Source organism: Prionailurus bengalensis, chromosome D4 (assembly GCF_016509475.1).
Source record: "Prionailurus bengalensis isolate Pbe53 chromosome D4, Fcat_Pben_1.1_paternal_pri, whole genome shotgun sequence".
NCBI classification, from domain to species: Eukaryota; Metazoa; Chordata; class Mammalia; order Carnivora; family Felidae; genus Prionailurus; species Prionailurus bengalensis.
Window position 1 is genome coordinate 28,348,811 of NC_057359.1, and position 72,089 is coordinate 28,420,899.

At 43.4% G+C, this 72,089-nt stretch overlaps 1 protein-coding gene and 2 pseudogenes across 1 annotated transcript; 2 read left to right on the top strand and 1 right to left on the bottom strand.

The window, feature by feature from the left end:
• Positions 1 to 25,496: 25,496 nt before the first annotated feature.
• LOC122474352 lies at positions 25,497 to 28,925 on the top strand (annotated as a pseudogene).
• A 16,559-nt stretch (positions 28,926 to 45,484) lies between these two features.
• LOC122474505 lies at positions 45,485 to 46,441 on the top strand (annotated as a pseudogene).
• A 6,748-nt stretch (positions 46,442 to 53,189) lies between these two features.
• LOC122474300 (procathepsin L-like) lies at positions 53,190 to 57,112 on the bottom strand. Its single transcript, XM_043565171.1, has 7 exons — positions 56,987 to 57,112; positions 56,568 to 56,687; positions 56,333 to 56,467; positions 55,684 to 55,908; positions 54,819 to 54,981; positions 54,049 to 54,166; positions 53,190 to 53,580 (listed from the first exon to the last, which is right to left on the bottom strand). Exons 1-7 carry the CDS (start codon positions 57,110 to 57,112, stop codon positions 53,481 to 53,483), a joined length of 987 nt encoding a protein of 328 aa, XP_043421106.1. The 3' UTR covers positions 53,190 to 53,480.
• Between the last annotated feature and the right edge of the window lie 14,977 nt (positions 57,113 to 72,089).

Here is a 72,089-nt window from a genome sequence, read left to right on the forward strand (position 1 = left end):
CTGGAAGACCTCTATCAAGTTAGATATTTTTTATTGAAACGTAAACTTTAGAATCTTCAGACACGTGGAGTTTTCTCACTTGCTGACTCATTTGAATGTTCGTTGAATTGCAACAATATTAGCCAGTCTGTGGGGGTCTGTCTCTTTAATCAGGTTTGAGGGGCTGAGATCATCTGCAGGCTCTGCTTGCTGGGGACACAACTTCACTAGTGCTCTGGGCTCTTCTCCCTGTGAGGCTCCCCTGCCACCCAGACCAGGTCCCCACTTCTCCAGCTTCCTTATGTCTCTGCTCCTGGGAGCCGGCTGTCCACTGGGGCCCTGCCTGGCCTCCCATTGGGAAAGGACTTATCAGTCAACAAGGGCTGTACATAGCAAGGAAGCCACGAAAGACCCTTCTGTGTAGAGAATACCTAGCCCCAGGGCCAACATGCAAAACTGGTTATCTTGTAGAATGTTCTGATTTGCGGCCATATCTGATTGTTCCTCCTGGTGACATCTAACTTATGCCCCATAAACTGGACAAACGTGGACTTCCAGCTGGATTAGCTTCCATTCATCGTTTTGACAAGATACTGTCCTTAAAATAAATAAAAATAAACTTTACTACCTCTGTTCCCAAAGTGTGTAGTTTGAGACTGTTTTCAACATAGATGAGCTTCTCATTTGCTGACTCCAGAACCTGAGCAGCCCTACTGTGTGCCCGAGGTTCCCACACTGTGTGAATTTCACAAAGAACATGGAGACTGACACTCTGTTACACAGAGTAAGACCACTTAGAAACAGCAACAGCTTCCCAGCACAGTCGCTTGTCATGGTAAAATAGTTTTAAACATTGTATTGGCTACCAAGAGAAAAAGAAAGAAAACAAGCGTTTAAAAGAAAGAAATCTGAAATCTGGGGAAGTCAGAGTCTCAAAATTATGGACATTTTTTCAATTGAATAACTTAATCTTAGAAAAAAATCATGGGTCACAAAACAGCCCTTCATAAGTATACAAGAATTGAAATCATACCATGCATACTTTCAGACCACAATGCTATGAAGCTTGAAATCAACCACAGGAAAAAGTCTGGAAAGCCTCCAAAAGCATGGAGGTTAAAGAACACCCTACTAAAGAATGAATGGGTCAACCAGGCAATTAGAGAAGAAATTAAAAATATATGGAAACAAATGAAAATGAAAATACAACAATCCAAACGCTTTGGGATGCAGCGAAGGCAGTCCTGAGAGGAAAATACATTGCAATCCAGGCCTATCTCAAGAAACAAGAAAAATCCCAAATACAAAATCTAACAGGACACCTAAAGGAAATAGAAGCAGAACAGCAAAGACAGCCTAAGTCCAGCAGAAGAAGAGAAATAATAAAGATCAGAGCAGAAATAAACAATATAGAATCTAAAAAAACTGTAGAGCAATGAATAGACACTTCTCTAAAGAAGACATCCGGATGGCCAACAGGCACATGAAAAGATGCTGAACGTCGCTCCTCATCAGGGAAATACAAATCAAAACCACACTCAGATATCACTTCATGCCAGTCAGAGTAGCCAAAATGAACAAATCAGGAGACTATAGATGCTGGAGAGGACGTGGAGAAACGGGAACCCTCTTGCACTGTTGGTGGGAATGCAAATTGGTGCAGCCACTCTGGAAAACAGTGTGGAGGTTCCTCAGAAAATTAAAAATAGACCTACCCTATGACCCAGCAATAGCACTGCTAGGAATTGACCCAAGGGATACAGGAGTACTGATGCATAGGGCCACTTGTACCCCAACGTTTATAGCAGCATTCTCAACAATAGCCAAATTATGGAAAGAGCCTAAATGTCCATCAACTGATGAATGGATAAAGCAATTGTGGTTTATATACACAATGGAGTACTACGTGGCAATGAGAAAGAATGAAATATGGCCCTTTGTAGCAACGTGGATGGAACTGGAGAGTGTGATGCTAAGTGAAATAAGCCGTACAGAGAAAGACAGATACCATATGTTTTCACTCTTATGTGGATCCTGAGAAATTTAGCAGAAACCCATGGGGGAGGGGAAGGAAAAAAAAAAAGAGGTTAGAGTGGGAGAGAGCCAAAGCATAAGAGACTCTTAAAAACTGAGAACAAACTGAGGGTTGATGGGGGGTGGGAGGGAGGGGAGGGTGGGTGGTGGGTACTGAGGAGGGCACCGTTTGGGATGAGCATTGGGTGTTGTATGGAAACCAATTTGACAATAAACTCCATATATTGAAAAAAAAAAAAAAGAAAAAATCGTCCCATGGTCCTATTTCTTCTCCATTTCACAAGACTAGTGACCACGTTTATTTTTGAGGTTTATTGCTGTTTGGCTTGTCTAGAAGCATTTGTTCTGTGCTGTGCATAGAAATGCAGGGAAAGCCCCACAGGCCTTGCCCATGAAATATTTTGTGGCCACGTGGATCCTGTCCCCTGACACTATAAAACTCATCCCGTTTTCCGCAGGCAGGGCCTCACTTTGGGAAGACCAGTGATTCTGGCTGCTCTTGAAATGCGCTCACAGATTCCAGCGTTAGTAGGAAACCTGGAGTCATGTACATGTCAGACCATGGCCCTGTCATGAAACACAAGGGTCAGTGCATCTCTATTCCATAGACTCTGGGATGGAGAATGGGAAGAGCAGGTTTTACTTCATAAGAGTGTTCATGTTCCCGCCTGAACTTCCCATCCCTATCCTTCCTTCCACGTGACAGAGAAGCCTGGAATCCTCATCCACGATAGCCATGTAAACATTTCTAAGACAACTAGTTATGGTGCTGCTTGTGGATTCCTTTGTCTCTTGAAGACGTGCACAGTGGAAGACAAGGTGATTGTGAGTCGGAGGTCCTCAGTGCCACCCAGCTTCTCCTGAGCGTCTGGCATTTGGAAGGACAGTGTATCTATCTATAAAGCCTGGCTTATTATTGAAAGCCAGGAGCTCGGGACGCCTGGGTGGCGCAGTCGGTTAAGCGTCCGACTTTAGCCAGGTCACGATCTCGCGGTCCGTGAGTTCGAGCCCCGCGTTGGGCTCTGGGCTGACGGCTGGGAGCCTAGAGCCTGTTTCCGATTCTGTGTCTCCCTCTCTCCCTGCCCCTCCCCCGTTCATGCTCTGTCTCTCTCTGTCCCAAAAATAAATAAAAAACGTTGAAAAAAATTAAAAAAAAAAAAAAAAGAAAGAAAGCCAGGAGCTCAAAACTCTGGTTTTTCAAGTTAAATCCTGAACATTTGACTTTTATTTTCATGTCTCCTTTACTACACTTCCCAAGGCAATGGATGCTTCTGGTGAATCAAGGGTGTGTTGCATATACAAATGTGAATAAAAAATGAACATAAACCTTCCAAATATATTATCCTCATCACAGTTGAAATTGAGGGGCTGGGAGGACAGGGTAGTGGGTATTAGGTTTTCATGGGGGCAGAGTTCAATGTGAGATGAGGAACATTCTGGAAGTGGGTGGTGGTGAGGTTTACAAACAGGGTGACTGCACCAAATGAAAATATTTAAAGGGATCAATTTTGTTATGTTATGCATATTTCACCACAAAAAGTAATCCAGCTTGCTTCCCAGTGAACAGGTGAGTGTGGGAAGATTTCTCACCCCTACCTGGAAAAAAAACAAGGAACAAGTTGGGCACGATTGTGGTGGGTGGGCTCAGATTGGCAGTGCTGACCCTTGGGGTCCAGCTGCCTGGTGCAGTCCTGTGAGTGTCACCAGCTTGCAGGGACCCTGTGCCTGCCCCACCTGTCTAGATCATGAGCTCTGAACAAACAGGGGTGCAGAGGGCTGGGCATCTTCCCTGCAGCAGCATATTTCCTGTCTGACCTTGCAAATGCTTGTGTGCTGTGTAGACTGCTATAAGGTGCCTGGAGGAGGGGGCCGTGGGGCCCACATTTCACCTGCATTCAACCCAAGCCCTGTGTGGCTGGGGCAGGATCTCCTCCTGTACAGGTGATTGTTGGCACCAAGCCTGACCTTTCTAGTAACATCACAGCAGAGCACCTGTTCGATTATTGCCCAGACTGCTTGGATTCCTCTGATTCAAGTGCTCACTGAGCCCCTACTGTGAAAATCATGGGGCAGCAACCTTAGAACAGTTCCCCTTTGCAACAGGAATCCACATAAGTCAGGTGGAGGAGACTGGGGCTTGGGGAACGAGTTCCCAGCCAGGACACAGAACCCACACCTGAGCACACATGGCTGAAAAATGTTTTCCTGTGCTCTTAAGATCTCTGGTCTAACGTGAGATTAAACTGACATAAGGCAAATTCATCAGAGGAAGCATCCAAGTGTATTAAATTTTTATATTGACATGGGGGCCTTCACAATCGAATTAAATACCCCAAGGAGTGACCACAGCTGGAAGCTTCTATACCTTTAGAGGAAGTCTTGATAATTTGTAAAGAAATGACAAGGCAAAGCGTAGTTAAGTTTTGGGGAAGTGACAAGGAGATACTTTGTAGGGCAGGGGACGAAACTAGTGGAAGAACAGGATTATTTAGGAATTGTGTTTGCATAGATGTGTTAGGTGTTGACTCCCAGCCTCCGTTGGTCAGGATGCTCTCTTGCTCGATCTTTTCTCATGGGAGAGCACCTTTCTCAGGGAAATTTTATGACCTGCTTCTGGAAAGGGGATGTCAGAGAGTCCTTCCTGCACCTGCTGCTTCTCAAGTGCCTGCAGGTCAAAACAACCAATATGCCACAGTCTCTTACTTTGGGGGAGCGTGTCCAGTACCCCTGCAGCCTCACCGAATAGTTGCATGTCTTAGGAGCAAAACTGAGGTTTCTGCGGAAGAAGAAATGCTGCGTCTAGACTGTGACACAGTGTGTGTGTGTGTGTGTGTGTGTGTGTGTTTACATGGATGGGGTGGAGGGCTTAAACTCTGTTCTGTTTCTCTGGGGACCTCAGACTGATACACGGACCCATCTTATAGACCCACGCACCATCTCCTACTTTCCTCCATATTTTTCTCATGTCTTTTCCCTTCTTTGCAAATAATAATAATAATGATAGAAGGTAGTTAGTTTCATTACAGGAAGTGAATAAAGAGAGTAAAGACAGTGTTAGTTGTCATCAGGTTAGGTGGAAGCAAAAGGCCTCAGCATGGAGCCAATATATTTATTTCTTCCTCAATTTCTCTATTGTGATGTGAAGAATGCCTTTGTATAAAACCAGGTAAGGGATTGATTTCCAAGCTCATAAAAGCTGAGTGGGTTTCTAAGTAATTCCCAACTTTCTCAAACCACTGAAGAGCTTCCACAGTCAACCATCTCCCTACTGCTGGACACTTCAATCCTTCCCATCTTTTTGCTCTTACAGACAATATGTAACTTTAGAAAGGCTCATCTAGGTTTCCCTGCTGACCCCGCAGGTCAGAGGGCCTGCTTATCTAAACTTCTCAATGTCCACAGAGCTGCCACATTGCTGTCCTGTGGTCGTCCTGTGATCTGTCTCTCCAGCAGGCAGAAGAGGGCCGTGTCCCAACACCTGAGGACATCTGAAAGGATCAGTCACTGCTGTTTATTGTGCATCTGCTAAGTGAGAACGGATGGGCCATGTTCTTCTCATTTCCTGATCCTCAGGGAGGCTCACCATCTCCCATGGCTTCATCTACTATTTGTATTTTCTCCCCACAAACTGTAATCTTATACCCTTAGTTTATCTCTCTGAGGTGATTTATCTTTTCCTCCTTAATAGGTATGATCCTGATGTGCCCTTTGTGTTACGTATTACAAACATTTTCTCCTGTGCTGTAGACTGTCTTTTAACTTTGTTTGTGGGGGGTAATTCCCATTTTGATACAATCACATCTATCTTTTCTTTACACCTTGTACTTCTGTGGCCTTGTGCTCTGCCCTTCTCCCTCTTGTCTCATTCAACTAAGCAATGGACACTTCATTCCTTGATGACAGCGACCTTATAGGAGGTAGTCTCTCTCCCTGCAATTAGGAAATCTTTTGGTTTTGTTTGTTTGTTTGTTTGTTTGTTGTTTTGTCTTCAAAGCTTGGCTTTCAGAGCCCTTGGACTCAGAAATTCTAAATGAGATGTCAAGTGCTGAAAAGTGACTCTTTTTCCTTTTTGCATTCCTGCTGTTGAAATCCTCATTTTGCATGAGACAAGGATGTCCCTAGCCATAGAGAGGACCAGTCCCTAAAAATGGAACGCAAATGGGAAAAGAACACTGACATTTCAGACAGTACCACTGCCCTGTGACACACATGACACAGGTCTGCAGGTGGCTACAGGGCCCCTCTCAGCATCTGATACAGTCTCCCCTCAGCCCTGACAACGGCACCCAGGACCTGCTCTAGAAGAAAGAACTCAGGAGTGGGAGGTCTTCTGCTAGGAGAAGAGAGTTGTGGTTCCTGGGGGGAGAAGGGAAGATCTCCCCATGAGGCAGTGCAAGTCACAGACATAGGAGGCACTTTCCAGAAATGTTGAATGGACACAGTGACAGAGGGTTAGGGACTGTGCCAGGGGTAATGATGTGGGGCCCCAGGGAGGACTGTGGTGCCTTGGTTGCTGTCCCCAGGACTGCAGCACAAAATACTAGCTATTGTACTATGCAATTGTCTTTAATGATCTTTACTGATGGCCAGCCTTCAATCGCGGGTCTGGTACAGCCCTGTGTGCTGCCTTGTCTGGAGTTACAGCTCCTGATATCAAACCCTGGCTCCCTGCTCACCAGTTGCCAACCTTCTCCAAGCTTCAGTTCATTCATCTCTTCAATGCAATAGGAGTTATTATGGTGAAAAGACCATCATCCAAAGGAGAGTGTTTATGACTATATTCAGTTGTCCACTGGCTTCAAGAGGCCACAGGAAAGTAGTCTGGGATTTTGGATGCATGTTTTTTCCATTTCGCTTATCTCTACTTTATAAAGTCGTCATAATGATTGCTTGTTTTATTAGTCTTCTAACTTAAAAAGAGAGAAAGAAAGAAAGAAAGAAAGAAAGAAAGAAAGAAAGAAAGAAAAACTCTGGAAGGACAAGGGCCAAGGTCCCTCTGAGAATCCTTCACAACAGCCACTGCCAGTTTGTTCATGAAGGTTGTAATGCAAGGAGACAAACCAGGGCAACCTTGCATTACTGCCCCCTCCCCCCAGGGACATGACATAAGGAATGTGTGACATTGTTGCTCATGAGCCAGGTAACAGGTTTGGTTGATTGTTCCACTTGGTAATGAAACATTCACGTACTCTTCATTTTTATAGCAAACCACTGCATTTCCATTAGATTATGGATACGTCCAGGACATAGAGACTGAAATTTTAAGGTAATCCTTCACTCATGTCTCCTAGCAAGTCCAGTTTGCCTGGACCGTTGTAGACTGACTCTACCGGAAGCCTACAAAGTCATTTTCACTTGTTTTTCATTTTTCTGACAACATGCAAGAAAAGGGGGGGAGGAACACCAGCTTCCCAGATGGATCACTGATGAGCAAAGTTCACCAAGGCAAAGGCTGGACTCAGCATTGCATTTTGCCCAAAAATCTGCCCACAGGTGACCTATTTCAGTGTGTCATGCACATTTGGGGGCTCAACAAGCAGGGAAATGCAGGGCAGAAAGCTTTGATGATGGAAGCCAGTTTGACTGAGAGACTCGAAGGGCACCTTAGTCCTTCACTCTCCATCCAACCTCAAGCACAGAGCACACCTGAGGCAGCGTGTTGGAATGGCCCCAGGTGAGTGTTTGTGGCCTTGTGTTGCTAATCCTCTGTCCATCTCTGCTGGTCCTATGACCAGGTGATCTGCCCTCCTCAAACCTCAAGGCTTTGTCACATGTTCTGTTATCTCTCTGTGTTGTCAGATAATTCTATAATCTTCAGTGATATATCTAAAACATGTCGGCAATGAAAGTGTTTTGATGGTTTAAGGGCCCTAATAAATTCCAGAACATCATTAAAAATAATAGTAGTAGGGGCGCCTGGGTGGCGCAGTCGGTTAAGCGTCCGACTTCAGCCAGGTCACTATCTCTCGGTCCGTGAGTTTGAGCCGCACATCAGGCTCTGGGCTGATGGCTCAGAGCCTGGAGCCTGTTTCCGATTCTGTGTCTCCCTCTCTCTCTGCCCCTCCCCCGTTCATGCTCTGTCTCTCTCTGTCCCAAAAATAAATAAACGTTGAAAAAAATTAAAAAAAAAAGAATAATAGTAGTAGATACATGCTAGGGATTGTATATTTACCACTATATAATGTATCCTCTATCATCCTTATGATACCAGTAGACATAGGTATTTTTAATCCCCTTTTACTGATGAAAATGGAGGCTCTTAGAGGTGAAGGGACTTGCCCAAGGTTATACATGGCTATAAGAAGTAGAATCAAGACTTGAAACTAGAAATACTCAATTTCAAAATCAGCAGCCTGAATGACTACATATTCATTTGATTATTGTCTGCCTTTTCCTGCCGATCGATCATCACGTTCATGTAGTTCCTAAATAAATACTTGTTAAATGAATGAACACTATCTCACGTCCACACCTAAGGAATGGAGGCATAATGGTGGAATGGCAGATCATTGTTTTGTTTGTAGTTTATTGAAAGATCAGAGTTGCCTGTGGCCCCAGCCAGCTCTGTGGTACCCTGGTGCACAAGTGCGAATTCCTCATTTCACTCCAGAAACACTTCCTGTTGAGACTTTTGCAGGATTCAAACATTTTTTAAAAAATATTTTAAAATTTTTACATGCTAGATATTTTGAATGCTAAACATTTTACATGCTAAATCAGACCACTTTTCTTGTTCTAAATCCAGGCATACTAAATTAACAAGAAAACATGAGCAAAACATTTTTCATCAGGAGAAAACTAATTCTCGCCTCACAGGGGAAATTTCCTGGGTAAAATATAAGTCTGAAAAACATGGTTAACACTATTTCTCCTGCAGAAAACTAATGTTAGTCCTCACTTTCAGCAGCAGTGTTTAAGGTTTAACCCTCAGTGTGACTATATTTGGATATAGAGCTTTTAAGAATTAATTAATGTTAAATGAGGTCATAAGAGTGGGGTCCTAATTTAATAAAATTGGTGGCACTATAAGAAGATATAGAGATACTGATCTCTGTCTCTTTCGGTCTTTCTCCAAACACATTACCAAGGAATGGCCATTTTAAGACAGAACAGAAAGGTGGCCATGTGCAAGACAGGAAGGGATCTCTCACCAGAAACCTAAACAACCATCAACTTGATCTTGAACTTCCAGCCACCAGAACTGGGAGAAATAAATTTCTGTCCTTTAAGCTGCCCAGTCTATGGTATTTTGTTATGGCATCTGAGCAGACAAAGAGAGGACCTATCCCTATTTCCTCTCTTTGCTTTAGCAAAGACAGTGGTCTATTGCATTGATGACATTATGCTGATTGGAAATTTTTTGTTTTAGAGGGTGAGAAATAAATCACACAAAAATTTAAGGGCCTTATATTTCTGTGAAATTTCTAGGTGTCCAATGATGTGGGCTTGGTGGAGAGATCTCTTCCAAGGAGAAGGATACCTTATTGCATCTGGCCTCCTTCCCCTGGCCAACCCCGAGAAAGAGTTACAAGGCTTCCTCTGGGTTTTGGCATCTTTGATTTTGGAAACAACCTATTCCTCCTGTGGATGTCATGTCATGTCTATTTACTGAGTAACCAAACACACTGCTGGTTTTGAGTGATGTTCAGAAACAAGAGAAAGCTCTGTAGCAGGTACAATAACTGCCACTTGGGTCACATTCAATGGTGCTTGAAGTCAGTGGCAGATAGAGGTGCTCTTTGGAATCTTAAACAGGCCCCTGCAGGTGAACCAGAGCACAGACACTGAGGATTTTGGAAGAAATCCATAGTCTCCTTTTGAGAAAGAGGTCTTAGCGGGCTGCTAAGCTTTAGTAGAGTCTGAACATTTAACCACGGGACATCAGTTTACAGTGTGACCTGGGCTGCCCAGCAAGCATGGATGTTATCTGATGAACAAAGCCATAAAGTTGGACATGCACATCAACACCCTTCATCAGATGGAAGTGCTATATGCACAGTTAGGCCCAAGTGGGCCCTGAAGACATGAGTAATTTACTTTAGAGAGCAGCCGAATGTCCATGGCCCCCACCCTTGCCTTCTTTTGCCCAGCCTGCATCTATGGCCTCACTGGGAGTTCTCTATTAACAGATAAGATTCAGGCCAGGTTTACAGGTGGTTCTGCACGATGGATAGGGTTCACTTGACAGTGTACAGCTGTGGCACTATAGTCTTATCTGAGACCTCTGTAAAAGACAGTGGGGAAGAGATAGTTTACCCAGGGGCAGAACTTCCAGTTATAGACCTGGTGGTTCACTTTGCTTGGAAAGAGATACAGCCAAACATGCAATTATATTCTGATTTATGAGCTGTGTCCCATTATTTGGCAAGATGACTAAAGACTCGGAAAGACCATGATTGGATAAGTGGTTCCAAGGAAATTTGGGAGGAAGGTGTGTGAACAAACCTTTCTTAATGGGTAGAAAGTGTGAAGATATTTGTGTCCTGTGTGAATGCTCACTAAAGGGTGAACTCAGCAGAGGAGGAATGTAATAGTCAAATGGGTAGGGTGACCCGTTCTGTGAATACTAGTCAGCCTCTTTCCACAGCCACCCCTGCCATCGTCCAATCGACTCAAGGACAAAGTGGCCATGATAGCAGGGATGGAGATTATGCATGGGCTCAGCAACACAGGCTTCTTTCACAAGAGCAAGCTGGCAGTGGCCACTGCTGAGTGCCCCATCTGCTGGCAGCAAAGACCAACACTGAGTCTCAGATATGACACCATTCTCCAGGGTGATCAGCCAGCTACCTGGTGGCAGGTTGATTACATTGGACCACTTTCATCATGGAAGAGGCAGCATTTGTTCTTCTTGCAATAGATAGTTGGATATAGATTTGTCTTCACTTTATACAATGTTTTTGCCAAAACTACCACCCATTCAATACAATTATGGTATCCCACACAGCATTACCATATTCAAGGACCTCACTTGACAGCCAGTGAACTAAAGCAATGGTCCCATGCTCATGGAATTCCCTGGTCTTCTCATGTTTCCTAACATCCAAAACAGCTGGCTTGATAGAATAGTGTGATGGCCTTTTGAAGACTCAGTTACAGCACAAGCTGCATGACAGTATCTTGCAGGACTGAGACAATGCTCTCTAGCAGGCTGCATGTGGTCTGAATCAGCATCCATATGGTGCTATTTCTCCAACAGCCAGACTTCCAAGGTCCAAGAATCAAGAGGTGGATATGGGACTGACAGCTCTCACTATTACCCCTAGTGATCCACTAGTAAAATTTATGCTACCTGTTCTTATCTCCTTATTCTCTACTGCCCTAGGTTCCTTAGTTCCAGAGGGAGAAATGCTTCTGCCTGAACATACATAATGATTCCACTGAACTGAAAGTTAAGACTGATGCCTAACCGCTTAGGTTCTTCACACCTTTGAATAAACAGGCAAAGGAGGGAACTATAGTACAACCTGAGGTGAATAATCCTCACTACCAAGGAAAAATTGTACTGCTACTCCACAATGGAGGTAGAGGAGAGTATGTCTGGAGTACAAGAGATACCTTAGGTTTCTCTGTGATTAAAGTCAAGAGAAAATTACAGCAATGCAATCTAGCAGGCTAGTTATGGCCTAAGACATTTCCAGGTTGAAGGTTGGGGTCCTGTACCAGGTAAAGAATCATGACCAGCTGAGGTGCTTGCTGAGGGTCAAGGGAATGCAGAATGGTCCATCTTCAGTATTCACAGAGCCAGTGGAAGAAGGTAGTTATAAATACTAGATATGTAGTACCATGTGGCCACTTCCAGAATGAGGGCTGTCATTACCATGAACGTTTCCTTCCTATTTTGTCATGAATACGTATGTGTATGTATGTGCATAAAATATCTTTGTCTTTTTCCCTCTCCTATTTCTTTATCATGTCACATAAGATGTGCTGACTTTGCGTCATGACATTTAGGTATTGTTTATTTTATATCACAGTATTTTAGTTTGGGGGTATCAAGGACAAGAGTAAATATGACCCAAGAACCTTATTTCCTCTGGGGCACCTGGGTAGCTCAGTCGGTTAAGTGTCCAACTTCAGCTCAGGTCATGATCTTGCAGTTTGAGCCCCACGTCAGGCTCTGGGCTGACAGCTTGGAGCCTGGAGCCTGCTTTGGATTCTCTCTCTCTCTCTCTCTCTCTCTCTCTCTGCCCATCCCCTGCTCATGCTCTGTCTCTCTCTCTCTCAGCAATGAATAAACTTAAAAAAAATTTTTAAATCTTATTTCCTCTGTGGGAAAAGGCATTAGTGCATTTTTGGTTGTGACAGCTTAGTTGGATCATTTTAGGAAGAATTATGACCTTGTCATTGTCTTTGTGTGGAGATTAAGTATGGTTTGAGAAGATGTGTGAGTATGTCAAGTGGACAAGGACTTGAATTGTGAGAGTTAAATTTATGTGTGAACTTGACTAGGTCAGAAAATATTTGAACATCTGCTCAAACATTCTCAGTGTGTTTGTGAGGGTGACTTGGAATGAGAATAACATTGGAATTGGTATACTAAGTAAGGCAGACTGTCCTCCCTAATTTAGGCAACCCTCTTCCAATCAGTTAAAGGCCTACATAGATTAAAAAAACCAACTGACCCTCTCCTGAGTAACGGGGAACTTCTCCTGCTGCCTGACTTCTAGCTGGGACGTTGTCTTTTCCTGACCTTGGACTGGAAGTGAAGCACTGGCTCATCTTGGGCCTGGAGCCTGCCAGCATTTTGAGTGGAACTTGGACCATTGCCTCTCTGGGTCTGACGCCTGATAGTCAGGTCTTCCCAGTTGGACTGAACTACACCTTGGGATCTTTTGTGTTTCCTGCTTGTTGGATGTAGATCTCGGGAATTCTCAGCCTTCCTGAGCATGTGGACAAATTCCTTGTCATAAATCTCATTCTGTATATATACATCCTGTGGTTCTGTTTCTCTGGATAACACTGATTAATAAAGGCTGCCTGAAGTCTATCCATGAACCCAAGATATCAATGCACATAATTTTAAGAAGCCCTGCCCTAGAGGATTTAGGTCTCAGGATTTGTCTACAAGGCATAGAATACACAGAACAAATCTGGTCTCAAGTCTTCAGGACCCAATGTTATTTTGCCCTGGTCTTGTTTGCGTACATAGCCTTTACCAGCTTTCCTTTTTTTACCACCTTTCCTCATAGTCCAAGCAGCACTCCTACGCGGGGCACATATTTCAGGTCAGAACTACATGACCTCAAAAATCTCATACTCCACAGGGGTAGCAGATGCTTACTTATGATGTTACAGAGCTCCAGAGAAACTGGCTCTGGGGACCATGTCATCCTGTGCTGCCACCATGCTATCCTCTGGCGACTTGATGACCCAGCTGACAGCTCCCAGTCTCCTCCTTTACTGTAGCCTCCATATCTAGCATCTGGGAAGGTTACAGAACCTGTTTGACAGGCCCATGGTGATGACAGTCTTCATGTGACTCTCATTGCTGCCTGCAGATGTGGAGTTACTGCTGACAATCTGATTTGTGGAGACATCACTGGGGGAGTAAAATAAAAAACCAATTATATCATGTGTTTGGGATATCTGGAAGAATGATCCCAGCTAATATTTTCTTGAGAGAGTTGAAGAGTTTGTCTTCATTACTTTCTTACACCATACACAAAAATAAACTCAAAATGGATGAAAGACCTAAATGCAAGACAGGAAACCATCAAAACCTTAGAAAATAGGCAACAACCTCTTGGCCTCAGCCACAGCAATTTCTTGCTCTACGTCTCCAGAGGCAAAGGAAATAAATACAAAAATGAAAATAAAAAGCTTCTGCATTGCAAAGGAAACAATCAACAACACTAAAAGGCAACTGACAGAATGGGAGAAGATATTTGCAAATGACATATCAGATAAAGGGTTACTATCCAAAATCTATAAAGAACTTACCAAACTCAACACCTGAAAAATAAATAATCCAGTGAAGAAATGGGCAGAAGATATGAACAGACACTTTTACAACCAAAACATCTAGATGGCCAACAGACACATGAAAAAATGTTAAATGTCACTCATCATCAGGGAAATACAAATCAAAGCCACACACAGATACGACCTCACACTGTCAGAGTGGCTAAAATCAACAACTCAGGAAACAACAGATGCTGGTGAGGGTGTGGAGAAATGGGAACCCTCTTGAACTGTTGGTGGGAATGGAAACTGGTGCAGTCATTCTGAAAAACAGTGTGGAGCTTCCTAAAAAAATTAAAAATAGAACCACCCTATGATCCAGCAGTAGCACTACTAGGAATTTATCCAAAGGATACAGGAGGGCTGATACATAGCGGCACATGTATCCCAATGTTTATAGCAGCGCTTTCAACAGTAGCCAAATTACCAACTGATGAATGGATAAAGAAGATGTGGTTTACATATACAATGGAATACTACTTGGCAATGAGGAAGAATGAAATCCTGCCATTTGCAACAATATGGATGGAACTGGAGAGTATTATGCTAAGTGAAATAAGTCAGTCAGAGAAAGACCGATATCACATGTTTTCACTCATACGTGGAACTTGAGAAACTTAACAGAAGACCATGGGGGAAGAGAAGGGTAAAAAATAGTCTCAAACAGAGAGGCAGGCAAACCATAAGAGACTCTTAAATACAGAGAACAAACTGAAGGTTGACAGTGGGGCTGGGGAAGGGGGAAATGGGTGATGGGCGTTGAGGAGGGCACTTGTTGGGATGAGCACTGGATGTTTTAAGCAATGAATCACAGGAATCTACCCCCAAAACCAAGAGCACACCATATACACTGTATGTTAGCCAACTTGACAATAAATTATATTAAAAAAAAGAATTGGTCTTCATTAAACCTGTATATATAATAAAAGAGAGATAAGGCAGAAGAAAGGGAAAATTTTTTTCTATTTACTTAAACTGATTTGTACATGGCTACCCACAGAAAAAAACTGAAATGTCACATGATTCTATTTATATGATTACCCCTACAGATTATTGCAGACAATACTAAAGTATTTCCTAATACTAAAGACAAAAGCAAATACTATCATAAAGAATTGATATCTACCATAGAGAGCTCCCCATAACAATTTGAATCTGTAAATTCTCAACTGATATATCCAGTGGGGCTAAGATGGGAGTGTGTGGGGGGAGAGAATTCTCAAACACTGAGTGACTATAAGTTGGCTTAGTTTTTTTGCAGGGTATTTGAAAATATTTACAAAACTTTTGATGGCCATACTAATGGATGTGTTAAGTTTCCAAATAATCTAGAGGAATATCTACACAAATGTACAAAGATAATCATACAATACTTTTCATAGGAAAAAATTAAAAACAATCCAAAGACAGACCAAATGTCCCTCTATAGATATGTCCCTGTGGTAGAATTCCATACAGCCATGAAAACAACCACATAGATCTACATGTACTGACATAAAAGGATGAATTGCTATACTTTGAGTGAAAGGAAGTAGTATATAAAATGTTATTTGATATACATAAAAAAAGGAAATCATAGAGTTTAGCTTTTCTTTACTTAGGCAATAAATGACATAGAAAGAAGCTTCAGACATTGTAGAAAGTATTTTCATCTTCCAGTAATTTCTCTGCTACTCCAAATAAATATTTGGTATCCAGAATCACTTCAAATACCTTCTATTCTACCCTGTCCAGTGGAGAAGAGCAATTATCTTCACTTCTCAGGCAAAACAGGAAACCCAGTTTCCTTAAAAAGGAAACCTAGAATAGAAATGTTATCTGTCCACCCAGCCCTACAGAGACTTGCGTCAACGTGTGGAAATCGGGACTCAGCTCTTTGCCATGCATAAAAGTTGTCTTAGTCTGTCCCGGCTGCTATGACAGAGCAACATAGACAGGGGCTTGTACACAACAGAAAGTTTATTTCTCACAGTTCTGGAGGCTGTTAGCCCAAGATCAAGGCACCAGCAAATCCACAATCTGACAAAGGGCTATTTCCTCTTCATAGGTGGCCATCTTTTGACTATGTCCTCACAGGGCAGAAAAAGGTTAAGGAGCTCCCTGGGACCATCTCTGTAAGGGCACTAATCCCAGTCCTGTGGGCTCCAATCACCTCCCAAACACCCCACCTCCTAATGCCCTCACCTTGGGCATTAGGGTGTCCATACATGAATTGGTGGAGGCATGAGCCTTTAGTCTATGGCAAATGCCCAGTGGTTCTCTGCTGTGTCTCCATCCGAATGCCTATCAGCCACCACCATCTTTATATGAGTCCGTATGTGTGGAGAGCTTTCCCAGAGCCAATTCCAGTGCTTCGTGTGCATGAGCCCAGCTTACCCCTCAGAACAAGCTTCGCCTTCCTGGGTCACAAAATAAGAAAACTGGAACCAAGAGAAGCTAGGGGAGCCCAAGGTCACACCCTGGGAAGCTGGGGGCCTACACCAGAATCTGCACACTCTTCTCACTTCGCCCCCTCACCTGCCTGGGAAAGCAGCCATGGGCTTTGGGTGATCTTGCAATGATCTGTAGGAGGCCCCATGTTATCAGCACTGCCCACCACACGTGTTCGCTGGCAAGTCAGGGCTCCCAGAAAAATGTATTCCCTTAAAGCCACGGCAGATCTCAGTGTCCAGGTAGAAACTTACACTCTGGAAATGAGCTCATTCCCTTTGGAGGAAATAATTTCTTCTGCGTACGAAATGGTACCCACAGCCACTCAGGATTCTGAGAGTGTGCTGCAGCACACAAAGCACGAAGTGCCAAGACAGGGCTGGTCTCTTTGAAACACTATTGTGGGTTTGTTGTTTTGTTTTGTTTTGTTTTGTTTTGTTTTGTTGATAGCATTTACCAGGGATATCCATATCAATATCTCCAACTGCATGTGGTCTTTTTACCAAATGACCTTGTCACACCTTGCATTGAATGATGGGGTCTATGTTCCTCTTCTTTAAAAAATTTTTTTTAATGTTTATTTTTCAGATGCAGAAAGAGAGAGACAGAGAGAGACAGAGAATGAGTGGGGAGTGGCAGAGAGAGGCAGACACAGAATCCGAAGCAGGCCCCAGGCTCTGAGCTGGTAGCACAGAGCCCGACACAGGGTTCGAACTCACAGACTGTGAGATCATGACCTGAGTCGACATCAGACACTTAACCGACTGAGTCGCCCAGTTCCTCTTATGTCCCCTCTTCTTGAACCCGGTGGAATCTGATAACTGTCCCAGAAACAGAACAGTCTTCTGAGACTGGAGCATAAAAATGCCATACTCCTCCACCCTGCTATGGGGACACGTGCTCCCGGATCCCAGCTGCCAAGTGGATTCTTATTCAGAAATATTCATTCCCTCAACAGAGTGGACCTTTCTGCTCAGATGCGGTTGGGTCTGTCTGTGTGACTTGCTTTGCCCAATGCAATTACATGGAAGGGACAGTGTGCCAGTTCTGAGCCCAGGCCCTAAGAAGCCGGGTGTTCCACTCACTCTCTCCTATTTCTGCCATTGCCACATGGAGACCAGGAGGATGCGAGATGCACGGAGCAGAGCCCACTGACCCAGTCTGGATCAGAAAACCTTCGGCCAGGGCACGGACTTGAGAGAACCAGTGAGCAACTGTTGTTTTCAGGCATGCTTTTGGTGTGTCAGGCGGCACAGCTGTACTTAGCCACAACAGGGATTTGGGGCATTCTCATCCTGCTGACATGACCAGCCCTGAAAAAAGGCTCTGGCCTCACAGACAGAGGTGATCTGGGCTGCGGCTGTGGAGCTTAGAACTGGGAGGAAACAATGATCTTACTAGCCTCTCACCACCTCAAGTCGTGACCACAGCTAAGTCGTGAAAGAGACTCGTGTTATTAGAGAATGCGACTAATGTGTGCTGACATCACCCAGTGAAGCTGTGAGGGTGATGGTTTTATACAAGCAGCCATTAGTAAATAAATAAACTGTAAACGAAGCCCCTGACAGTGGAATCGGAAAACTGGAGTTTGTTGGAACAGCAATCTACTATCTCCATGCTCGTGGTGCATTTTTCACAAAACATTTTTTAAAACCTTGGCATGAAGCCTTTAGAGCTTTCCTGTTGCTTCAAATAAAGCAAAGTGACTTGCTAGTATAGCAGAAGGGCTATGTTTTAATACAACCCTTATGCATTTCCGAGCAACGTCAATGCCTCCTCTCGCTAAATGCCACGAAGAGCCCAGAACTGCAGAGCTGCAGAGACAGCCTCCCTGCAGCAGGAACAACCACAGTCCACACTGGGTCTGAGAAGCTCGTCAAAGTAGCCATGAGGGTCATGACCAAGATTGTGTTAAGAGAAAGTAGACACTCTGCTGCACTCCTCTATCGGATGACACTGCTGAACACCCAGTACTCATCTGCAGACAGGATCAAGGAGCCATTTTCGCGCGGGTGCCTGTGGATGACCCTGGACCGAAAGAACATAGGCAACGACAGCAGCCCTTTTGTTTGGCACTGAATGAGCTCCATACATCTGTGCACTATGTGTATGAGGTAAGAGTGATGGAAACATCTTATCTTCGCCAAGGAAGATATGCAGAAGGCCAATGAGCACATGAGAAAGTGTTCACCACTATCAGCCATTAGAGGAATGCCAGTTTAAGCCAGGATGATCATCTTTACACACCTATTAGATTGGGTAAAATACAATAGAGGTAAAACCTAATACTGGTAAGAACATGGAGAAACTGGACCACTCAGCCATTGCGGGAGGGAATGCAACATGGTATAGCTATTCTAGAATATGGTTTAGCATTTTCTGCTTTTCTCAGTTTTATTGACATATAACTGAGATATAACATTGTATTAAAGTGTACAGCATAAAGATTTGATATGTGTATAACTTGCAAAATCATCCCCACAATAACTTTAATTAACATCCATCACCTCCAAAGTTATAATTATTTTTCCTTGTGATGAGAACTTTTTTTTTAAAGTTCCTTTATTTAGGGGTGCCTGGGTGGCTCAGTCGGTTAAGCGTCTGACTTCAGCTCAGGTCATGATCTCACAGTTTCTGATCGAGCTCTGTGCTGACAGCTCAGAGCCTGGAGCCTGCTTTCGATTCTGTGTCTCCCTCTCTCTCTTCCCCTCCCCTGCACATGCTCTGTCTCTCTGTCTCAAAAAAAAGTTCATTTATTTATAGAGAGACAGAGAGAGAGTTGGGGAGAGGCAGAGAAAGGGGAGACAGAGAATCTCAGGCAGGCTCCGAGTGTCAGCGCAGAGCCTGATGCAGGGCTTGAATTAACGAACTGTGAGATCATAGCCTGAGCCAAAATCAAGAGTCAGAGGCTTAACCAACTGAGCCACTCAGGATCCCCTGTGATGAGATCTTTAAGTTTTACTCTCTTAGCAACTTTCAAATATACAATACAACACTGTTCACCATAGTCACGACACTGGACATTAGATGCCAAGAACTTGTTTATCTCATAACTGGAAGCTTATACCTTTTGTCTTCCTGTCTCCACATCCCCAACACTCAACCAGTTTCTTATGAAAGGAAACATTCTATTACGTTATGACCCAGCAATTGCACTTTTTTTTAACCCCTTTTCAGTCACCTCCTCCTCCTTGAGAGTGTTTCAGGTGTCACTGACCAAACCTATCTCCAGGACCAAGCCCAACATCTCTTCCTTCATCTACAAGCCACAGACATGTATTTAAAATTAGCACCTGCAGCAGGCTCATTAGAGCAAATGGAACAATTCCAAGACTGTCTATGCTATTGAACAAGATCCTTTCTTTTTTTCTGAGAATGCCATCCTTAGAAATAGATAAGTCTGTAATGTCAAGAGGAGTATAAGAAGTCGGAGAGTGAAGCCAATAGCCAGAATCAGAGTGGATGGGCGTCATCACATTGGGGGTGATGACATCACTCACAGAGGTTCTCCCCACACCTACTAAGCTTCTGATTGAATCCAGCTGTGCTTGAAGAGAAACTTACTAAGTAAGCTGAGAAGCTGGAAATGTCTGTTACAAGGTGGTTGACCTGTCACCTATTGTCCCTAGGGGTATAGACAATGCCTAACCAGGCTGGAATATTAGGAAACTTGGCAGAAAAATGTGAGAATGTAGGATGTAGTGGTTACTACTTGCTGCCTGCACTAAACTCCAGCAAGAACCATACTTCCTTTACAGAGAAACTTCTATGCACACCACCCATCAGGAAACAGGGAAGAGAAGGAGACCTTGTTAAGAGAGACTCGTCTGTGCACAATAATTGAAGACGTTTTAGATTCTGTTCATCTTTTTACCTGCAGAGTTAGAGACACTAAATTCTCTGCCCCAGACTAATGTTGGAATTGAAGATGGAACAGAAGGTAAGATAGCAGAAGGAACCAACAGCTTTTATCCCCTCAGGATTCTTTTTTTTTTTCTTTTTGTAATATCCTTTACTTTTTGACCCCGTTCCCATTTCTCCCACTCTACAGCCCCTGTGTTTGCCAACCACTAATCTACTTTCTGTATCTATTAGCTTTGTTTTTTTGTTTGTTTGTTTGATTTTTGTTTTGTTTGTTTTTCTTTTTTGCTTTTTGTTTTGATTCCACATTTGAGAGAGATTATATAGTATTTACCTGTCTTTGTCTGACTTATCGCACTTAGGATAATGACCCTCAAGGTCCATCCATATTGCCACAAATGGCAAAATTCCATTTTTTTTTTATGGCTGAGCAGTATGTCAGTGTATATATATATGCCACATCTTCTTTATGCATTCATTTATTCATTCATTGACACTTAGGTTGTTTCTATATCTTGACTCTTTTAAATAATACTGCAATGGATATGTAGTACATACACCATTTCCAATTAGTATTTTCATTTTCTATGAATAAATACCCAGAAGTGGGAATTCTGGATGTTATGGTAGTTATATATTTAACTTGGAGGAATCTCCATGCTGTTTTCCATATGAACTGTACCAGTTTACATTCCCACAAAGTGTGTATACAAGGGAGTCCTTTTCTCCACATCTTCACTATGCTTTTTATTTCTTATCTTTTTGATAATAGTAACACTAACAGGTGTGAGGTAACATCTCAGTGTGATTTTTATTTGCATTTCCTGGTAATTAACAGTGATGAGCATCTTTTCATGTACTTTTTGGCCATCCATGTGTCTTCTTTGGAAAAATATCTATTCACATCGTCTGTGTATGTGTGAGTTCATTTCTGGGCTTTTTCTTTTGTTCCATCCATCTATGTATTTGTTTTCATGCCAAGGACATGGGTTTTCTCTGTATTATTTCTTACAACTGCATCCGACTATAAGTATTTCATAAGAAAAGTTTAATGAAAAGAAAAAGCTTAGGGGCGCCTGGGTGGCGCAGTCGGTTAAGCGTCCGACTTCAGCCAGGTCACAATCTCGTGGTCCGGGAGTTCGAGCCCCGCGTCAGGCTCTGGGCTGATGGCTCAGAGCCTGGAGCCTGGTTCCGATTCTGTGTCTCCCTCTCTCTCTGCCCCTCCCCCGTTCATGCTCTGTCTCTCTCTGTCCGAAAAATAAACGTTGAAAAAAATTAAAAAAAAAAAAAGAAAAGAAAAAGCTTATCTGTATGTTGACAAGCTAAATGGGGGCTGCCATGTTGAACAAAGGCTATTTCTTAGCCACTAGCATCCATTTTCTCTTGTCTTGGTAGGAACAGCGTGCTCCCATTTGTGGTTTCTTCTTCCCCATCACATGCAGTCTTGTGGGGGAGGGGGCTATATTAAGATGCCTTTCCCTCCCTTAGACACGGGTTGAAATATTGACAGACATTGTCTTCCAGGTTTTTCAATCTGGAAGCAGAATGATGCAAGGATGGAGGAAACAATGTGAATTCTTTTATTACAGCAACTGAGCCCTGACCACATTGCTGACTAGTTCCTGCTGCTTAGATGCCAGATTTGCCCTGGATTCCAGGTGTTTTGGTCCTGACATCTGTTTCTTAGCATTGCTATGAACTCTGTCAATATCCCAATATCTTCTCCAAAATTCTATTAAAAAAAAAAGATTATAATTGGTTTGGATTACCTGTCTTTTGCTCTTCAAAGATATCTTAAAATACCCGAGCTGTCAATTACCCTAGTTTCACATCATGTCAGTTTTCTTATTCTTTGCATATGGACTAACCTAGAGTTCGCCAACTCCAAATTTTCATCATTGGGACATGCAACAAGGATTCAAAGACTCTCTTAGAAGTCACTGTGAAAGGAAGTAGAGTGATATATTTAAGCCATGTAACAATGCCTAACATATCACAAGTTGTTGACAACTACTACAAAGGTGGTGATGACGATGATGGTGATGATGTTAGTTTCCTGGACTGTAGAATGTCTGAAGCAAAAGTTGCAAGTAACTTGCTCTTGTTGATAAAGTGAAACCACGTAGACTGATGATCTTAAAAGTAGCTGATATACTTGTAATAATCTGGCCATCTGAATGCAGATAATAATAATACTAACCATGTTATAAGCATTTTTTTCTACTAAATAATTTAAAACATTTTCTGTACTTGTTTGAACATTAATTTTTTCGTGAAATTCTTCCTTCACATATAGTGTGGAAGGAAAATTTGACTGCCTTGGATGAATTATCACAGATTAAAGTTGGAAAAAGAAACAGAAAAATATGTAAACATAAATGTGAATATTTCAGCTCCATTTATTCATTTTTAATGTGACCAAAATGAGACCAACTTTATGCATGGATATACTTTGCAAATCCAAAAAAAAAAGCCAAATCTAAAAGAATTGAAAGTCATCATTTGGCTCTGCTGCCCATATTTTTAGTACAACATGCAACCTTACTTATTAATCAAGCACCTGCTGACCCAATCATTGAGATACTGGGTTCAATGGTGTAGTAGACATGAATATGATTTGAAGAGCTCAGCCTAGCCAGGATTACCAAAAACTTATAAACACTGTAACAGGCACCTGAGAGCTCTGAAGTCTAGAATCTGTGGAAACACAAAGAAAAAATCCATTTACTGGCTTTTCATTAGGGGACTGGAGGGAAGAATAGGATTCTACCAGGCACTTAAAGAGGTAGAATGGTAATAAAGAGCATTCTTTAATAAAGGTAAATAAAGGTAATAAAGGCACAGCTTGCCAAAGGCACTGAGGCACAGGAGAGCCCCTCGGGCAACATCAGGTCATCACAGTAGCCCACTGATGGAGCACACCATTCATTGCTTTGTGACAGGGATGAGAGATGAGCCTGGAAATGCCATTTAGGGCCAGCAGTAAAGAATGGCAGAAAACAAAGATAATGATGAGAGTGATGGTGCTCCTTCAGAATGGGATAAAAGGATGAGCCCAGAGATAACACTGTGAAGGACTAAGTAGTTCAACAGTCACGCACAATTAGAAACCATTTGCTATGACTACACCACGCAAAATAAAACATTTAAAATATGATATTACCTCTAGCATAATGGGTCAAACGTGAGACAATATGTATTTTAGGTTCTGTGGGTATAGTTAGGACATGTATGCCTCATTTATCAGTTTGGGAGTACAATTTAAGAATGTTAAACAGATGTAGCTTGGCTTTTTTAGCGTATAGGCTTACTTATTTATGGTTCATTTCACTAATCTGGTAACCTGGTTCACAGAAAGTAAAGAAATCGGTAGGTATTGCCTATGTATCAAATTCTCAAATAAATATTTTCTGAATGAAGCAGGGCTTTTGGAAGGATTTTCTGTGACCTCACAAGGAAGCAGTATTAAATTAGCCCTACTCTATGCTCATGCCTGACGTGTTTTATCTCATTTAATCTTCACAAGAGTCCTCTGAGGAAAATCTACTTATTGCCCCATGTCCTCACTGAAGAAACTGAGGCTGAGTACATTGGGGAACTTACCGGGGACCCACACCAAGAGAACTGTATAATGGCCATGCAGGCCCAGCCCTGACTCCAAACCCCTGTACAGAATCCCTCTGACCACTGCGCTCCCAGAGTACAGAGTGCTGGAAACAACATGTGAGGAAGATCACTTGGGTGTCTCAGGCATGTAGTAGGTCTGGGAAAGGAGGTCGTCAACCACTCACTGTTTAGACATATGGAATCCTGTTTATAAGGCGAGCATAACCAGTTGTTAGAGGGGAAAATCATAGACTCCTGATAAATAATTTTTTGCTTGAGATAAATGTCTTTCTGAAACATTTTAAATTAAATCTGAAGAAAAGCACGTCAGATAGTGAGGACCATAATAATCTATAACACAAAGACTGGGGAGGAAAAGCTGTTTCCACAATCTGCCAGTCCTCCTTTTTATTAAACCATATTATTCTGTAAATAACTCTTTTCTGTTGGTTTTGAAAAAGGCTTGAGAGGGAAGAACAATCCCTACTTGGGAGAGGCAGGAAGGGAGCATTACAAAATAAGACACTTTCCCGGGACACCCCTCCCATCTGCCCCTTTCCCTGAAATGACTTGGGCCTTGCCCAGTGCATACCCTGTTTGGGGAACTGCCAGCCCTCTCCAGATTCTTACATACCCAGGGGCATCCCATCCTGACACAGTGATAACACCTCTCCCTGTGGGCTCTGCATCCTTTACCTGCCCCACCTTTGATCAGAATAAACAGGAACCACTAGACTAGATTATCCTGTTCTCATCCCTCCAGAAGATTTTCACCAAAAAAGCTAGGACTAAAGGACAGGCAGAGTGATGCTGAAAACCCACCTGGGGCTTCCTATGAGGTTCTTTTCATGAACCACCTTCCAACGGATAAGTGCATGGTAATTAGTTGATGTAGGTCCCCAGGGAGATGCTGGACCCTCCCCCTCCAAAGGGCTGTCCCTGGTCCTCCACCTTACCTCCCCCTGGGGCCATTGAAGCAGACACAAATTCCCCTGGGATAATTAGGGACCCAGGCATCACATGCCCCAGCAGCCCAGAATTCCAGGGCACAGAGGCCCCTCCCACAGGATGGATCAGCCAATTGTAGTGCAGGCAGGTGGGGCACAAGGCTGGTAGGGCCAATCTCAGACCTTAAATGAGCAGCCTCCCAACCATTGCCAGGCCTCCTGGACATCCCCTGACCTAAAGCTGTGACTGAAACTGCACAACTACATCTGCCACAAGTGAGATCCCCAGAACTGGCATGAAGGGTGGGCCACCTCTGAAAACACTGGGGAAAGCTGCTTTGGGGATCCGAGGTTTGGGGCTCCCAGGAGGCACTTTTCCAGGACTTGACCCCTCCAGACATGGCAGCTTGCCCCCACACACCAGGACTCAGGACTCATCACTCCCTGCACTGCCATTTACATGTTCTGGAAGCAGGAGGCGGGTCACAGAGGAGGGACTAGGAGCACTGCACATCCCACACCCTCAGCCTTCCTCCACAGCCCATGTAAACACTCAGGAAGATAAATTCAATCTTTTTGCTCTACTTCAGTGGCTCTAACATCTCAGAGGGAAGAATGGCTTTTTAGGTGGTTTGATCTAATCAGACACTCATTCTTTTCCTTTCCTAGGTTTTCAAACATGCATCCTGCCTTCTTCCTGGCTACCCTTTGCCTGGGAATAGCGTCAGCTGCTCCACAAGTCAATCAGAGCTTAGATGAACAATGGTCCCAGTGGAAGGCAACACACAGGAAACTATATAGCATGGTTGGTAACATTTAAATTTTCCAGGGTGACCCCTGAAAGAACATTCAATGATGGTAGGAGTTCACAGCAAGGAGTAGCTTCTTGAGGCCGCTCTTACCAAGTCAGTAAGCAGGGCACTGGGACTTTGCACAACATGGGCATATGTCCTGCTGTATGGTTGTGGAGAACAATTCCCAGAAGCCTCAGGCCATCCCTGGGTGTGGGATATCCTCCTTTCTGTAAGCACATCCACTAGGTGTAGGTCTTTAGGTTTTTTTATTTTTATTTTTTTAACATTTATTTATTTTTTAGAGAAAGAAAGAGAGAGACAGATATTGAGCAGGAGAGGAACAGAGAGAGAGGAAGACATAGAAACCTAAACAGGCTCCAGGCTCTGAGCTGTCAGCACAGAGCCTGACACTGGGCTCAAACCCCGGAACCATGAGATCATGTCCTGAGCCCAAGTTGGATGCTTAACTGACTGAGCCACTCAGGCATCCCAGGTCATTCCTAGGATTTAAATGGGAATATAGATGATAAGTTAAATATTTATCTCCAGGATGAAGAAGGACAGAAGAGAGCAGTGTGGGAGAGGAATATGCAAATGATTGAACAGCACAATCGGGAACACAGCCAAGGGAAACACAGCTCACAATGGCAATGAATGGCTTTGGTGACAGGATGAGTGTGGCACGGATTGTTGGATGTTTCATGCTTCCTTTAAGTACTTTTTCAAAACATCTCATGCTTGCCAACATTCTGTTTCCTTTTCCTTGAAGACCAGTGAAGAATTCAAGCAGGTGTTGAATGACCTTAAAATCCAGAAACACAAAAAGGGGAAAGCGTTCCAAGCACCTCTCTTTGCTGAGATCCCTTCATCTGTGGACTGGAGAGAGAAAGGCTATGTGACTTCCGTGAAGGATCAGGTGGGACAATATTCAGCAGATCCCTCTCAAGAGTAAAGCCAAAAGGAATCAGTGTTGTTGCTTTGGAAATTGAGGCACAATATGCAATTTGTTATGTTTTAAAAGAGTTTTAAGATTTATGGGATGTTGTCAAAGTCTTGCAATTTATTTTGCATGCTAAGAGCGTTTGCATTTTGTTTTCAGGGTGACTGTCATTCTTGTAGGGCTTTTAGTGCAACTGGTGCCCTAGAAGGACAGATGTTTCGGAAAACTGGCAAACTTGTTTCATTGAGTGAGCAGAACCTGGTGGACTGCTCTTGGACTCATGGCAATAAGGGCTGCCATGGTGGCCTAATGGATAAAGCCTTCCAGTATGTTAAGGACAATGGGGGACTGGACTCAGAGGAATCCTATCCATATCATGCACAGGTAAATGGAGTTCCTTATCTTTCATCAAAGTTGAGCATTTCAGTAGAAACAGATCCTGTATTTAGAATTCTTGTATGTGATTGTTGACTCTATACCTGCAAATGGTCAGAACTGCCATTAAAATGTATTAGCCTAGCACAGCTCTCTGATCACCTCATTACCATATAGCTGTTCCTACAACTATGTTACACGGTGACACGAACACCATCTTATATACAGTACAGGTCTCCAGAGTGAAAACTTTATGAATGAGTAGACCCAAAGAGTGTCTCATTGGATAGACACTGCTAATTTTTCAACTTCAAAACAATCAATCCCATTTTATGTCCTGAGATACTTTATAACAAACTTGACTTGGAAATCATTCAGTTGCAAAGAGTTTTGCACTCCTGTTCCCCTGGAGGTGGATGGTAGTGATCAAGCCTCTCCCCCTTTACCTTTGAAAGAACGAATCCTGCAGATACAAGCCTGAGAATTCTGTTGCCAACGTGACTGCCTTCTGGAGTGTCGTAAACAAGGAGGATGGCCTAATGACCACAGTGGCAACTGTGGGGCCTGTCTCTGCTGCTGTAGATGCAAGCCTGAATTCCTTCAAGTTCTATAAAAAAGGTCAGCATGTGTCTACGTAGAAAAGTAGGCAGGACAAATGGGGAACCTCCATCATATAAGGCAAGATAGACCCTTTGCTGTGTACAGATCAGGAGGGTATGGATTTCACGTAGTTATTCCTTCAACACATGTGATTTTGTGCCTGTTGTTCAGCATGTTGACATGACTTCACCCAAATTCCCCTCTTTCAACCACTTCATAAATATATTCAAATGGCTACATAATTTGATTGGTATAGTTTAACTTACTTTAGTTCTTCCCACCTGTTAGACCTGGAAGATTTCCAAAGAGTTTTACTAGTGAAATGGACACTGGAAAGAACCCCTTGGCTCAAGTGATTGTGTGTTTTTCTGCTGCTTCCCAATGCTGACATGGTAGAATAGAATGACAAAGTTTCAATGAGTGTTCTTCTATGCCTCTTGACTGTTCTTTACAAAAGAGATTGTGATGATGTGTGTGTGATGCTGTGCATGAGAGCGTAAATCCCCAGCCTTGCTAAACAAAAAGAACTGATTTCTAAATCTTATTGGATTTATATCCCATCTGAATTTTGAGATGCCTCCTTTACTGCGGTGACTCGGTTATTGTTAGATGTTATCATGTTGCTTTGATGTCCCACCTTGGAATTGAAATTTACTTTTCCAGGCATTTATTATGATCCAAAGTGCAGCAATAAACGCCTGAATCACGGTGTTCTGGTGGTTGGCTATGGCTTTGAAGGAGAAGAATCGGTAACAAAAAATACTGGATTGTCAAGAACAGGTATAAAAAGCCAAAAATATTTGTCTTTGGAATTGAAAAGGAAATCCTTTTGGCATCAGTGTTTGGATACAAATCATCAAACCCTTGAGCCCACTTCTGAGACCCCAGAAGTGTTTTCCCTACTTAGTGGGAACAGAGACATATTCATTTGTTGACATTAAGCTACTGTTTCAAACTTGCAAGGGTCCTGCTATAGTTTGAGTAGTACTGCATCTGAAACACATCTGACCCAAGACTTTCCTTTTCCTATTTCTCATTTTGCAGTTTGTGAAAGTTTTGGGGATAGATTTCTCTGCTGGGTTGGAACTCAACCATGGACAAGGATGACCTCTCTTGATTCTTCCTGAATCTGTCCTGGCCTCTGGGGCACTGCTGAGTATCAGGTGTTATTGTCCATAAAGAGAAATGTGTTTCTTCCTCTGTAATAAATGAAAAAAAACATTTTTTTCAGCTAGGGTGCAAAGTGGGGCAAACACGGCTACATACTCATAGCCAAAGACCGGGACAACCACTGTGGAATCCCCACCATGGCCAGCTTTCCTATTGTGTGAGATGATGGTGTAAAGAAGACCTTGACTGGCAACAAATTATCCAGAAAATGGGTTTTATTTTCAAGCCTACCACACCCTGCTGTGTGGAGTGAAACACTTGAATCATTAAAAAACCAAGTTGTGATTTGATTATGTGACATTTTTCACTGTGAATGTTACCACTTCACTCATTACTGCTGTAAATACTTTTGTATGAGTGACTAGTCTAGTAACTTTTGAATTTTCAAGTTTCATTTAAAAATGTATGAAATTTTACTTTTTAAAAGTAAAACAACTACAGGGGTGCCTGGGTGCTCCGTTGGTTGAGTGTCCAACCAACAAGACACTCAATTTGTTTTGATAGAAATTACAAAGGTCTATGGAATGTAGGAAACACTGGTAATTACTTTATGATACATGCAAGACTTAGGGAGGAGTCAAAATTTGTTTTCTGCTTTATTTATTTCATGTCTATAAGCTTCTCTTAGAAATAGGATTTTTAAGTTTATTTATTTATTTATTTTGAAAAACAGAAAGCACAAGCAGTGGAAAACTCAGAGAAAGAGGGAGAGAGACAATCCCAAGCAGGCCCCACACTGTCAGTGCACAGCCTGACATGAGACTCAATCTCATGAACTTGAAACCATGACCCGAGCCAAAATCAAGAGTCTATTTCTCAACCGACTGGGCCACCCAAGTGCTCCTCAAAATAGTTTTATGAAAGATGATTTGTGATTTTCTAATTTTTAAATAAATATAAATGGCTTGTAAATTACAGAAGCTTCTAACATCTGCTGAATTGTTCACACATCAGTCAGATCTACCCACTTTCTGTCCCATTGGTACCTGCACATGTTCTCAGAGTCTTGGGCTGAACTCCCAGGGTGGTGTGGACAGCAGGCTGAGCGAGCCTGTCATGGTGAAGCAAGATGACTTTTACAAGGAGTCCTTTCTAGGGGATGTTCAGAGACTGACTATGGCAGACTGCATGTTCCAAATGGACCCAGCCTTGTCTTCATCCCACACACCCTTCTGCTCAGTGGCCTTTCCTCTTCCCATCACGAGGCGGTGTCTCAGGCCTTCCCCACGTCCCTGGGCCATCTGGCGACAGGCACCAAATACAATACAGTAGCAAGTTTCACTGGAGACAAAAGCCAGGTGATAGGAGCCTGGAGCTCCTCAGGGATATCCTGGCACACCTGTTCATGGGATGTTGCTTAAAGGTCTTTGTTTTCTTAGACTCCTTTCAGGAGTAAACTTTGGATCATGGAGGCCTCATTGTCCATACCCTCTCCAGAAACATCTCCTGCGTCCATGGTAGAGACTTATTCTAAGCCTGGAAAGTTGTCGCTGAGTCCTTTCGTAAAGAGGCTTCTTGGATTGAGTCACTATTAAAATAAATATACTAACAGTGATCCCACTTACCAGGAGCAGATAGCAATTCTTTCAAACTAGAAAATTTTCTATATTTAGAACATTTCTTAGAGAGTTCTCCCTTCTAGCAGCTGTCTTCTTGGTATTTAGGGGGGGATCAAAATGAAAAGAAAACACAAGCCAGTATAAGGCTAGTGTTAGGGAGTCTCTTAATAAAAGAACAAAAATCAGACTAAGAATAAGAATTAAAAACCAAATCTGACTTCAATCCCCCTTCTTATATCCCCTTCATCCCACGCCTCTGTCCCTGACCCTCCAGGAGATCTTTGGGATCTCTGGGCTCCTGGTCTAGAAACTTTCCCTTCAAAACTGAGCCCCAGCTCTTCAGCCAGTTCCCTTAAATCCAAAAACTCCAACTCTCCCTGAAAAAACCTGAAGGATCACCTCCTTATTTTTACAATTGTTTCGTTACAAGATTTATAGAGAGTACCTCGGCCTGGCCTTCTGGTTGGGAAATACAGTTTGCTCCTGTAGGTGCTGAGTGTCGACAAGTAGATCTAGCAGGAGCGGCCTGTTAGGTGGTAAAGCTTGTGCTGCGGTCCGTACAATTGCTCAGAGTCTCCAGGGCTTCATGATATAGCTCTGCCAGTTCCAGGCATTCCTGAGCAATGTCCTCGAGGAGGGTTTCCTGGACCCCTGTCACAAAGGATTCATGTCCCCTGGCAGCAACAGACCTTTTCAATTATGAAGTCCCTTTACCTCTACTCTCAGAAGATCCTACCGAAATTACAGAGAAATTTTAAAAATTAATACCTTTTTACAACCCAACTCACAGACACCTTCACTGGCTGCTAAAGGGAGTCCTTGCAGCCCATGAGTATATGGCTGTTACCAGGCAGGCCAAACAGCCCCCCTCACAGGGGACACAGAGGGCCACAGCCTCTCTCTGGCCCTCCTGGGAATGACCAGGAGAAGGCTCAACTGTTCAAGGGTTAATAGGAGCAATGGAGGAGGCCTGTTTCCCCAAAGTGAGCTGGTCTACGGTTGAAATATACACTCAAGAAGTAGAGAAACATCCAAAAGCGTTTGTTAAGCATTTTATACAAACTTTAAAAAGCACACTGTATTTAATCCGGTAGCCCCAGAACATAAAATTCTTGTAATTTCTGATTCTGTGGGAAATTTCCTCCCCGATATTAAAAAAACAGGGGCACCTGGATGGCCCATCGGTTAAGCATCTAACTTTGGCTCATGTCATGATCTCACCTTTTGTGCATTCAAACCCCCTGTTGGGCTCTATGCTGACAGCTCTGAGCTTGGAGCCTGCATCAGATTCTGTGCTTGTCTCCCTCTTCCCTGCTCGCTCTCTCTCTCAAAAATAAATGAATAAACATTTAAAAAATGGTTTAAAAAATACCTGACAAGTCCACAATAATGTGGTTTGGGCGGAGAGGGCAAACACCAAACAAAATAATGGAAACAGCTACCTGCATCTTTGAAAATAGCTCGCAAGAAAGCCAACAGGAATAAAAGAAAGGAACAGAAAACAAGTCTTGCCTTACAACTTGAATCTTTGGAAAGGTGAAAGCATGATGGAGAATGACTCCAGCCCACTCTGACGTGTCCCCGTTTGCCTCCAGACAACTGCAGATATTGCAAATAATACAGGACATTGGGGGAGAAATTGTCCTGCACTTAAGAATAAGGATAGTCTGGGGCGCCTGGGTGGCGCAGTAGGTTAAGCGTCCGACTTCAGCCAGGTCACGATCTCGCGGTCCGTGAGTTCGAGCCCTGCGTCAGGCTCTGGGCTGATGGCTCAGAGCCTGGAACCTGTTTCCGATTCTGTGTCTCCCTCTCTCTCTGCCCCTCCCCCGTTCATGCTCTGTCTCTCTCTGTCCCAAAAATAAATAAACATTGAAAAAAAAAAAAAAAAGAATAAGGATAGTCTAAGAAACAATTTCTCCTAATCCCCGTAACCCTGAAAAAATTCATTTTTCTCCAGAGGGACAATTCCCCCTTTAAATGATGGGTCAGCCAGTACTCAGTCAACACCAGGAACTTCCAGAAAACTTTAAACAGAGGCTCAGGAACTAGATTTCTTGAGTCCCATTGGTGTGACTCTCTCTCCCATCTGCTCAGAGGATTGATTTCTACCTGTCACCTGACTCTGTCCAGACTCTCAGAGTCTCCGGGCGACCCGTCTTTCTGCCCATGTGCCAGCCCAGCCCAGATTCTTCAGGCCCTGTTCACACTCCCAGGCCTTGCTGCTTCCCAGATGTTCACTGGCAAACCTTCTTGGTAAAGATTTGTTATCTACATTTAATGCCAATGTAAATTGCAATAAGAAAAGTCACTTTTGTTTCCTCACCTTCAGGTCAAGCTCCAAGTGTCCTGCTGTCTTTACTGGAAGTTCATCCTGAGATACATTCCTCTGAAGAGGATGGATCTTTAAAAGATGCCCGAGTCAGTCTTTGGGCTACACACACGGTTGAAGTTGAGTTGTTAGGAAGTGGGAGCCTGGGTGCACTTCTTGGGAGACGAACCCACCCTCACTCTCGTGGCCCAGCACCCTCCCTCTAGAGACTCGGAGCAAGTGATACCCCTGTAATAGAGTCTCTCTTGAACCACAGCATCCTTGTCTTTACCACCTGACCCTGCATCTCCCCAATCTTGCCCATAAAGAAAGAAGGCAAATGTGACTCAGAGGGAAACCAAATCCATCAGTTTGCACAAGATTTAGAAGTCATAATCTCTTTCATAATTCCTCAGCACCCTGCGCCCTACAATCCAGCTGATAATCTTCATCATTCCTGCTGATGCATCCTGGTTTACAGAAATGACCTGTGAGCAGCTTCCTTTTCAATTCCTCTGCACCCTGACTCCTGGTTTCTTGTGCCTTCACGGTTAAAGGGAGACCATTCACCTGGGCTTGCATACCCCAAGGATATTTGGTGTATGCAATATTTTCCCAAGTCCTTAAAGTCCAGCTAGACACTGTAACTTCTACCCAAGGCTCCCTGCTGGTACCCTTTACTCTATAAACAAAGCAAGCTGGGACCTTTTATGGACTCTCTCATTCTCTTAGGGGTACTAGCTGAACAAGGCAGACAGCTTATACAGCTCTACATCTAGACTCCAAGAGGTGTAAACAACGGTTATCTATTTAGGATGATGTGACCTGTTTAGGACATGCCTCAGGGCATTCAAAATCTTACTCCAAATATTCTTTTTTTTTTTTTTTTTGCTTTTTTAAATTTAACTTTCTTTTTATTTTTTAAAATTCACATCCAAATTAGTTAGTATATAGTGAAGCAAATATTTCAGTAGATTCCTGAATTCCTCTTACCCATTTAGCCCATGCCTTCTGTCTCCTCCAGCAATCCTTGTTTGTTCTCTATATTTAAGAGTCTGTTATGTTTTGTTCCCCTCTCTGTTTTTATATTATTTTTGATTCCCTTCCCTTATGTTCATCTGTTTTGTCTCTTAAAGTCCTGAGTGAATTCATATGATTTTTGTCTTTCTCTGATTAATTTCACTTAGCATAATACCCTCCAGTTCCATCCACGTAGTGGCAAATGGCAAGATTTCATTCTTTTTTGATTGCTGAGTAATACTCCATTGTATATTTATACCACGTTTTCTTTATCCATTCATCCATCGATGGATTTTGGGCTCTTTCCATACTTTGGCTATTGTTGATAGTGCTGCTATAAACATGGGGGTGCAGGTGTCCCTTCAAAAAAGCATACCTGTATCCCGTGGATAAATGCCTAGTAGTGCAATTGCTGGGTCGTAGGGTGGTTCTATTTTTAGTTTTTTGAGAAACCTCCATACTGTTTTCCAGAGTGGCTGCACCAGCTTGCATTGCACCAACAATGCAAAAGAGATCCTCTTTCTCCGCATCCCCGCCAACATCTGTTGTTGCCTGAGTTGTTAATGTTAGCCATTCTGACAGGTGTAAGGTGATATCTCATTGTGGTTTTGATTTGTATTTCCCTGATGATGAGTGATGTTGAGCCTTTTTTCATGTGTCGGTGGGCCATCTGGATGTCTTCTTTGGAGAAGTGTCTGTTCATGTTTTCTTCACTGGATTATTTGTTTTTTGGGTGTTGAGTTTGATAAGTTCTTTGTAGATTTTGGATACTAACCCTTTATCTGATATGTCATTTGCAAATATCTTCTCCCATTCTGTCGGTTGCCTTTTAGTTTTGCTGATTGTTTTCTTCTCTGTGCAGGAGCTCTTTATTTTGATGAGGTTCCAATAGTTCATTTTTAGTTTTGTTTCCCTTGCCTCTGGAGACGTGTTGAGTAAGAAGTTGCTGTGGCCGAAGCCAAAGAGGTTTTGCCTGCTTTCTCCTCCAGGAATTTGGTGGCCTCCTGTCTTACATTTAGGTCTTTCCTCCATTTTGAGTTTATTTTTGTGTGCGGTGTGAGAAAGTGGTCCAGGTTCATTTTTTTTGCATGTCTCTGTCCAGTTTTCCCAGCACCATTTGCCGAAGAGACTGTCTTTACTCCATTGGCTATTCTTTCCTGCTTTGTCAAAGATTAGTTGGCCATACGTTTGTGAGTCCATTTCTGGGTTCTCTATTTTGTTCCATTCATCTGAGTGTCTGTTTTTGTGCCGGTACCATTCTGTCTTTACAGATTTGTAATACATCTTGAAGTCCGGGATTGTGATGCCTCCTGCTTTGGTTTTCTTTTTCAGGATTGCTTTGCTATTTGGGGTCTTTTCTGGCTCCATACAAATTTTGGGATTGCTTGTTCTAGGTCTGTGAAGAATGCTGGTGTTATTTTGATAGGGATTGAATTGAATATGTAGATTGCTTTGGGTAGTATCAACATTTTAAAAATATTTGTTCTTCCCATCCAAGAGCATGGAATATTTTTCCATGTTTTTGTGTCTACTTCAATTTCTTTTATAAACTTTCTATAGTTTTTAGTGTATAGGTTTTTCACGTCTTTGGTTAGGCTTATTCCTAGGTATAATGTGGTTTTTGGTGCAATCATAAATAGGATCATTTCTTTGATTTCTCTTTCTGTTGCTTCATTATTGGTGTATAGAAATGCAACTGATTTCTGTGCATTGATTTTATATACTGTGACTTTGCTGAATTCATGGATCAGTTCTAGAAGCTTTTTGATGGAATCTTTTGGGTTTTCCATACAGAGCAACAAGTCACCTGCAAAGAGTGAAAGTTTGACTTCCTCCTCGCCGATTTGGATGCCATTTCTTCCTTTGTGTTGTCTGATTGCTGAGGCTAAGACTTCCAATACTATGTTGAATAATAGTGGTGAGAGTGGTCATCCCTCTCATGTTCCTGACCTTGGGGGGAAACCTCTCAGCTTTTCCCCATCATTCCAAGTATTCTGAATCAATTATGTCCATCCCTCTCCCCAAAATGAAAACACGGTTACATAAATCTTGAGGGGCAGCTGTCTACTGCCTCCAAAGGGTCCCTAATTTTGCAATGTTTGATAAACATTTGTATGCTCTTCTCTCAGATATCGATGGACTTTAGAGGTATTAACCTCCTTTGAAGCCTTGAAACTGGCTCTGTCCACACCCCAGCTCTTAGCTTACCTAACTTTGACAAGCCCTTTTATTTATATCGAATGAAAGGAATGGTGTTGCTTCATGCTTTCTGGGACATCCTTTTGCCAATCATATACAACCAGGAGCACATTTCTCATGCCCTTCAGACACTGTGGCATCAGGTATGGCCCCATGCTTTCCTGCGGTGGCCACAGCTGCCACCTGATGGACATAGCCAGCACTCTGACATTAAGCTCCCCTATTCACCTGTGCATCCCCACGTGGTGCCTGCTGTCTTACAAGTTCATAAATCATAGCACCTCTCTACAACATGACAGACCCATTACAAACAAGCGCTTTTAACTAACCCTCCATCATCTTATTTCCGTTGCTAAAAGGCTTATAATTGCTGACATATTACAACTATTCACCCTCCTTCTAAAACCATCATTGTTCACTGTTCAGCGCATACTAAGACAGCTGATGTTGCATCTTTAGAAAATGATAGGGTTGACAGAGCTATAAGTATGCACCCCAAACAGGCCCCCTTGTTCTTTCTCCACCCAGTTGTGAGCCCTGCCTTTATCCCTGACTGACAGTATTCATTACCCGGCAAATGCCCCACAGTCTACAAAGGACAGTCAGATACAAAAAGGTGTCAAACAACTACCAGATGGATTATATAGTGGGCCAAATGGACTTCCTAGAGCACCCTTTCTTTTGACCATGTGGCTTACACTTACCACCTACCAAATTGGACACAAAGATAGTGAAGGACCAAAAAGACAGTTGGATTTTCCCAGGCATCCACAACATTCATGACCAAATGATTTCCCAGTGAACGATTTGTAAATCCCGGGAAATCTCTGAGAGAAATCAGCACACCCCAGGAAGGCTTCCTAGGCCCACCTGCCCTCTGTGGTTGTATAGATGGATTTGATAGATTTGCCCCAAGCCCTGTGCTGTTCTCACTGTTTGGTCACTGTCTGCATGCTCAGCAGATGGGCTGATGCTCTCTGACTAGATGTGGCACTGCCACAGCAGGCAATAAGGAAACTAACACCTCCATTTCTCCTTATGGAGAAATGCCATTCCTTATGGTTTGCATCAGACAAAACATTCTGTTTACAGGAGGTGTAAACCACCTGCTTGCAAAATCTTTGGGTACACATTAAAATTTCATACCATATATTATCTTCAATTATCAGGGCAAATGGAACATTAAAATTTAGACATAAGATGGATTGTAAGATAAATATCAAGAAATTAACCATGAAAGGCCAAACACTTTGCTCCTGAGCCTTATTAGGATCCAGAATACTCCAAACAGGGGAGATGGACTGACCCCTTTTGAAAGAGTGTTTGGTTGGCAAAGCCTACTGGCATCTCTAAATCTTCCATCCGTGGGTGGACAATATGATGCTATGACTAACTCGAGATGAGGACTCTCTAGTACACCTGAAGCACCTTGCCAACAGAGAAAAGAGGCATGGCCTCCACCAACTGGTGAGGCTGGACACACTTGTCCACCAGAAGACCAGGTGGACCTCAAGATCTTTGGAAGAAAATGTGTGCCGTCACCTCGCTGGGAAAGACCTTATGAAGTACTGCTCACCAGCTACACTGCTATCAGAACAGAAGAAAAACCCTCCTGGATTCTTGCAAGCCATGCCAAAATTGATTTTATTTAAGATTTTTTTTAAGAATGAGTTTTCATACCAAAAGGATACTGATGCAACATTAAAACTTATGTTTTCTCTCTGTTACAAGGGACAAAAAATTTTCTTAAGAGTGTTAGTTTGCTTATTATAAAAAATATAACGAAAGTTTTTCCTTACCTTAATGACCAGTTGTCCAGAAATACAAACTTTCGTGGAAGGGCCGAGATGGTGGAACAGCATGGAAGTTTTTTTTGCATCTCTCATCCCTGAAATGCAGCAAGATCAACACCAAACCATCTTGCACACCTAGAAACTGAGTTGAGGAGTAACACAATGATCTGCACAACTTGAACCACAGAACTCAGCAGGTATTCAAAGCAGAGAGGTGAACTGGGGGAGAGAGAAACTACTGAGGGCAGAGAGCTGTTTTTTCTTGCAGACAGAGGACAGAAATGGGGGGAGATTAAGGGAAAACACCCCCCCAAAGCAGCTGGAGAGAAAGAGGAAGAGTGGAAACAGATGCAAGGGACTGAACAAAAAAGGGAGAAAGGAGAAAGGAGAGGGTTTAAATTCCATTAAGACTGGGACGCCTGGGTGGCGCAGTCGGTTAAGCGTCCGACCTCAGCCAGGTCACGATCTCGTGGTCCAGGAGTTCGAGCCCCGCGTCAGGCTCTGGGCTGATGGCTCAGAGCCTGGAGCCTGTTTCCGATTCTGTGTCTCCCTCTCTCTCTGCCCCTCCCCGTTCATGCTCTGTCTCTCTCTGTCCCAAAAATAAATAAACGTTGAAAAAAATTTAAATTCCATTAAGACTATATAAACGGGGGGGGGGGGGTGTAGAGTCTGAAACTCCACAGCTCGACACATTGTGGTGCTCTGGTGGGAAGGGAAAATTCCAGGAGGAGAGAGCAAGGTCTGAGTGTCCTCGGGCCACATGGGGAGAGGTGCTTCCCCTGCTGGGATGACATCTGGTAGAGGTGATGTGGCTTCCCAAGAGGCAAAGGTCCCATTAGTCCCCAGAGAGCAGCCACATTTGCTGATGTTGGAACAAGAATGCTAAGGGTGGAGCCTGGCACCAGATGTGTGTGGTGATTTTCCATAATCTCTGAAATGCTGTGTCTACAGGATCATAGGAACTTTTTCTGGGGAAGACTGGCACAAAGCAGCAGTCTCTGGGCATCGGCAGCAGCACTGTCATGCAAACGTTCCTGGGGGCAGGCCTGCACCTGACCATTATTGGTGAGACCCTTCCCCAGAGGATCTCAATGAGTCAAAGCTGCAGGAACCTCAGAAATGAGGGGTTAGGAAACAGCCCCATCTGAGATAAATTTTGGGAGGGAGGTGCCACCTTGCAAACTGATGGCTTATTCACGGACAGTGTAGAAGTGGGGAATGGATGGAGGTGGGAGACAAAGGAGGGTTGCTTCATTGCTGGTCAGGAAGAACACAGAGTTCTGATACTAGAGACTTGGTAGCTGAAGGATGCCATTGTCACCCCTCCAGCACATGCGCATACACACCTACACTCACCACAGCAATTAAACCCAGTATGTAAGCAGCACCATCTAGTGGAGAAGAGAGCCATTACAGTAAACCCCACCCAATTGGGCCAACAGCACTCTTGAACACCACAAGTCTCCCCATCAGCTTAGTTTATGGACTCTAAAGTTCTTCATAGTTTACTTCTAGGGGAAACTGGATGTAATTTCAATAGTGTTTCATTCTGTTCACTGTTCTATCTATTCATTTTTTTTCTTTTCTTATTCTTGAATACAGAAAGAGAAAAACGTTATTTTTATTTTCTGGTTTTATAAGAAAGATTTTCTTTAATTTTTTCTACTATATTTTTTTGTAATTTTTTGAAATTCTATTTTACTTTCAACATTTCATTTTATTCTATCTTATTGTATTCATTTTTTCAAATTTTCAAACGTTTTCTTTTTTTCCTTTTTAAAAATGTTCTCTTATTTCCCTTTTTTCTCTAATCTATCAAGCTTCCATCAACAGCCAGACCAAAACACACCTAGGAATAGCATCCTTTATTTGATTTTTTGTGTTGTTTTTAATTTTTTTTACCTTATTGATTTATTTTCTTCCTTTGAAATGACAAAATGAAAGGAATTCACCCAAAAGAAAAAACAGGAAGAAATGACACCCAGGGAATTAATCAACATATATACAAGCAAGATATCTGAACCAGAATTTAGAATCACAATAATAAGAATACTAGCTGGGGTTGAAAATAGCATAGAATCCCTTTCTGTGGAAATTGAAGTAAAAGCTAGTCAGGATGAAATTAAAAAATGGTATAACTGAGCTGCAATCTCAAATGGATGCCACAGTGGCAAGGATGGATGAAGCAGAGCAGCAAATCAGCAACCTAGAGGATAAACTTTTGGAGAATAATGAAGCAGAAAAAATGAGGGAGACTAAGGAGAAAGACCACTATATAAGAATTAGGAAACTCAGTGACTCATTAAAAAGGAATAACATCAGAATCATAAGGGTCCCAGAAAATGAAAAGAAAAAAAGGGTAGAAGACTGTGGTGAGTGAATTATAGTAGAAAACTTTCCTAACCTGGGGAAAGACACAGACATCAAAATCCAGGAAGCACAGAGAACTCCCAGTAGATTCAACAAAAACCAATCATCAACAAGATTTATGATAGTCAAATTCACAAAATACTCAGGCAAGGAAAGAATCATGAAAGCAGCAAGAGGAAAAAAAGTCCTTAACCTGCAAGGGAAGACAGACCAGGTTCACAACAAACATATCTACAGAAACTTGGCAGGCCAGAAAGGAGTGGCAGAATATATTCAATGTGTTGAATCAGAAAAATATGCAGCCAAGAATTCTTTATCCAGCAAGACTGTCATTCAAAGTAGAAGGAGAGATAAAAAGTTTCCCAGAAAAGCAAAAATTATAGGAGTTCGTTACCACTAACCAGTCCTGCAACAGATATTAACGGGGCCTCTCTGAGGTGAGAAAAGAGGGGAAAAAAACACAAAAGACCAAAAGTGACAAAAATTACAAAGGACCACAGAACACCACAAGAAAGTCTAACTCTACAGGGAACATAATGGCAATAAATTAATATCTTTCAGTACTCACTAAATGTCAATGGATTGAACCCTCCAATCAAAAGACAAAGGGTAACAGAAGGGATAAGAAAACAAGATCCATCTATATACTGTTTACAAGAGACCCATTTTAGACCTAAAGACACCTTCAGATTGAAAGTAAGGGGGATGTTGGGGTGCCTGGGTGGCGCAGTCGGTTAAGCGTCCGACTTCAGCCAGGTCACGATCTCGCGGTCCGTGAGTTCGAGCCCCACGTCGGGCTCTGGGCTGATGGCTCGGAGCCTGGAGCCTGTTTCCGATTCTGTGTCTCCCTGTCTCTCTGCCCCTCCCCCGTTCATGCTCTGTCTCTCTCTGTCCCAAAAATAAATAAACGTTGAAAAAAAAAATTAAAAAAAAAAAAAAGAAAGTAAGGGGATGTAGAACCCTCTATCATGCTAATGGTCACCAAAAGAAAGCCAGAATAGCCACACTTGTACCAGAAAATCTAGATTTTAAAATAAAGACTGTATGGGGCACCTGGGTGGCTCAGTTGGTTAAACATCCGACTTCAGCTCAGGTCATGATCTTGCAGTTTGTGAGTTCAAGCCCTGCATTGGGCTCTGTGCTGAGAGCTCAGAGCATGGAGCCTGCTTCAGATTCTGTGTCTCCCTTTCTCTGTTTCTCCACCCCCCCACACTCTGTCTCTCTCTCAAAAATAAATACGCATTTTAAAAAATTGAAAATAAAGACTGTAACAAGAGATGAAGAAGGACATTATATCATAATTAAGGGGTCTATCCACCAAGAAGATCTAAAAATTTTAACATTTATGCTCCAAACGTGGGGCACCCAACTATATAAATCAATTAATCACAAACACAAAGAAACTTATTGATAATAATACCATAATAGTAGGGACTTCACTACCCCACTTACAGCAAATGGACAGATCATGTAAGCAGAAAATCAACAAGGAACTAATTACTTTGAATGACACACTAGACCAGAGGGACTTAACAGATATATTCAGAACATTTTATCCTAAAGCAGCAGAATACACATTTTTCTCAAGTACACCTGGAACATTCTCCAGAATAGATCACATACTGGGACACAAATCAGCCCTCGATAAGTACAAAAAGATCAAGAAAATACCTTTCATATTTTCAGAACACAATGCTATGAAACTCAAAATCAACCACAAGAAAAATTTGGCAAGATAACAAATACTTGGAGACTAAAGAACCACCTACTAAAGAAATAATGGGCTAATGAAAAGTTATAGAGGAAATTACAAAGTACATGGAAGCCAATGAAAATGATAACACCACAGTCCAAAACCTCTGGGAAGCAGAAAAGGCTGCTCTAAGTGGGAACTATATAGCAATCCAGGACTTCCTAAAGAAGAAAGAAAGGCCTCAGATGCAGAACCTAACATTACACCTTAAAGAGTTGGAAAAAGAACAGCAAATAAAACACCAAAACAGCAGAAGACAGGGAATAATAAAGATTACAGCAGAAATCAATGCTATCACAACCAAAAAAACAGAACAGATCAACGAAACCAGAAGCTGGTTCTTCGAAAGAATTAACAAAATTGATAAGCCCCCAGCGAGTTTTATCAAAAAGAAAAAGGAAAGGACCCAAATAAATAAAACCAAGAATGAAAGAGGAGAGATCACAACCAACACAGCAGAAATAATAACAATAATAAGGGAATATTATGAGGAGTTATATGCAATAAAGTGGGCAATCTGGAAGAAATGGACAAATTCCAAGAAACACATAAACTACCAAAACTGGAACAAGAAGAAATAAAAAAGTTGAACAGACAATAACCAGTAACGAAATCGAATTACTAATCAAAAATCTCCCAAAAACCAAGAACCCAACACCAGATGGTTTTCCAGGGGAATACTACCAAACATTTAAAGAAGAGTTAACACCTATTCTCTTTTGAAGCTGTGCCAAAAAATAGAAATGGAAGGAAAACTTCCAAACTCTTTCCATGAAGGCAGCATTACCTTCATTCCAAAACCAGATGAAGACCCCACTAAAAAGAACTACAGACCAATTTCCCTGATGAACAGGGATGCAATTTCCTCAAGAAGATACTAGCCAACTGGATAAAATAATACATTAAAAGAATTATTCACCATGACCAAGTGGGATTTATATCCGGGATGTAGGGTTGGTTCAATATCAGCAAACAATCATTGTGATTCATCACACCAATAGAAGAAAGGACAAAAACCACATGATCCTCTCAATAGATGCAGAGAAAGCATTAGACAAAATGCAGTGTCCTTTCTTGATAAAAACTCTACAGTAAATAGGGATAGAAGGCTCATACCTCAAGATCATAAAAGCCATATATGAAAGACTCACCGGTAATATCATCCTCACTGGGGAAAAACTGAGAGCTTTCTCCCCAAGGTCAGGAACATGAGAGGGATGACCACTGTCACCACTATTATTCAACATAGTATTGGAAGTCTTAGCCTCAGCAATCAGACAACACAAAGGAAGAAATGGCATCCAAATCGGCGAGGAGGAAGTCAAACTTTCACTCTTTGCAGGTGACATGTTGCTCTGTATGGAAAACCCAAAAGATTCCATCAAAAAGCTTCTAGAACTGATCCATGAATTCAGCAAAGTCACAGTATATAAAATCAATGCACAGAAATCAGTTGCATTTCTATACACCAATAATGAAGCAACAGAAAGAGAAATCAAAGAAATGATCCTATTTATGATTGCACCAAAAACCACATTATACCTAGGAATAAGCCTAACCAAAGACGTGAAAAACCTATACACTAAAAACTATAGAAAGTTTATAAAAGAAATTGAAGTAGACACAAAAACATGGAAAAATATTCCATGCTCTTGGATGGGAAGAACAAATATTTTTAAAATGTTGATACTACCCAAAGCAATCTACATATTCAATTCAATCCCTATCAAAATAACACCAGCATTCTTCACAGACCTAGAACAAGCAATCCCAAAATTTGTATGGAGCCAGAAAAGACCCCAAATAGCAAAGCAATCCTGAAAAAGAAAACCAAAGCAGGAGGCATCACAATCCCGGACTTCAAGATGTATTACAAATCTGTAAAGACAGAATGGTACCGGCACAAAAACAGACACTCAGATGAATGGAACAAAATAGAGAACCCAGAAATGGACTCACAAACGTATGGCCAACTAATCTTTGACAAAGCAGGAAAGAATAGCCAATGGAGTAAAGACAGTCTCTTCGGCAAATGGTGCTGGGAAAACTGGACAGAGACATGCAAAAAAAATGAACCTGGACCACTTTCTCACACCGCACACAAAAATAAACTCAAAATGGAGGAAAGACCTAAATGTAAGACAGGAGGCCACCAAATTCCTGGAGGAGAAAGCAGGCAAAACCTCTTTGGCTTCGGCCACAGCAACTTCTTACTCAACACGTCTCCAGAGGCAAGGGAAACAAAACTAAAAATGAACTATTGGAACCTCATCAAAATAAAGAGCTCCTGCACAGAGAAGAAAACAATCAGCAAAACTAAAAGGCAACCAACAGAATGGGAGAAGATATTTGCAAATGACATATCAGATAAAGGGTTAGTATCCAAAATCTACAAAGAACTTATCAAACTCAACACCCAAAAAACAAATAATCCAGTGAAGAAAACATGAACAGACACTTCTCCAAAGAAGACATCCAGATGGCCCACCGACACATGAAAAAAGGCTCAACATCACTCATCATCAGGGAAATACAAATCAAAACCACAATGAGATATCACCTTACACCTGTCAGAATGGCTAACATTAACAACTCAGGCAACAACAGATGTTGGCGGGGATGCGGAGAAAGAGGATCTCTTTTGCATTGTTGGTGCAATGCAAGCTGGTGCAGCCACTCTGGAAAACAGTATGGAGGTTTCTCAAAAAACTAAAAATAGAACCACCCTACGACCCAGCAATTGCACTACTAGGCATTTATCCACGGGATACAGGTATGCTTTTTTGAAGGGACACCTGCACCCCCATGTTTATAGCAGCACTATCAACAATAGCCAAAGTATGGAAAGAGCCCAAAATCCATCGATGGATGAATGGATAAAGAAAACGTGGTATAAATATACAATGGAGTATTACTCAGCAATCAAAAAAGAATGAAATCTTGCCATTTGCCACTACGTGGATGGAACTGGAGGGTATTATGCTAAGTGAAATTAATCAGAGAAAGACAAAAATCATATGAATTCACTCAGGACTTTAAGAGACAAAACAGATGAACATAAGGGAAGGGAATCAAAAATAATATAAAAACAGAGAGGGGAACAAAACATAACAGACTCTTAAATATAGAGAACAAACAAGGATTGCTGGAGGAGACAGAAGGTGGGATGGGCTAAATGGGTAAGGGGCAATAGGAAGACACTTGTTGGGATGAGCAGTGGGTGGTATTCATAGGGAATGAGTCACTGGAACTAGCCTTGAAATCATTGTTGCACTATATGCTAATTAACTTGGATGTAAATTAAAATATAAATAAATAAATAAATAAATTTTCAAAAAAAGGATATAAAAAAAGAAATATAAATATTCTGTGCTTCGTCTTTATCAGATCATTCAAGAAAACTGAGTCTTAATATTAAAAGAGCTAAAGTTTGTTCACTATTGTATAACCTTCAGCATTTGCCTTTAAAATCTTTTATTCTTGGCCCTCCTCTCCAGGTGTCATCATGAGTGTCACTTCTTTCTTTCTTTTTTTTTTTTTTTTTTTTTTTTTTTTTTTTTTTTTTTTTTTTACTTTTATTTATTTTTGAGACAGAGAGAGGCAGAGCATGAACGGGGGAGCGTCAGAGAGAGAGGGAGACACAGAATCGGAAGCAGGCTCCAGGCTCTGGGCCATCATCAGCCCAGAGCCCCATGCGGGGCTCGAACTCACGGACCGTGAGATCGTGACCTGAGCTGAAGTCGGACGCTTAACCGACTGAGCCACCCAGGCGCCCCGAGAGTCACTTCTTTCTTAAACTCTGCATGGCAATCATTGATGCATCCCCATGATGCCCAGGAAAGACAAGGTGACCCAGAAGTCCAAGTACTTCCTTAAGATCATACATCTTTTGAACCATCATCCTTCATTGTGGGAGCAGACAACATGGGTTCCAGGAAGATGCAGTAGGCCCCCATGTGTTTGCATGGGAAGGCTGTGGTGCTGCTGTGGCATGAGCCCCATGATGTATGAGGTCATCTGAGGACATCTGGAGAACAACCAGCTCTGGAGAAACCGTTGCCTCATATCTGGGTGAATGTGGGCTTTGTGCTCACCAAGGAGGACCTCAGCGAGATCAGGGACATGCTTCTGGCTAAGGTGCCAGCTGCCGCCATGGTGGTGCCATAGCCCCATGTGAAGTCACTGTACTAGCCCAGAACACTTGTCTGGGGCCAAAGAAGACCTTCTTCTCCCAGGCTTTAGGCATCACCACTAAAATGTCCAGGGGCACCACTGAAATCCTGAGTGATGTGCGGCTAATTAAGACTGGAGACAAAGCAGGGGCCAGCGAGGCCACACAGCTGAATGTGCTGAGAGACTCCCCCTTCTCCTTTGGGATGATCACCAGCAGGTGTTTGACAATGGCAGCATCTACAACCGTGAAGTGCTTGACATCACAGAGGAAACTACATTCTCACTTCCTGGAGGGCGTCTGCAGTGTTGCCAGTGTCTGTCTGCAGATAGGTCACCTGGTTGTTGCCTCACTGCCCCATCCTATCATCAATGGACACAAGCAGGTTCTGGCTTTGTCTGCATGGACTGGTTACAGCTTCCCACTTGCTGAAGCCATCACCACCACTGCTGTACCTGCTGCTGCCCTCAGCCCTGGCCAAAGCTGAAGCATAGGAAGAGTCAGATGAGTTGCATGAGGATATGGGATTTGTTGGTCTCTTGATTAATCACCGAAAAGCAACCAATTCGGCCCATTTTATTTGTGGAACAAGGGAATAAAGGCTCACTTCTCTTCAAAAAGGAATCTTTTATTGTCACTTGGGTTGAATAGTTAAATATTGTTGCATAATGATATGTGATCCTATTTAATCAAATGTTCAAATATTTTGATGTTTTGTAACACACACTTTCCAAAATCAAATTCTAAAATGAAGTATTTTGACCACAATGCAATTAAAATATTCCAGAGGATCCATGGAACATTTTCAAGAGATTTGGTCTTTTTATAAAAAGGAAGATATTATACTAATTAGGCTTATTTCTTATGCTAAATTACATAGGAAGCAATGCCAAATAAGGGATACTAACATCCTTAGATTACATTTATGTAGAAATATGTTAATAAAGTAAGTGTTTTAGAAATTATATGCAACTCTTAGAAACCTGATATGTCCTGAGATGTTACTGTCGTGTGTCAGAGAAATAACCAATTTCCTTGTCAGCAGCCTTGTCATGATCTCTTATCAGATATTTAACCTTGGACATTTTAAATCTTTATCATTTATAGACAGTTAGACTTTTACGCAGACGCTTTTACAAAAGCTTCTGCAAATGTGTTTCACCTGCAATGATGCTGATGGGAGGAACTCTTTTCTATAGGCTTCTGAAAACCTTAAGATTGTAAAGCTGAACTTGGTTAAGAATTTCCAGAATGAATGGAAGATCTGTATTGAAGCAGAACAAGAATTAATAACATGAGACTGGATGAATGGAAGATGATTCCCATTTTTACAAATTTTTTTGAAACATTGCTGATTTTTAAATGTTTTTTCCAGTATTAAGGAAACTGTTTTAAGCTATGACTTACAGCTGTATGATAAAACATGCTTCTGTGAAAAGACTGGGACACTTATCTTTTTGTCCCTACCAATCTGTCCAGAATTCAAAAACTTTCAGTGAGTATTCTCATATGTTCACGACAATAGGTTAATTTGCATAAGTTGAATAAGAATCTGCTCTCCTTGTAACAGGACATATTTGGAAACACTGGTTACATCACCAAGACTTTGACAGAAATGTCATATTCAAGGGGGGACTTGCACAGACACAGATATGACCAGACTGCTTGAAGGAACTCAGGCAGACTTTATGGAGCCAATAAAGCCCATTGGAAAAACAGCCTGATACTTATATCTGGGTCTATAAGCAAGGCAGTCAGTTTTTATACATTGTGACAAGGAGACAACAAATTCATGATGAATTAACAGGATGAAGAAAACAGATGTTTGGGACTGTTAATTAGTAAGGAATCCTAAGCAACTTTTTCTCATAAGCTATGATTTACAGCAGTTTCATCATCAGGCCAAGTTAAAAAAAAAAGCAACTATTACACTTTGCAAACAAATTGGTCTTAATTTGGCTGTCCTTGGTAAAAATGAGGGTGATTATAGAAAGAAACATTATGTTTCAATTACACACCATTGTGGATTTTACAGTCTAATAGAGTTCACTATGAACTGGACGAGATCCTAATTTCTTTTAGTTTCCTCTGAAGCCTGGCCACAAGTCTCCAAACTAATATTTTCTACTTTTTTTCTATCCTTTTGACTTGGAATCACTGGATACCCAAAACTCCCCTTTTCCTGAAGCCCTGCAAATGGAATATGAACAACTTGATGTAACCTTCTAAGAAATCACTGCAAAACTCATATGTAGACAATCTTCATGCTGGTTCCTCTATGAGCCTCTCAGAAAGTCTGTCAGCCTGCCACTACCTACCTACCTTATCTGCCTAAAGATGCGTTAAGCCCAGCATCTAGAGATTCTTTCAACTGGCTATCCTTGGAACTCAGAAACTGGTTTATAACTGGATCCTTTTATTAACCATTATCTTTCTTGTACTGCCATAGAATTGCCTCTTATTTATTACCTGATCATTTGAATCAGAGGCCTCACTCTAAGAAGATACCTGCATTGCCTCTTCCTGAAATGAATTTGACTGAATTGACTCACTGTCTGAACAGAGACTGGATTAAGGACATAAAACCATCTATCAGCTCAACTTTGTTCTGAATGACAAGTTTGCTGGGTAAAGGATTCTTGTCTGCATATTTTTCCTGTTCATCACATTGAAAATTTCCTGCCAGTCCCTTTTGTCCTGCCAAGTTTCAGTAGATAGGTTTGCTACTACCCTCATGTATCTACCTGTGTAGGTTAAGGGCATTTATCCCTAGCTGCTTTCAGAATTCTCTCCTTATCTTTGTATTTTGCCAGTTTCACTATGATATGTCATGTAGAAAATCGATCCAAGTTACGTCTGAAGGGAGTTCTCTGTGCCTCCTGAGTTGCAATATTTGTTTCCTTCCCCAGATTGGGGAAGTTCTCAACTATGATTTGTTCATAGCTTTGGCCCCCCTCTCTCTCTTCTTCTTCTTCTGGAACTCCTATGATACGGATATTGTTACATTTCACTGAATCACTTACTTCTCTAATTATCCTCTTGTGATTCAGAATGTTTTTATCTCTCTTTTTCTCAGCTTCATCTTTTTCCATAATTTTATCTTCTATTTCACCTATTCTTCCCCCTGCCTCTTCAATTCTCGCTGTCACCACCTCTAGTTTATTTTGTACCTCATTTACAGCATTTTTAAATTCATCATGACTATTTTTAAGTTCCTTGATCTCTGCAACAATAGATTCTCTGCTGTCTTCTGTGCTTTATTCAAGCCCAGTGATTAATTTTATGACTATTATTTTAAATTCTCGTTCAGTTTTGATAAATTCTCTGTCATTTCCTCCTGGAATTTCTTTTGAGGAGAATTCTTCCGTTTCATCATTTTGGCTAGTTTTCTGTCCCTTATGTGTTTTAAATGCTCATTATATGTCTTGCACCTGCAAGCACTACTATATTAAAGAGGGATCATATGCTGTCCAAGGCCTGGCCCTTCAGGAGGTGTTCTTCAGAGAGTTACTTGCTCTCTGTTGTTGTTACTTTGGTTACTTTATCTCCCTGCTTGTAGTAATGTTTCGGACCCTCCACCAGGTGTGCTTTGGTTTGTTCATTGAAGTAGTCCTGGAAAGGAAAACAAACAGACAAACAAACAAACAAAAAACAACAGAAAAGACACACACACACACACACACACACGCACACACACATACACAAAACCAAAAGCAAAAAATCAGAAACACCAGCTACAAGTAAACAATGGGGTGGAGGCAGTGCTGATGGAAGAGGCCTTATCCCATACAAAAAGAGAAATGACAGGGCTGGGGAAGAAGAAAAAATAAAACTCGACCAGGCAAAGAAACTATAGGCTTAATCCAGAGAGAGAGTAAGGAAAATAAAGAAGGAGGTGGGGAAAAAGAAAAGAAGGTAAAGTTGTCCAGACAGAGAAACTATTAGGCTTAATAGAGACAGAGAAACAAAAGTAAAGAAGGGGGTGGGGAAAAAGAAGAGAAAATAAACTTGATCAAAGAAACTATATGGTTTAATCCAGAGGGAGAGAAAGGAAAATAAGGAAGGAGGTATAAAAAATGTATCAAGAGAACGGATTAAACATGTCTGCTTAAATAGGCCAAAAACCAGGGTAACCAGACTAGAGGAGGGAAGAGATAAGAATAAGAAAAGGAAGGAAGAATATATCTATATAATAAGAATTGTCCGTGAATTAAACCAGGCAAGGCAAAAGCGCTGCTCTGGAGGAGGGGCTATCTCAGCTTCAATCCCACTCCAGTAGATAGGCAGTTGCCAGGCACGGGAGGGGGGAGGTTTGATGTAGGCAGGTCCCGCCTCCACTGTGGGCATGATGTCTGTTCCCTGAAGCGCTCCTCCTATGGCCTGTCAGGTTGTCCAGGTGGGTCCCTGGAACCAACTCTGCCTCTTTTCCTCCCGGACTCTTGGGGTTCAAGGTCCTTTGGCCTCAACATGGCTTTGTTGGAGAGGACAGAACTTCAGATCCCCCTACTTCTCTACCATGTTGGCCCCTCCCTTCAACCCCTCCCTTTTGAGGAACTGGGGCTTTGACCCACTGAGTTCCTCTGGGGGAGGGTCTTGCAGAGCAATGGCCAGGTGCCAGCCTGTCCACGGGAATGTTCAGGATACCACGCTGCTGCTGGTGCACAGAGACTGTGGCTGGGTGCCAGCCAGCTGCGGAAAAAGTTCGCGTGATCTTTTTTTTTTTTAATTTTTTTTCAACGTTTTTATTTTTATTTTTGGGACAGAGAGAGACAGAGCATGAATGGGGGAGGGGCAGAGAGAGAGGGAGACACAGAATCGGAAACAGGCTCCAGGCTCTGAGCCATCAGCCCGGAGCCTGACGCGGGGCTCAAACTCACGGACCGCGAGATCATGACCTGGCTGAAGTCGGACGCTTAACCGACTGCGCCACCCAGGCGCCCCACCAAGAGAGTTGCAGAGCAAGGAATTGTATTGACCAAAGACAGGCCACCTAAAAACGTGGACCAAATATCTGGGCTTACTTGGCTGGGTGACAAAACCAAGCTTCCTAGCTGCCGGAGCCAAGTAAGAAGACTCTGAAATCAGCTATTTTGAAACGTGTGCTGCTCTCAAAGACTGACAGGACCACAAGAAAAATGGAGATGTATGAACATTAACACTATCAATTAACACTCCAGACTTTGAAAAGTACAGGTTTCAACCTCACCTTGTCTGTAAACCACACTGCCTTTTTTTTTGAGAGAGAGAGAAAGAGAGAGGGCCCAAGTGGATGAAGGGCAGGGACAGAGGGACAGAGAGAGAGAGGGAGGGAGGGAGGGAGGGAGGGAGGGAGAGGGAGAGAGACAGGGGCTCACCTGAAACCGGGCTGGAGCTTACCTGATATGTGACTCAGGCTCATCAACTATGAGGTCATGACCTGAGCTGAAGTCAGATGCTTAAGGACTGGGCCACCCAGGTGCCCTTCTCCTTTATTTCATGTGTCAACAAAGCATATAAAGGGCTCCCACCTAAATGGTCAGAACCATATGGACTTGGATACCTGGCTTTTCTGTCACTGTGCTTAGTGACAGCATTTGTTCATAAAATTGTGTCACACCCACATGCCTGTTGAGGAATCATAGAAAATCGGATGATACATCAGAATTCCAGGTTCTCTTCAGCATTAAAGATCTTATTCCCAAGTTTCAGAGATGATGAATTAGAAAAGGCAATCCTAAATCTGTCTATGATAATGGAGCAAGGAGGGTTCAATACCACTATGCATGCTTTGAAAACACTCCAGTCAGAAGGTAACAGCTTAGCCTCTGGGGGTCTCCAAAGTCATCATGTTCTAGATACCGTGACTGCTTAGCAGGGGATGCTCGTGCAATCATCAGTGGAAAATGTTGCTTTTTATCTAACCCAAATGAGGCACATAATATCTAAATTAAATCTACTTTAAAAAATGAATTAATATTTTCCATCAGATAAATGAAGCACATTTAATTGGTCAGATCTATTCCAGGATTGTGGGACTCATTTCATGAGGTGTGGGGAAATGTGTTCTCTTCTATTTATTCATTCTCTTGCCTTCTTCTTTCCCAAATGTTTTGAGTATAAATGACACACAATGTTACCATAGTTTCAGGTGTACAACATAGTAACTTGCCAACTGTATACATTATGCTGTGCTCACCACAGTGTAGCTACCCCACCCCCCACATTGCTATTAAAATACCGTTGACTATATTCCCTATGCTGTGCCCTTGATTCCTGTGACTGATTCATTCCATACCTGGTATGAATGAATACCAGGTACCCCCCACCCTCATTCACCTGTTCATTCATCCTCATGGTGATCTATGCTTTTCTTATTTTTTGTAGATTTCTTACTGCTCAATCCAAACTGGATTTCTCTCTCCACAGTCATCTACTCAGCTATTTATTATATAAACTTCCAGGGGAGTTTCAGAGGAAGAAACTGTGAGGCCCCAGGGAGGCCACCCCAAAATGTGCCACCATGGCATATTGACTATCTTGAGTTGAAGCTGCTTGGGATACAGCCGGTGCAAGAACACCCAGGCTGTCACATACCCCTCTTGAAAGCAGGAAATGAGTGGCCCATATGAAAGGTCCCCTCCCTGTACTATGAGGTAAAGAGACATCCTTATCAGCAGAGATGGGGCTTCAAACCTGAAAAAGCTGTAGAAACAAACCTTGTTACTTTTTTACTCATCTACAACCTCAGCCCAGATTCCACTTAGAATTCCTGCAATTTAAAACTCCCACACACCTTTTCTCTTTTACCTGTCAATTCCTCACAAATTATTGTCTTTGTCCAAAATATATAAGACTGCAAAAAAACAAAACAAAACAAAACAAAAAAACCTGTCTGCCTTGGCCATTTCTTTGGGCTTAAATTCATTAGTGGGCCTACCTGCCTATGTAATAAAACTTTGAGGGTTGTTTTTTTTTTTTTTCCTCCTGTTAACCTGTCTCATGTCAATTAAATTCTTAAACCAGTTGGAAGAATTTTGGAGGAATGAGGATATTTCTTCCTCCCTACAAAACCATTGGATTTTTACTACAAAGAAGTTTATGTATCAAAAACAGAGCACACCTCAACATATGAAAGTAAATTTTATTTTAAAAGGTAAAACTTTCATGCAACTTTTAAACATGAACGTTCAGGGGCACCTGGGTGTCTCAGTTCACTGAGTGTCTGACCTCAGTTCAGGTCATGATCTGATGATTTGTGGGTTCGAGACCCACATTGGGCTCTGGGATGACAGCTCAGAGCCCGAAACCTGCTTGAGATTCTGTGTCTCCCTCTCTGGTCTCCCCCACTCACACCCTGTCTGCCTGTCTCTCTTTCAAAAATAAATTTTAAAAAATTAAAACATGAACATTCAAAAGTTATTAAGCAACTTAATCACACACTGTTGATTAGAGCAGGGAGTAAAGAATTAGTTTCGTCACCAGCGTAAACACTAACAGAATTCGTCACAACTTGGATCTCCAGTGATTCAAGTGTTTTACCCCACAAAATAAGATGTGATCAACTTTAGAATAAAATACATTTCCTGGATATTCTGTTATCAGTCAAGGCCTTCTTCATCACCATCATCTCACACGATAGGAAAGCTGGCCCTGGTGGCGATTCCACAGTTGTTATTCCGGTCTCTGGCCATTTTTATGTAGCCACCCATGCCCCAGTCAGTGCCCCAGCTGAAAGAAGACAGGGTTTTCCAACTATTACAAACAACCTAAAACATACATCTTTTGAACAATAGCATCCAGTATTGAGCAGTGCACCAGAGGCCAGGACAGATTCAGGAAGAATCAGGAGAGGCCGTTCTTGTTCATGGTTGAGTTCTAACCAAGCACAGACATTTCACAAAACTGCAGTGTGAACAGGAAAAGGAAACCCTTGGGACCTGGGTGTGATATACAATATTGAAAAACTTCCAATTTAGAAATACAGTGGTACCAAAACTATATCAGGACCCTAGCAAGCCTGAGACAGTATCTTAATGTTGTCATCATATGACTATGTCTGTGCTCCCCCCTAGATGGGGTAAACACTGCTGGGATTTCAGAAGTGTGCTCAAGGGTTGGGGGACCTGCGTCCAAACACTGGTTCCAAAAAACATTCCCTTTTCAAATTCAAAAGTACATATTCCTCGATTTTCATACCTGTTCTTGACAAACCAATATTTTTGGTTATCGGATTCTTTTCCTTGAAAGCCATAGCCAACCACCAGAACACCGTGATTCAGGTCTTCACTGCTGCACTTTGGATCATAATAAATGCCTGGGGAGTAATATTCAATGCTGAGTGAGGATTCCCACGTGACATGTGATAGTAACCCAGCCTATCAACCACAGTAGGGGAGGCATTTCAAAATTCAGTTATGATATTGGTATGAATTCAGATGAGATTTAAAAGTCAGATATTTTTGTTTAGTGGGAAGGGGTGGGGATTTGGGCCCTCATCTCACTCCAGGAGAAATACTAACTGTCACAATCCCTTTTGAAAATAATAGTCAAGGGGCATTAAAAAAATCACCCGCCGAAACCTTATTATTCTACTTGTAGGATGTCAACCTAGGGAAACAGCAGAGAACATAAAATTACTTGAGCCAAGAGCTACTTTCCACTGTTAATTTCAGTATCAAAATTCTTTAAAATTTATCAAGGTCTAACATTTGGAAAAAAGTAAAGTAAGCTCTACTAATTAAATTATGTTGTCATTTAAATATATTTATTATATACTTACACTCATGGGGATTTGGGCCAAGTAATGGCAAATGGAAACAGCAGACATAAATATTACATGTACAGAATGAACAACTATATTAAATCCACACACCCCAAAATTATACATTGAATTCTACATACCAAAGTGTCATTCTTGCTGTTTCTTAGGGTGGTTTTCCAATTTTTCTGTATCAACAAATGCTTACCTCCTTTATAGAAGCGGAAGGTATCCAAGCTTGCATCTATAGCAGCAGAGATGGATCCCATGTTTTTCATTGCCACAAAGAGGGCCTCCTCCCGCCGAGGAATTGTCTGAAAGGCAGTGACATTGGCAGCAGAATACTCAGGCCTGTATTTGCAGGGTCCATCCTTTGAATGGTAAAGGAAAAGAAACTTGATTATGACCATCCACTTCCTGGGGAACATGACTTCAAGGCAGCTTACAGGTAAAAGATTTCCAAGTCAAGTTTGTTGTGAAGCAACCCAGGAAGTGAAAGGCTATTTATTGTCTTAAAATTAAAAAACTAATTGGTGGCTCAGTAGGTTAAGCATACAACTCTTGATTTTGGCTCAGGTCATGATCTCACAGTCATGGGATCGAGACCCGTGTTGGGCTCTGTACGGAGCATGGAGCCTGCTTGTGATTCTCTCTCTCTCCCTCTCTCTCTCTCTCTCTCTGGACCCCTTCGACTCTCATGCTCTCCCTCTCTTTCTCTCTCTCAAAATTAATAAAAAAACCCTTTTTTAAAAAAAGCAAAACTAACTGGTGTGGATTCAATGAAACACTCATGGTCTACCTGTCCATAAGAAGTTTTTCACTCTGGGGAAATCCGTACCTTGTGTAAAAGGTATGCATATCTCCATGTAATGTAGAAATAAAAACAGCTGTGTGGTAACCATCTAAGCAGAGAACTATGCCAGGCTAATACCGTTTAATGACAGTCCTGACAGACTGCAGATAGAGAGTCTACAATTGGAAATGTGAATGTTAAACATGGTGTCTGTTTTCTTCAAAAGCATTCAACTCTAAGGACAGAGCTGGAATGGTGACAAGTGAGGAGCTCTACTCACTCTTGCAACATATGGATAGGATTCTTCTGTGTCCAGACCTCTGTTGTTCCTAACATACTGGAAGGCATTACTCATTAGACCACCATTGCAGCCCTCATTGCCTTGAGGCCAAGAGCAGTCCAGGAGGTTCTGCACACTCAAGGAAACACGTTTGCCGTATTTCCGGAATATCTGTCCTTCAATGGCACCAGTTGCACTAAAAGCCCAGCCAGAAGCACACCGACCCTGAAAACAAATTATAAAGGTCTCAGTCTACAAAACCAATAACAAGAGTGAAAACAGTCCATCTATATGAAAACTTTAAAACATAGCAACGGCAGGGTGCCTGGGTGGCTCATGGTTAAGCGTTGGACTTCAGGCTCAGGTCATGATCTCAAGGCTTGTGGTCTACCTTCATCTACTCTGCATCAGGCTCTGTGATGACAGCTCAGAGCCTGGAGCCTGCTTTGGATTCTGTGTCTCCCTCTCTCTTTGCCCCTCCCCAACTCGTTACTCTTTCTTTCTCTCAAAAATCAATGAACATTAAACAAAATAAATAAATATAGCTACAATATATTTTTCCACAGCAGGAAACCATAGCAGGGAGCCACTTTCTTTTTGGCTTTCCTCTTGGAGAGAGACCTGATGAGTAGTCATCCTTGATACTCACAAGACTAATATCAGGTGTCTGTCTCCTATTCATAGGTAAGGAGATACCAGCAGGGAAAGGGACTTTAAACACTGTCCCATTCTCATTCTTCTGGATTTTGAGACCAATCATCATGTGCCTGAATTCTTCATTGGTCTTCAGGGAAAAGAAAGTAGAATATTGACAAGCATGAGATTTTGGGGGGAAAGTACTGAGAGAAACAACAACACTTTCAGCAAATCCATGCCATACTCACCATGTCACCAAAGCCATTCATTGCCATCAAGAAGCTATGTTTCCCTTGAAGGTATTCCCTATTGTGCTGCATAATCATTTTCATATTCTTCTGCCACACGGCTCTTCTGCATTCTTCAACCTACAGGCAAACATATAACATATCATTTTTATTTGTATTTAAAACCTACTGACCTGCACCAAGTGGATGTGCTCACAGAGAGGAGGAGAAACCACAGCCATGGATGGTCTTATGCTTCTGGGAGCTGTTCTCCAGCAACCACACAGCAGGACATATGTCCACACTATGCACACTCATGGTGCTGTGCTTACTGCTTTGGTAAGAGTGGTCTCAAGATGCTACTCTGTGCTACAAACTCCCACCAGCACGGGCATTCTCTGTGAGTCCCCTAGATAGTTTAAATTTTAGATGTTACCAACCACACCATATTGTTTTCCATGTGTCTCCTTCCACCGGATCCACTGTGCATCTAAACTTTGATCAAGCTCTATAGTAGCTGAGACTATTCCCAAGCAAAGTGCAGCCAGGAAGTCAAAAGGATGCATGTTTCAAAACCTAGGAAGCAAAAAAAAAAAAAATGAGAATCTGATTAGACAGATCTGTCTAAAAATCCATCCTCCTTTCTTCTAGATGTTAGAGCCACTATGGTGGAGTAAAAACATTGAATTTATCCTCCCAAGTACTTACAGAAGGATAACACTGCTCACCTGATCATGCAGCTGTGCAGATGCTCTCGGCAGATGTAGCCCCAGGGCTTTCTGGTGCTGGGCAGTGACTCTGAGGCCACCCACTTAAATCCCTGGGGTTTGGCCTGATTGGCCCTATCCATATGGCCCAGTACACTGTAATCTTCCCGATCTGCTTTTGTTTCCCAAGCTGATGACTTCTATTCTGATGTTTTCTTGATGATAATTGCTTGTTCTTTACAGAAGAAAAACTTGTTGACAATGGTCTGGGCTCACTTTCCTGTCAAATGGTCCTTAACTGGTTTGACTAAAACAATAGAGCAGTCACAGTGGTCCAGCTAAGGGTCCAAAAGAAAAAGCTCATGCTTATTCAACAAAGAAAATAATGTTAAACTTCCATTTAGTTGATGCCATTATAAGATATGAAAAAAGTGTGTATTGAAGGCACACTGAAATATACTTAGTGGTGATTTAGTGATCTGTGTCCCTGCATGTCAAATCTGAGGACAGGGAGCTGGGAGGAGCTTGGGACTCCCCTTATTTCATTCTCAGAAGCTACATATCAAAGATTCAAAGCCACTGGTGGAATGGCACCCGGGTGACCGTCATTCCATAGGCAGGGGACAGAGGAACTATTGGGATCTCTAGCCTGTGACCTGAGAACCCCTTTCTTCTGTTTCTCATTCTTTCCCGATTGCCTTTCCACTGGAAGGTTACATGCTTGGGCCTGTCTCATGGGGAATCCAGGCGTGCTTTCCATTTTCTAGCATCCCCTAAAGTACTCTGTAGAGCTCTGGCCCTACTTGGGGAACGTGGGAGCATTCACTGGGTTGCATTGGACTCTGGGAAAATAGGCTTCAGCAACTGGAAGGCTGAACGATCAAAAGGAGAAAAGCCATATGATTATTTTAATAGATGCTTTTTAAAAATAAAAAGAAACATGCTATTTCAAATCAGTGGGAAGAGAATGGTCAATAAGTAGCTAGTCATCCAGGAAAAATTAGAAGCAGATCCACAAAACGTATTACTGATGGATTCCAGAATTCAACATAAAAAAACAAAAATATGAAAGTATTAAAAACATAAAAGAAAATGTATTTATGACCTTACACGGGACCAAAGACACTAAGCACAAAGTGTAAAGAAAAGATAGATGTGATTACGTCAAAATGGGAATTACACCCCACGAACAAAGTTAAAAGACACTCCACAGCACAGGAGAAAAATGTTTGTAACGTGTAACACAAAGTGCACATCAAAGATCATACCTATTAAGAGGGAAAAGAAACATCACTTCAGAGAGATAAACTAAGGATATAAGACTACAGTTTGTGAAGAGAAAATACAAATAGTAGATGAAGCCATGGGAGACGGTGAGCCTCCCTGAGGATCAAGAAATGAGAAGAACATGGCCCATCCGTTCTCACTTAGCAGATGCACAATAAACAGCAGCGACTGATCCTTTCAGATGTCCTCAGGTGCTGGGACACGGCCCTCTTCTGCCTGCTGGAGAGACAGATCACAGGACGGCCACGGGACGGCAACGTGGCAGCTCTGTGGACTTTGAGAAGTTTAGATAAGCAGGCCCTCTGACCTGCGGGTCAACAGGAAAACCTAGATGAGCCTTTCTAAAGTTACATATTGTCTGTAAGAGCAAAAAGATGGGAAGGATCGAAGTGTCCAGCAGTAGGGAGATGGTTGACTGTGGAAAGCTCTTCAGTGGTTTGAGAAAGTTGGGAATTACTTAGAAACCCGCTCCAGCTTTTATGAGCTTGGAAATCAATCCCTTACCTGGTTCAAGGGACATCACAATAGATGAATGTGAAAAGAAATATATTGGTGCCATGCTAAGTAAGGCCTTTTACTTCCACCTATCCTGATGACAATTAACACCGTCTTGACTCTCTATTCACTTCCTGTATTGAAACTAACCACTTTCGGGGAGCCTGGGTGGCGCAGTCGGTTAAGCGTCCGACTTCAGCCAGGTCACGATCTCGCGGTCCGTGAGTTCGAGCCCCGCGTCGGACTCTGGGCTGATGGCTAGGAGCCTGGAGCCTGTTTCCAATTCTGTGTCTCCCTCTCTCTCTGCCCCTCCCCCGTTCATGCTCTGTCTCTCTCTGTCCCAAAAATAAAAAAAAAAAAATGTTGAAACTAACCACTTTCTATAATAATAATAATAATAATTGCAAAGAAGGGAAAAAGGCATGAGAAAGATATGCTAGGAGATGGTGGGTGGGTCTATAAGATGGGTCCGTGTATCAGTCTGAGGTCCCCAGAGAAACAGAACAGAGTTTAAGCCCTCCACCCCACGTAAACACACACACACACACACACACACACACACACACTGTGTCACAGTCTAGATGCAGCATTCCTTCTTCCACAGAAACCTCAGTTTTGTTCCTAAGACATTCTACTATTCGCTGAGGCTGCAGGGGTTTGGGACACACTCCCCCAAAGTAAGCGACTGTGGCATATTGGTTGTTTTGAGCTGCAGGCACTTGAGAAGCAGCAGATGCAGGAAGGGGTCTCTGACATCCCCTTTCCAGAAGCAGGTCATAAAATTTCCCTGAGAAAGGTGTTCTCCCTTGAGAAAGGATCCAGCAAGAGAGCATCCTGACCAACGGAGGCTGGGAGTCAATACCGAACGCATCTATGCAAACAATTCCTAAATAATCCTGTTCTTCCACTAGTTTTGTCCCCTGCCCCCCAAAGTATCTCCTTGTCACTTCCCCAAAACTTACTGTGCTTTGTCTTGTCATTTATTTACAAATTTATCAAGACTTCCTCTAAAGTTACAGAAGCTTCCAGCTGTGGTCACCCCTTGGGGTATTTAATTCAATTGTGAAGGCCCCCATGTCAATATAAAAATTTAATACACTTGGATGCTTCCTCTGATGAATTTGCCTTAAGTCAGTTTAATCTCATGTTAGACCAGAGATCTTTTTTTTTTTAATTTTTTTTTTGACGTTTATTTTTGAGACAGAGAGAGACAAAGCATGAATGGGGGAGGGTCAGAGAGAGGGAGACACAGAATCTGAAACAGGCTCCAGGCTCTGAGCTGTCAGCACAGAGCTCGACGCAGGGCTCGAACTCACGGACCGCGAGATCATGACCTGAGCCGAAGTTGGCCGCTTAACCGACTGAGCCACCCAGACGCCCCAAGACCAGAGATCTTAAGAGCACAGGAAAACATTTTTCAGCCATGTGTGCTCAGGTGTGTGTTCTGCGTCCTCGCTGGGAACTCGTTCCTCAAGCCCCAGTCTCCTTCACCTGACTTATGTGGATTCCTGTTGCAAAGGGAAACTGTTCTAAGGTTGCTGCCCCATGATTTTCACAGTAGAGGCTCAGTGAGCACTTGAATCAGAGGAATCCAAGCAGTCTGGGCAATAATCGAACAGGTGCTCTGCTGTGATGTTACTAGAAAGGTCAGGCTTGGTGCCAACAATCACCTGTACAGGAGGAGATCCCGCCCCAACCACACAGGGCTTGGGTTGAATGCAGGTGAAATGTGGGCCCCACGGCCCCCTCCTCCAAGCACATTGTAGCAGTCTACACAGCACACAAGCGTTTGCAGGGACTGGACAGGAAGTATGCTGTTGCAGGGAAGATGCACAGCCCGCTGCACCCCTGCTTGCTCAGAGCTCATGATCTAGACAGGTGGGCAGCAGAAGATCCCTGCTGGCTGGTCACACTCATAGGACAGCACCAGGGAGCTGGACCCCAGGAGGTCAGCACTGTCCTCCTGAGACCACAGACCACCATCTTACCCAATGTGTTCCTTGCTCTTTTTCCAGGACAGAGTGAGAAAGCTTCCCACGCTCGCCTGCTGACTGGGAAGCAAGGTGAATTGCTTTTTACTGTGGTGAAATATGCACAACAAAATTGACCCTTTTAACCGTTTTAATTTAGTGCAGTCACACTGTTGCAACCCTTACTACTATCCATCTCCAGAACATTCCTCATCTCACATTGAACTCTGTCCCCATGAAACCCTAACACCCCTCTCCCCTCTCCTCTCAGCCACTCAATTTCGACTGTGATGGGGATAATATTTTTGGAAGGCTTATGTTCATTTTTTATTCACATTCGTATATGCAACACACCCTTGATTCACCAGAAGCATCCATTGCCTTGGGAAGTGTAGTAAAGGAGACATGAAAATAAAAGTCAAATGTTCAGGATTTAACTTGCAAAACCAGAGTTTTGAGCTCTTGGCTTTCAATAATAAGCCAGGCTTTATAGATAGATACAGTGTCCTTCCAAATGCTAGATGCTCAGGAGAAGCTGGGTGGCACTGAGGACCTCCGACTCACAATCACCTTGTCTTCCACTGTGCACGTCTTCAAGAGACAAAGGAATCCACAAGCAGCACCATAACTAGTTGTCTTAGAAATGTTTACATGGCTATCGTGGATGAGGATTCCAGGCTTCTCTGTCACATGGAAGGAAGGACAGGGATGGGAAGTTCAGGTGGGAACATGAACACTCTTATGAAGTAAAACCTGCTCTTCCCATTCTCCATCCCAGAGTCTATGGAATAGAGATGCATTGACCCTTGTGTTTCATGACAGGCCGTGGTCTGACATGTGCATGACTCCAGGTTTCCTACTAACGCTGGAATCTGTGAGTGCATTTCAAGAGCAGCCAGAATCACTGGTCTTCCCAAAGGGAGGCCCTGCCTGCGGAACACAGGATGACTTTTACAGTGTCAGGGGACAGGATCCATGTGGGTACGAAATATTTCATGGGCAGGGCCTGTGGGGCTTTCCCTGCACTTCTATGCACAGCACAGTCAAATGCTTCTAGACAAGCAAAACAGCAATAAACCTGAAAGCCACACTGCCCACAGCAATGTGGTCACTAGTCTTGTGAAATGGAGAAGAAATAGGACCATAGGATGCTTTTGTTCTAAGATTAAGTTATTCAATTAAAAAATGTCCAGGGTCAGCTGGGTGGTTCAGTCAGTTGAGCATGTGACTTCTGTTCAGGTCATGATCTCGCAGTTTGTGAGTTTGAGCCACAAGCTGAGCTGACAGCTCAGATCCTGGAGCCTGCTTCAGATTCTGTGTCTCCCTTTCTCTCTGCCCCTCCCCTGCTCACACTCTGTCTCTCAAAAAATAAATAAATGTTAAAAATAAAAAAAAAAAAAACAAAGAAAAAATGCCCACAATTCTGAGGCTCTGACTCTCCTAGATTTCAGATTTCTTTGTTTTAAATGCTTGTTTTCTTTCTTTCTGTTTCTCTTGATAGCCAATACAATGTTTAAAACTATTTTACCATGACTAGTGATTGCGCTGGGAAGCTGTTGCTGTTTCTAAGTGGTCTTACTCTGTGTAACAGAGTGTCAGTCTCCATGTTCTTCGTGAAATTCACACAGTGTGGGAACCTCCGGCACACAGTAGGGCTGCTCAGGTTCTGGAGTCAGCAAATGAAAAGCTCATCTATGTTAAAAACAGTCTCAAACTACTTTGGGAACAGAGGTAGTAAAGCTTATTCTTATTTATTTTCAGAATAGCGTTTTGCCAAAATGATAAATGGAAACGAACCATGTTGGAAGTCCACGTTTGTCCAGTTTATGGGGCGTAAGTTAGATGTCACCAGTAGAAACAATCAGGTAAGGCCACAAATCAGAACATTCTACAGGATAACCAGTTTTGCATGTTGGCCCTGGAGCTGGGTGTTCTCTACATGATGGGTCTTTTGTGGTGTCCTTGCTATGTACAGTCCTTGTTGACTGATAAGGTCCCCCAGTCAGGGGGAGCCTTTCCCAATGGGAGGCCAGGCAGGGCCCCAGCTGGACAGCAGGCTCCCAGGCGCAGAGATGTGAGGAGGCTGGAGAAATGGGGACCTGGGCCAGGTGGCAGGGAGCCTCACAGGGAGAAAAGCCCAGAGTGCTAGTGAGGCTGTGTCCCCAGTGAAGGGAGCCCACAGAGGAATTCAACCCCTCAGACCAGACTGAGAAGGATGCAGACCCCCAGAGACTGGCTAATATTGTTGCAATTCAACGAGCATTCAAATGAGTCAGCAAATGAGAAAACTCCACATGTCTGAAGATTCTAAAACTTACGTTTCAATAAAAAATATCTAACTTGATAGAGGTTTTCCAGATTTGGAAAAAACTCTTAAAACTGCATCCATAATGAGTTTTGAAGCTAAAGGTTTTCTAAACTACTAATAATTATAATATTGACCAACATTTTTGTTTCTCATGATGGTAGGAAGATTGAATTTTCTTTCCATTCATGCTAAAACGTGACATAAAATCTGTTATATTTAGTAAAACAATGTTGTAAAAAAATATTATAAGGTATGGCAAAAATTCATTAATAAATTCATATTTTTCTAGGAAAAGTTCTCAGCGTGCTCTTTCAGTGCCTGGAATGTGGAAAATGGACACTCATGGATAAATCAGTGAGTCTCAAGGCTCTTGCCCAGGAGATCAAGTTTTTAGGGCTAGAAAATCCTTTACGTCATTAAAAAACATCACACATACACACATAACACAAACTTACATATGTATGTATATATACACATGTATGTGTGTATATATGTATATATACATATATACACATGTATATATATGTATATATACACATATATATATGTATATATACACACATACACTTACACATAGGCACACATATAGTTACATACATTCATTCATTTGTGCACATATATACATATGCACACACATACACATGTGCACGTATGCATACACACTTTCACAGTATCTAAATATATACGTACACTCATAACACACACATGCTCATACACAATGTTATACTTTAAATACTTAGCACAGGAGAATAACTGGCCCCCAAGTGTGGGCAGACAGCCTGAAAATTATTCTGAATTATAATAATTAAATATAAAATTCTATTTAAAATCTTAAACCCTTTGTTTCAGGTCACAGAGAGAATGGCTTAATCAAACCCTCTGAAAGTCTCCTTAGTTGTAAATTCCATGATTTCAGGGGGACAAGGCACATCATCCTCCCAGAGCTGGCCTCAGTCCCCTCTCTGTGCCCCTGACAGGAGCCCCACAGGGTAGAGTCATAGCATCTGGCACCTGGCCAGGCCCCCTCACCAAACATCAGCCCCAAGAGGGAGGGCACATCACAGTCCCACCTCGGGGGAACCTCTGCTGTAGAAACCTGTGCAACTTCTTTCCTGCCCCTCCTCCCCATGCCCACACTCTTCTTCATTCTTTAGGAGCAAAGACTTGGCCCTGAGAGCGATAGTCACAACCAGCAAGCATCTGAGGATGGGGTTCTAGAATATTAGCAGCATTATCCTGAGCCATTTCTCACTCCGGTCACACACATTTCCAGAGGTGCCCATGGATTCTCCTTAAAATCCCCTTCCAGGGTCTCCTCCCTGGCCTTCCCTCCTCCAGGGTGTTCAGTGGGGACCTGCGCTCCCACCCCTGTCCTGGCCTGTGTCTGGAAGCTACTGAGTTCCAGGCTGAGGGGGCTGAGGCCCCAGCCTGTCAGCAACACATGACCTTTGGTTGCGAAGATGAAGTCTGATCTTACTCTCAGGTGGCCACCCAAAATACAGCTCCAATCCCTGGAAATAACACCCAGAAACAATTTTTCAGGCACTGTTGACTTGACCCTGGTGACCTCCCTGGATAAGCAGGCACATGAGTGAACCTGACTCTGTGCCTTCTTGTGAGCCTGAGGCTGGCACTCACCATAGCTGCTCAGCCATGGTCTCTAGACAATGAATCTGATAACTGCCCACCTTATTAACAGTTTGGCTCAAGTCCTCAAGAATCAAAAGTCTGGACAAGACTATGATTCAAACTGGGGGGAAAAATGGAAAAACAAAAGAGAAAAAAGTCAAACAAAATTTTTAATTCTTCCTCTTCTGATACCACTTTAGATGTTTCCCTAAAGTAACACATCTCAAATTCTTGCAAAGTACATTGGATCATGTTTTCTATCTCAGCCCTTTTTGGGAGCCCAGCTTCTCTGCATACTCTGAACACAGTGGGAAATTTTGCATATTCCTCTGCAAGCTTTTCTCTTACCTGGTTATTAACTTTCAGCTTGATGGGTTTTTTTTACTTTGTTTTTAAGAAATTGTGGTAAGAGAGACAAACCTCAAAATTAGTCGTCTTAGCACATTTACCTGCGGGGTGCACCCTCAGCACCAGCCTTCTCCAGAATTTTTCTCATCTTGCAAACCTGGAAACTATTTACTCCTCACAAAGGCAGTCATTTTCAGCCTCAGGTCTCCCAACCTCCCTCAGGTTTTACAGCCTGCATGCCATCTAGTGGCTGCTTGCGCAGGTACAGCCAGGCCGGCCCTTGGTGTTGGAGGGGCTCTCCCAGGGTCACGCCATCCAGGTTTAGTGACAGCCCCGTGGACTCTGGACGTTGATAGGTCTCATTTGGCTGCAGGGGCTGAGCCATGTTCTGGTTTCTTCCTCCTGCAGGGGGTGGAGCCAGCTACACATGGTGGGACTTCACCAGACAGTTCCCACCTCACCTGATTTCAGGAACAGAACACCCTGAAGGCCCCCCTGGCCTGTCCCCCGAGGGCTTTCCCAGGATGGGGCAGTGAGCGCAGTGGTCCTTAAGCCCTTCGGGTTTGGGTTATACGCCTCGTTGTTTTACTTTAACATTCCCGGAGCCCAGGCAGCCCCACATCCTGATGTACACGTGCCAGTCCCGGCACCTGCATCTGAGAAAAGTAGACAGACTCTTGCCATCCTTTGCTTTTCTTTGCCCAGAGCTCTTCTGATCCCTTCCCTGTTAACAGAACTCTCCCCGTGGGGAGGATGGCTCCTTTCCCAGCACCGCCCCGGGGCCCTGGGGCCCTGGGGCCCTGGGGCCAGGCCACCAGAGAACTCCATCTCCTCACCCCTTGATGCTTATGCAGGCCCACTCCAGAACCCACGCTGGGCCAGTCAGAACCTTCTGTGGAGCTCTGCACACAGAGAAAGACAGAGACAACCCTGACTTCTGGGTTCGGGCAGTGTGGTGCCACATCCCTGTATGTGAGGGTCTCTTTGAAGCAAGAGAGAGAGCCATCGCCATTCAGGAGAATGTTGCCATGAGAAAAGAGCATCCACTCTCCTAAGGAAGGGATGCCCCGAAAGGTGGACCCCATGGACGGCCTCTCCCAGGCTTGCCTGTCATTGGGCTTCTACTTAGGGTCGGCTAGTGGGGGGCACTGCACGGGCTGGGGGAGATTAGGCTCACGTGTTTCCTCCCCCATCACTCAGTGCTGCTTCTCTGACTCCAGCTGTGTGTCTGTGACTCTAAATTCTTGAGCGGCTTCACCCCTGGGCTCCAGCTTCCCCAGGAAAGGATTTATCCCTGTGTCTTTCTGCCCCAGGGGAGGTAATGGCTTCCTTCTGTCCCAGCCTCCAGATGCTTCACTGTCTCTTGGGTCTTCCTGTGAATTTTGCCCATGACTCTGCCTTTCATTAATGTCCCCACCAGGACCCTGACTGATGTGGATCAAGCACTACCACTCAGGTCCGAGAGACCATTTTTTGTTAAAGGCAACAATAAGTGCACACAGGAGCTGTCCGTGGTTTTCGGTGCCGCTGAGCGTCCCAGTGAGAAAGGTCTTCCTTTATGGAATCCCCTCCAGGGCTTTCGGTCGCTCTAGGGGCAGGTCTCGGTTTGTGGCCTGAAGTTCCTCTCGGCTAATCTCCCCTGTTGAGAAAGCAGGACTGAGCAACTGCACGTACCAGATGTCAGCCCCGTGGTTGGCGGTTCACGCAATATTTCTATCAATGGCAGCAATAGTGCTTTTCCGTTATGGGAAGGATATTAACGATCCACTTTTCAAGTCCACGTCTGTTAGTAAATGGAAATAATGGATCAATTTTGAAATATCACATAAACATGTATGGTGAGACCTGTGAGTTAGCTGGAAACACGATTTGGGTCCCTTGCGTCTGTACCTAGAGCCTGGGGGCCTCAGGAGTGGTGCCCATGGACCCACGGCCCCATTACTAGCATGCCTGCCTGTCTCTCCTCCATTGTCCTGAGGGCAGAGCTAGTCTGTCTGCCTCAGGGCTGGGACTTGGGCAGTGAGAGGCGGTTCCCCATAAGTGCACTGGGGGAGGGACCCGGGGAGCTGAGATACAGCTGTAGTTAGCACCTTAGGTTTGCAGGGAATAGTAACACACATTGCAAAGTCCTGAAGAATTGACCATTTCCCCCGGGCTGCCTGGCTTTCACAGTCGGTGAGCCAAACACAAAGTGAGCCCTTGCATAAGAGCAAAGATTTCAGACTGAGGACAAGCCCAATGGGAAAATTCAAGGCAGGAAGGAGAAAAGCAGGAACAGTTACTCTTAAGTGAATAGGTCTCTCTCATTATACAAGTAGGACACTTGGCCAATAGAAATGTAAAGAAGAAATGACGCAACCCTCAGTGGCAACGTGGGCCCCGTCGCAGTGTGCTTCTCTGCAGACTTTTAGTCCAAGTGGCGAAGGCTCTCAGGTTTCCCGAGAAGGGGTCTGTCCACTCCCCGTGGCGTCAAGCCTGTGTCCTGGACAAGCACCGTCAGGGATGGACTGTCTCAGTGGCACCACGGCCTCCGGCTTCCTAGGAGCAAACCAGATTTGCCAAATGAAAGGCATCCCGGCACATCCTGCAGGAATTTTTTGTCGGGAGGACAAAAGATTGGGACAGAGTTGTACACAGTATTACAACAATAATGATTTCATGTGGAGACATTAAAATTACAGAGGGAAAACATTAATTTTTGCTAACTGCTGGCCCCTAGTGGCCTGATGGAGAAGCCCCTTTGCAAGCTGGGCAGAAGACCTTCCCTTGTGCTCCTCTCTGGGGACAGAGGGCAGTAGCCCTCTGCAAGAGGCCCAAATACCCAACTTGTCCAGTGACATCTCTTCAAGTGTGAATGGTGGCAGCAAATCCAGTTTTCCTCCTCCCTCCCTCACCCATGTGCACAGCACTGCCAGACCCTGGGTCTCAGCCTCTGCCTTCGTCACAAGCACATTACATCTCTGAGCCCCGGGTTACTTCTCCCCGAAGGGGGTTTATCACACAAGCTCACCAAGTCGGGAGAATCCGGTGAGATGACACAAGTGTGGCACCTGGACCAGGTCAGCAGCCTCCCCGGGAGACCCGCTGCATCGCTGTGCTGATTGCAGCTGGGGCGGCTTCTGGGTCAAAGGGCACATCCTCCTGACAGAACCTTCTGTCACCAGGCCCCAAGTCCCAAGTCTCCCTAAGCAGTGGCTGAAGGATGCTGCCACCCACAGTGACACCTGTGGATAATCCCGCCACCCTGGGCCACATTTTGTCAAGAATCTACTTGCAGAATCTTCAAGTTAGGGAAAATCGATGAGAAAGAAGATGAATGGAGACATGACTTCTGAGGGGTGAGGGGTGAGTAGCAAATAACATTTCTCTCTCCCCAGGAACCATGTGTCACTTGTTGTGTGGCTGGTTCAGGGTAACTCCTAGGCTCCTGGAGCATAATCTTCATTACCCATGAGGACCTGTGAAATTTCCAGGTAACAGATATAAACAGATTTCTTTGTCTCTCTATCTCTGTCTCTCTCCCTGCCTATCCTTGTCTCTCTGTCACCAATCTTTGTCTCTGTCTCTCTCAGTCTCGGTCTCTCTCTCTCTCTGTCTCTCTCTCTCTCTCTGTGTCTCTCTCTCTCTCTGTCTCTCACTCAGGCACACAAGTTCTCATCCTATCCTGCCTCCCTTGTGGTTCAGACTGGAATAAATTTAACCCCACAGCAGGGAGCTGGCTCCCTCTAGGGGGAACAGCAGGAATTGTGAGGGAACTTGACCTACAACTAGAAGCACTGGCCTGATTCATATTCAGAGTCTGAGCCTAATCATTAAATCAGGAAAACTGCTGCCCTCAGAGAAGGTGTAACCCATCCTACATTTATAAATCAAATCAAAACTACAGAAGAAAATGAAAAATGCATGTATGAAATTGCCTTTATGCTGAAGTCATCACTAGGCACTGGCAAAAGAACCAGATGCTTCATGAACTGCCAGCTGTGTTGCAAGGGCAGCCCGCTTGGCCCCTCCAGGCTTCAGTGAAATTGTGGAGAGATACCCTGTAGGCTCTCGTGTGGACATCTATGAGGTGTCACATGTACTGTATTTTGTCCAGTGCTCTGCACACACTTGGTGCTCAGAAAGTAGTAGCAATATGTATGAGCAACATTGTAGACATCAATCCAGTTTGGTATTATTTCTTCCCAAAGTAGCAATTCTTCTGTGTTCACAAAAAATAAGTGGAAAGGGCATGTTAACCTCAGTAAACTGTCCCCTGTTCCCAACAAATTCAACTCAGATGTCCTTCCTCAATGGAGAGAGGGTTCACACAGAAACACCATGTATAATACCATTGTTTTTGATGTGGCTACAGATATGACACTATGTGATATCATGTACACAAGTGAATTTGAGGTACAAAATTGAAACTGTTATGGAAAATCAATGAGAGGCTATATTCTTATTTTCCCAAAGGTAATTTCCTCACTTGGGGGGATCTGGAGAAATAAAATCCCAACAAAGCTCCATGTGAGTGAGTGCGCAATCCCAACATTAAGCCACATTACGGAGCATTCATTCCAACATCACCAACTTTGAGATGCACAGGAACAGGATTCCATAGGAACCCAATTGTGCTGCCCTCTGCTCTCAAGTCACTGGGTGTGCCCAGCATTCCAAGAAGAAATCCTAAGGCGAGGACCCATCCTGAGGCCAATGCTGGATCTGTGCAATCTGGAAGCTGTGTTCATCGAAACTCATTGTGTCTTCAAGGGCTGGGTCCCACCTTTCCTCCCAATAGAACACGATGCCATGTGCAGTTTACACATTTGTGATGTGGACTTTTGTTTTCTGTGACCATGATTTCAGTGAGGCCTGTCCTTGCTATTGCTGGGACATCTGCAAGTGCAGGCCAGGAAGGGGGTGGACACAGGGCCCACAGCCAGGCTGACCACACCTAAGTCCACCAAGGCACTAGGAGACACGAGCCAAGCAACCAACGCAAAGCCAGCACTCCTCCTAGACCATGACAGGAGACAGCACAAAGCAAGCACGGAGTGGAGAGACAGGAGCCGGGGAGGAGGCGCCTATGTGCTGGCTTCCAGAGCCGGGGTGAGGGCAGGAACCTTGTGGAGCTGGTGGAGGAGAGGCTGGGACAGTGTCTTCTGAAGAAGTTTCTCAGCTGCAGACACTTAAGGATCCCACCAGGGTGGTTTTCCCAGACCCCGAGGGGCCCAACAGCTGCTTTTGATTCCACCCTGGATATTAAGGAGGGTCACAGCTACTGGAGGAAGGGTCCTCAGTGCGTATCCTGAACACAGGTGACAGAAGGTGTGTTACTCACAGAAAAAGGCAAGGCCCTGAGCAGATTTTAAATTTTGCCCCAGGTTCAGAATTCCTGCCTGGTCTGTGCTTTTTGTGATAAGAACTTTCAAGAGCTCCTCCCTTAGGGACTTTCAAATATGCAATAGAGTGTAATGAACTGTGGTTCCATCCTGTACAGTACATCCTGGGACTTACTTATTTTACACCTGAAAGTGGTACCCTGGTCAGCGATGCTACCCATGTCTGATTCTGTCCCGTTGCATCTAAAAACAATTCATGTAAAGTGCACACAACAGATAACTGACCATTTTAGCCATTTCAGAGGGACTGAAACTCTGTGGCTTTACTATGTGTACAATGTGTACAACCAGCCCTGCTCTGGGTTCCAGAGCATTTCCATCCCCTAAGGAAGCTCCATAGCTATAACAAGTCACCCCCTGTCCCTGCCCGGGCTCTGGCAACAACCAGCATGCTCTCTGTCACCAGGGATGTGCCCGCGTCCATGGTATTTTGGTGCACAAGAAATGGGGTGGAGTAACTCCCATGAAGCTGTCAATTTAAAAGGGAACCAGAGTCAGCCTGTCAGCCTGGCCCAGGGGCCCCTGCCCCTCTGTGTGGAGGGGTCCCATTCCCTCATGACACCGTGATGGCACCAGATGCTGAGAAGGGGCATCAGGAAGTACATACACGATGCTGTATGGGGCCAGAGGACCCCGTAACCTTCCCACTGTCCTCTCTCAGCCCTACATGGAGAAGCAGGATTATTCACAGGTTCACTCACTCGCTCATTTATGGAGGCCCCCATGGGCTGAGCAAAGTGCAGGGAACAGGAAGGTGTGGACCCGGCCCAGATCCGTGTCCTGAGGAGACACAGACACATGAACACTGACACCAAACCCAACAAGAACTCTGATAGGATGGTGTGGGTGGGTGCTCTGTGCACCCAGAGAGCCTACTTCTACACCTGCACGGTCAGGGATGGCTCTCACTGCCCTTGCTCCAACCAGCCTCACAGCCAGCCTGCTCTCCCACCCCCAGCCTGATCCTGGCCCCAGAACAGGGTCTGTTGGAGTGTGGGGTGTAGCCTCGGGGGGGATTCCCTCCTGACCCAGGATGGTCCAGCTGCTTTAGCCTGGAGGGCGCAGTTGGGTGAGGCTTGGTGTAATAGTTCTGCTCTCCACTAGGTGACACCGCTTAGTTTACTGGGATGGATCAGTGTACAAGTGGAAATAGATTACCCAGCTCTCCAGTCTGGCACTGGAAATTGGCGCTCTCACTCACCCAAAATCAACCACCCCTCTTTGTCTCAGGCCTCCTCCACTCCCCGCCTCTACCCGGTCTGTGTCCAAGCTGTTCACTTGCCCGGCGGCACCTTCCTCCAGAGTTTTATCTCAGATGGGGTGTTGTTTTAAAACCACACGCTTCAGAGACTCCCACAGTTCGGACCCGTGCCAACTCTCTGAGGGAGGGTCTCACTGAGAAATGGCCAGTACTG

Excerpts from the sequence above, each read along its gene's own strand:
- LOC122474300 (XM_043565171.1), bottom strand. The coding sequence starts at position 57,112 with ATGCATCCTTTTGACTTCCTGGCTGCACTTTGCTTGGGAATAGTCTCA. Across the intron at positions 55,909-56,332 it reads AGACACCTGATATTAGTCTT|GGTCGGTGTGCTTCTGGCTG; the intron begins GTGAGTATCAAG and ends ATTTGTTTTCAG. Across the intron at positions 54,982-55,683 it reads CCTATCCATATGTTGCAAGA|GATGGACCCTGCAAATACAG; the intron begins GTGAGTAGAGCT and ends TACCATTCAAAG.